Raw genomic sequence first — 72,089 nt, 5'->3', positions numbered from 1 at the left:
TTAGCAAAGCCCAGGAATCTCTGAAGCTCCTTGATGGTGTTGGGTTGTTTCCAGTGAGTGATGGCTTCCACCTTCCCCTGGTCCATCTTCACACCATTGGAATCGATGACATAACCCAGGAACTGGACTGAGGAGGTGTGGAATTCACATTTTTCCAGTTTAAGGTAGAGTTGGTGTTCATGGAGCTTCTGGAGGACGAGTTTGACATGGTTCACATGGTCTTCATAACGATGAGAGTAGATGAGGATGTCATCGATGTATACAATGACGAACTTGTTCAGGTAATCTCGGAAAACTTCATTCATATAATTCTGGAACACAGACGGACTATTGGACAACCCATACGGCATCACCTGATATTCGTAGTGCCCGGACGGGGTGATGAACACTGTCTTCCACTCGTCCCCCTTCCGTATGCGAATCAGGTTGTAGGCACTCCTCAAGTCCAGTTTTGAGAAAATGGTGGCTCCACGTAATTGTTCCAGGGCAGCTGGGACCAGAGGAAGGGGATAGCTGAACTTAACTGTCTGTGAATTGAGATGGCGATAGTCAATACACGGCCGCAAGCCTCCGTCCTTTTTGGCCACGAAGAAGAAACTCGACGCGGCAGGGGAAGTCGATGGTCGTATGAATTCCTGCCGAAGAGCTTCTTGGACGTACTCCTCCATGGCCTTCTGCTCCGGGATGGACAAGGGGTATACTCTTCCCTTTGGTAACGTGGCCCCAGGGAGGAGGTCGATGGCGCAGTCCCATGGCCGATGAGGTGGAAGTTGAGTTGCCAACCGCTTACTGAAAACATCCTGGAACGCCCGATAAGCTGAAGGAATAGTTACTTGGACTTGGGTTTCTGGACTTTCAACTGAGGTAGATTGGATCGGTAGTGGTGGTTTTCTGGATGAAGAAGATGATTGAAGAACTTTTACAGGTAAGGTGATGCAGTGTTCATGGCAGTTCTTACCCCACTTGAGGATTTCACCAGTTGGCCAATGGATGTAAGGTTGGTGTTGGTTTAACCATGGGCGTCCCAGGATAATGTCAGCGGTTGACTCCTCCAGCACCATAAATGTGATGTTCTCCACATGCAAGTGACCGACGCGAAGGATGAGTGTGGGGGAGAAGTAACGGACATGACCTCGGCCCAGCGGTTTTCCCTGTATGGTCGTTATTTTCAGGTCGACGGGGCTGCGTTGACGTTTGGCATTCAGGAGATTGAGGGTTTGTTGGCTGATGAAGTTCCCCGCCGACCCGGAGTCGAGGAGGGCTTGTACTGAAACAGAAGATTGACAATGTCTTAGGTTCACCCAGGTTTTAGTTAAGCGTGCTGTTTGAGGAGGTAATTGAATGGTACTCACCGCTGGACGAGGAGGTCGAACTGGACAGGTGGGTAGTTGATGTCCATCTCCCCCACAATACAAGCACAACCTTAAGTTGATGCGGCGTTGTCGTTCTGAGGTGGTGAGATGGTATGTATCAACTTGCATGGGTTCAGGTGCTGGAGGCGCGACAGATGGTGAGACGGGAGGATTTACAGCGGGAGCGGTGTGGCTGCAAGCAGCGAGTCGTTGGGAGACCCGGATAGTTTTTTGGATCAAACTCTCTAATCCCAGGGAATCTTCATATACCACGATCAATTGTTGAACTTCTTCGCGCAATCCATGGCGAAAAGCTGTGAGGAGAGCGGTTTCATTCCAGCCGCTGATATAGGCGAGGGTGCGGAAGCGCACAGCATATGAACTCACGGTCTCGTTCCTTTCTTGTCGAATGGTGAATAACTGATCGTGAACGGATAAGTCAGCTGTCTGCTGGCCGAAGACTTCCTTTAACTGGGAACAGAATGAGGACACGGAACCAAGGATCGCAGAATTTGCCTCCCATAATGATTGGGCCCATTGCAGGGCTTTACCTGATAGTAGATTGATGATGAAAGCCACCCGGCTTCTTTCGGTGGTGAATAGATGGGTATTGGCTTCCATGTAAAGAGAGCATTGTAGTAGGAACCCGCTGCAATCCTCCGCCGCGCCGCTGTATGTCGCTGGTTTGGCCATGGGACTCGCAGGGGCAGCTGAAGAAGTGAGCGGTGGAGTAGGTGTTGATGATGACGGTGCGGTGGTTGTGGGATTTTGAAGGAGTGAGGACCGTACAGCGTTGACCAGTTCCAGGAAGGGATCCGTGGTGCGGTCCCCGCCTGTGCCTGAAGAGCTCTGCATCTGGTCTGGTCTTCTGTCAGACACAGACGAGGACACAGATGAGGTAAGTGCAACAGTGTTTATTAACAGAGGTTTCAGACACAGGTGATAACACAGGTAGAGAATCTTGAAACGTAGAACTGACAACTGGTGTAATATAGATAACTTTCCTTGGCAGACGAAGATGATGACACAGATGATGACGAAGGACTCAGGATTGGAGACGAAGACGATGAGGACAACAGGTAGGTACAATGTTCAGGTAAGACGAGGTCGAGTGACGTGTAGGGATCGGTGCAAGACCAGACAATGAGTGAATGGGACTGGCGTGCTTATATGTGGCTCTGGTGATGATGCACAGGTGTTCAGTATTCCGGTGATTGTGGGCGTGGCGTAAGTGTTCGTGTCAGAAGGTGCAGATTGTGTAGCCGTGACAGGTGCCAAATTATTTAATGCTTTGTAAGTCAGTAATAAAACTTTAAAATCAATACAGAATTTAACTGGCTGCCAGTGCAGTGATTTAAGAATAGGTGTAATATGCTCTCTTGCACTGGTTCTAGTCAAGATGTGTGCAGCAGAATTTTGTACCAACTGTAATTTGTTGAGAGTAGTCTTGAGAATTCTAGCCAGCAAAGAGTTACAATAATTAATGCAAGAAAAGACAAATGTATTAATTAGCTTTTCTGCCACAGTAAAAGTTAACATTGGGCGCAATCTGGCAATATTTCTGAGGTGAAAGAAAGATACTTTAAAGGCCCCAGTACACTTCAAGCGAAATCGAAGACTGAACTGATGTGACGTCTTTTCGAACAAAATCAGGCTAAAACAAAGTTCGTTTTGTGTTCTTTTTGGAAATTCGAAACGGCTTGCCAAAGCGAACTTTCAGGAAAAGTTTGCTCCAGCTGCAAAACACCTTCATGGGACCATTGGTCAGTGACGATAACGTAACAGGAGGTGTGCGCCGAGGCTCCGCCTTCACTTGCGTGGAATGTATCTCTGAGTCATTTCGTGTTTGAGTTTGTTGAGGTAAGATCTCCGCGGGTGAAAACATGAACACACTGGATAGCCGCTTTATAGTACAAAATGAAGTTGTGCTTGTAAAAAAATGAGGCACTAACACTGTTTTCATGTTTGATACTGTAAAGCTGCTTGATTTTAAAGGTGCCCTAGAATCAAAAATTTAATTTACCTTGGCATAGTTGAATAACAAGAGTTCAGTACATGGAAATGACATACAGTGAGTTTCAAACACCATTGTTTCCTCCTTCTTATATAAATCTCATTTGTTTAAAAGACCTCCGGAAAACAGGCGAATCTCAACATAACACGGACTGTTACGTAACAGTCGGGATCAATAATATGTACGCCCCCAATATTTGCATATACCAGCCCATGTTCAAGGCATTACACAAGGGCAGCCAGTATCTGTGCACAGCTGAATCAACAGACTAGGTAAGCAAGCAAGGACAATAGTGAAAAATGGCAGATGGAGCAATAATAACTGACATGATCCATGATTACATGATATTTTTAGTGATATTTGTAAATTGTCTTTCTAAATGTTTCATTAGCATGTTGCTAATGTACTGTTAAATGTGGTTAAAGTTACCATCGTTTATTACTGTATTCGCGGAGACAAGAGCCGTCGCTATTTTCATTTTTAAACACTTGCAGTCTGTATAATGCATAAACACAACTTCATTCTTTATAAATCTCTCCAACAGTGTAGCATTAGCCGTTAGCCACGGATTACAGCCTCAAATTCATTCAGAATCAAATGTAAACATCCAAATAAATACTATACTCACATGATTCGACGCATACATGCAGTATGCATGACGAACACTTTGTAAAGATCCATTTTGAGGATTATATTAGCTGTGTGAACTTTGTTTATGCTGTTTAAGGCAAGCGCGAGCTCCGGGGGCGGGGAGCAACCTGAATCGGCTCATTTCTAATTATGCCCAAAATAGGCAGTTAAACAAATTTATTAAAAAAAATCTATGGGGTATTTTGAGCTGAAACTTCACAGACACATTCAAGGGACACCTTAGACTTATATTACATCTTGTAAAAAAACGTTCGATGGCACCTTTAAGCAATCTATTGCTATATAAAGTGCTAAATGAAGACGTGATGTGACTGGAGTGCTAATTTGCAGAGCTCGTGCTAACATTCCCATGCTGTTATGATCAGACGCTTTTCTTATGCTTTCTATAATAAATGCTTGCTGTTTTCTCATTTTTGTTGTGTTTATTTTGTTACTGAGAAGAAAGTGCACGACACATATTTACATATTCATCTAAACGTTGCTCTCAGCAGTGTGGGCAGCGTCAGATGTTCATTTACAGTATATTGCTGGTCACGCATTTCGAACTTCGTTTTACCCCTAAACAAAGAACGAAAAAGAACTTTGTTTGAAGTATACCGGGGCCTTAACAGTGTTTCTAACCAGTAAGTCGAACGTTAGGTTCGACCCCCAGATTTTTAAATTTGTCTTTAAACTGTACAATGGAGTCATCCACCTGTAAGGATGGCGGCTCCATTCTACGTAACTGATGTGGTGAACCAACAGAGCAACAAAGGAGGCCGTGATAATCGCAGGTCGGTGCGAAAATGCCAGAGACTCAATAAAGACTGGTTACATGCCTGCTAATGCTGCCTACGGTAATAATGATGGAGGAGCAGTGGCTGCTGTTCACTCTGTGACTGATAATGGAGGGCTATACAGAGCAGAGGATAGATTAACCGAAGAAATGAGAGACATGAGAATGGAACTGATGCGCTTTGGTGACTAGAAAGCCAGAGCAAGTCCTATAGCAATGGATGAGTGGAGTAGAGGTCACTCTCAGTCCAGTGGAATGTGCCAGTGTGTCTGAGGGGGCCGTGGATGCCAGTCACGTGTCTTTGATGCCACACGGAGGGGCCGTTCGCCTGAGGGAAAATCGTTCCAACAGCATTGTAACACAGTTCGTATATACGGGAAGAAGGAGGCGGGAACCGGCGATTCTGGAACAAAACTTTAATTCCAAAATAAACAAAGAACAAAACGAAAGTAATGCCGGCAGACCCTCGTGGACGTCTGCTGGCCACACAAACATAATAAAACGTAAAATAAAGTCCAGGCCTGGTCCTCTCTCGTCCTTCGCGGTCGTCGCTCCTCCGTGAGAAACTCAAGGCCGGTGCGCCTCCCAGGTGATGCTCGTTATCACTTGCGTCACCGGCCTCGCGCCGTTCCCTCACGGCTCTCGCCCGCCCTGCTCGTCACAAGCATGATGAGCACACATCAGGTATGGATGTTCGTGGTTATAAACACTCATACTCTGCTCGGTCCCCTGCTAAACGCAGCCCTAGCCCCAGTCCTCGCAGATGGAACAGCTATGAGGATGACTCAAGAAAGCGTTTCATGTCTCCTAGTGATTGGCCCGGGAAACAGATTTTAGTTGCTGTTGCGGCCCAAACACCAGCAATGCTGCCTGTGGGCCCTGAAATGGACAATGTTGATGATAGTGACAAAATTTCAAAGGACATTAATGTGATTGCGGATGCTGCCCAGGATGTGCTAGCGTCATATGTGAGAAGGGTGATTGAAGGTGTGGAGGTGCAAATATTAGTCGACTCAGGTTCCAGTGCAGACTTCCATATGCCAGTTCCAACACTTCGGAATTGTCTATTGAAAAAGGACTATGTGTCAGTCTGTGCTGTGAATGGACAAATGCTAAATACACTGGGCACCATCAATATAACACTTCAGCTGGGAACTGAGTCGTGGCAGCATGTATTTCATGTGCTAAAAGAAACCACACAGAAGCCAATGTGGCGGATTCTTCCGGTCTAGTGGTTGCTCACACAGTGGCCATGATTCACAACAAAGTATGCACCTGGGTGAGTTTTATTCAGTTGATGACTCTGATGTTCATCTGTTTCATGCTCCAGCTGATATAACTACAGCAACCTTCTCTGTCCCTGCATGAGTCACCTATTTCTGAATCAGAGAGAGCTGCACTTTCAGCATTGCTGTTGGAATACAATGATATCTTCAGCTCCTCTAAACAGAATTCTGGTAGATGTACACTAGTGACACATCAGAACTGGTGAGCAGACTCCCATCAAACAGCATGCATATCGTGCATCCCCTGAAAGACGTGCTGAGATAGAGAAACAGGTGGCTGGCCTGTTAGCGGATGGCGTCATTGAGGAGAGCTGTAGTCCCTGGCCATCACCAGTTGTTTTGGTGAAAAAGAAGTGTGCATATGGCGTTTTTGTGTAGACTACAGACACTTAAACTGTGTGACTATTAAAGGCTCTCATCCTCTACCCCGTGTGGATGACAGTGTGGTTCAGCACATTAGATTTCTCTAACGGTTCCTGGCATGTGAGAGTTGCTGAGGAGGACTGAGAAAAGACAGCCTTTACGACAGGGCAGGGCCTCTATCAGTGGCGGTCCATGCCGATGGGCCTATCCAACGCCCCCGCCACATTTCAGCGTTTGATGGAGCTGGTCCTCAGGAGGCTCCCGTAGCACATCTGTATGGTTGATGACATTTTGTTTTATAACAAAACATTTGAAGGGCACATGTCGAGCCTTAAAGAGGTGTTTTCGAGAATCCAGTCTGCTGGTTTGAGATTGAATCCAAGCAAATGTCACTTTGGCAGAGATCACATGATCTTTCTGGGCCATGTCATTTCTCAAAAAGGTCTTCAGGCCAATTCTTCATTCTCCTACTAAGGTAAGAGCCTTTGTGGGACGGTGTTCCTATTACAGACATTTCACAGCACTTTATAAAATACAGTAGAAAGCTATTAAAGGTCACATTGGGAAAGTAGCACTTAATAATGTGTTTTATCTGCTCTTGTCCGTTCTGTCTGTGTTTGTGTGTTCATTAAAAATGAGTAAGTTAATAAGTAGTTTCACTTCCCTCTCTATTAATACACTTTCTCTCTTTCTCTCTCTCTCTTGGGCGTCTCTGTCACATTTAGCAGTTTATTTTAATTCCAGGAAACATTCAAACTCATCTGAACACTTCAGAAGAGCTTCAGGAGAACTGAATCTACTGACAACAGAAAGGATCATTTAATAAGAGAGAAGGATGAGGATCATCTTGACTTTCACTCTGCTGATGATTCCTGGTAAGAATCAAGTTCTGATCCAAAAATCACATCAGAAGAACTAGAACAGAGATTAAAGAATGACCAAAAGTCTTTAGCTGCATCTCAGTTTGGGTAAATATGCACTATATATGTTTTTTATAAAACGTTTTTTTTTTTTTTTTTTTTTTAATCTAAATGGTGTGCATCACCTACATGAACACTTTACAGTTGGTTTTATGACAGGAAGTCATTCTCTTCAAATGCTATAGACCTTATGTAGCCCCGCCCCTTTTCAGCGTTGCGCTCGTTGTCTTTTGACTTCCGGTTTGTATTTCCACAGCGATATCACATTTATGAATGAACTGCTCGTTTTAAAATCTTCCCGATCTACTGACATTTGTTAAGACATCTGCTTTAAACATAACAATGCTCATGATAACTTTCATTAACTCTACAACAAGTAAGTCCACTTAACCAACTAATTATTCTTTGACAGCAATGCCATAGAAATGTACAGAGCTACCGCAAAACGGAAGTTCAAAGACAATTTTATAAAGATGGCGGCGCGCTTGTTTCTCTGGTAAATAAGGTCTATAGAAGTTGGAATCATTTATCGTATGTAACTTCACAGACGGTCCCTATACATTTGCGAACATACAACTTCCAGCGTCGTCAACTTTATGGCAGTATTTCACTGGGAAACGCTTAGTGTAAAACTTTGCGTGTTATGTTCAGGCTGGGCAAAAAAAAATAGATTTTTTGAATAATCGATTTTTAAAATATGGTTGATTCGATATTGATTTACTAGTCTCCACTAGATCATCTTATTTACCTTGTGTGATGTTACAGCGGGGACCCTGTCATTCATAGGGTATGTCGAACGTCACATGACCAAACCGGAAAACTGGACTCGTTGCATCAGGTTGTCAGAGGAAGTGTTAACAGCAGTATGAAACTGACAGCATGTCTATGGACTTTTAAGGTAATTAGCGAAACCACCTACTTCACATTGTTATAGGTGTTTTATTCTATTAAATATCAAAACGTTAGCGTGAAGAAGAAAAATAAAAAAAAAGGCTTTTAAATATTAATCTGCATATGCAGGGGACATCAGTTATGCTCCTTTCAAGTTATCAACCCCTATTCAGTGCTTAAAGGCCCTCTGAAGTGTCTTTGAATGCGCAGCATTATTCAGTGTGTTGACGTAATTTCAACTGAAACAGGAAGACAAGTCGAGATATATTGAACAGCCCCGCCCCTTTTTTAAAATAGCCAATAGCGTTTCGTTTATATCACAGCTCAGCCAGTGCTGTTAAGCTTGGTAAAGCTTTGGTTTCCTTCTAATCTCTAACCATTTCTCCTCCTAATCTCCTCTATATCACTTTAAAATACAGCATTCTGTGCAGAATTCAAATGGGTTCGATACGACTGCTCACGCTGCGGCGGTTCATGTGACACACAAAATGGACTTTATTCGTGTCAATGGAAAGCATATTTATGCTGTCTGAATCGTTCCTTATCCTCTATATATTGCACTATGTGCCATTCACCATGTAGAAACTAGTAAATGTGTGAACAAATGGGGGAGGGACTATCAGACTCGGATGTTGAATGACAAAATAACCTTATAAAAAATTCATACACTACATGGTTTAGTAGACTACATAGTGCATAGTGTATAGTGCATCATTTGGGACGCAACTTTTATTTTCACCTAATATGGTGAAATTACCTTCAGGGACACTTTAAAATAACTCCAGTATATGTTAGTGTTGTGTTAAGATGCTGGTTTGTTGTAGGTGTCGTGAGCTCCATCAGTGTGACAGGATATTCAGGAGGAGGAGTCAAGATCACATGCAAATATAAGACAGAATATACGGCAAAGTCTTTTTGTCGAGGTGATCAGAGGTCCACATGCTCTGAACTCATCAAGACTGAGACTAAAGATAAATGGGTTAATTCTGGAAGATTCTCTCTGTATGATGACACAAGATCAGCAGTCTTGAATGTGACCATCAGAGATCTGAGTGAAAAGGATTCTGGGACGTACAACTGTACATTTGGTAAAACAGGAGATAAAGATTCCTACACTGAAGTGAATCTGAAGGTTATAAGAGGTGAGTAACTGAGAGCTCAAACCCATGATGATCTCCACAACATCACGATACTCAACACTGACTGTAATTACTGCCGTTCACACCTGAAACTCATAACAGACTCCATCAATAACCTTTTGATCTCCTGATGGAAGATTCACACTCATAATCCTGACTTCATTCATAAATGTTGCAGCAAAGTGAGCAGAAATGTGTTTATATTGAGAACAAAATGACAAATTATCTGAGTTTGTGTTTAACAGATCAACAAAACAGGACTGTGAGCGGATATTCAGGAGGAAACGTCATTATAAACTTCAAATATAAGATGAAACACAAGAACAATGTAGAAGTCTGTAAAACTGCAGCAGATCAATGTTTGACTGTAATGAACACTAACAGAGCAGCAGAACAGAAACATGACGGACGATTCTCTGTTTATAATAACAGATCTGCAGATCTCTTACGTGTGTTTATCAGAGAGCTGAATGTGAATGATTCTGGAAAATATAAGATTACAGTCAAAGTTACTGAACAATACAGTGTCTTCTCTGAGTTTAATCTGGACATCAGAGACGGTGAGACGCTTTCAGTCATTTATGCATTATTTGACAGAATCCATGAATATATCTGGTCATTGTAACATTGCTGCACTTGATTTGGATCTGAAACAGATGATTGTTGTGAGAAGAGCATCAGTCTATCAGCTGCTGCAGGAGGATCTGTGAACATCAGCTGCAAATACCCACAATCCCACATTAATGATGTGAAGTTTCTCTGCTGGAGATCTGGAGATGATCTCTGTGCTGAAGTGACGTCTGTGAAGGAGAGCAGAAGATGGAGTCCTGAGGGAAAGATCCAGCTGTTTGATGACAGGGAAAAGCAGCTCCTGATGGGAAGCATCAGTCATGTGACTGAACAAGATTCAGAATACTGGTGTGGAGTTCAGTCTGATCAAGGACACAAGAGCTTCATCACACGAGTCCTGATCGATCTTACAGGTACAGATGATTTTCTCAGTGATATTAATCATTAGTTAATTGAAAACCATGACTAATTTCTGTTCAGCAGATCACTGTATGCCATTTATCATGTTGTTTAAAATCATTGAGGTTTGAAGCTGATTCTATTCAAGTAATTATTAATAATTTAGATGTTCTGTCTGTTTAACAAAGCAAAACCACAAACTGCAGTTAAAAAGAGGAAGTATAAAAACTCAGCATCTGCAAATGGCTGTTTTTTGTTTTCATTCTACAGCAGTATATGAATGCATGACCTGAAGATCTTGCGGTTTGAAAGCGTTTAGTGTTTAGTTCTCTCTGTGTCTGTTAATCTCAGATCAGTGTCTGGTGTTGCAGCATAAGTGTGGTAATGTGGATACAGTAGAAGTGCAGGTTTTAGTGCTGCTGTGAGTCCTTTTACCACTAAACATAAAAATAAATTATATTTTCCATTCTAAAATAAATATTACATTTAATATGTAAAATAAATAGCAATTATAACCTAATCATTCTTGTTTGCATATTGAGTTGAATATGCATTTTGGTGGTTTGTTATGGAATGCCACAGCTGTCAAAATAATACATAAAAATACATAAAGAAATAGACAAAAGAAATATAAAAAATAATAAATAAAAATAAATGTGTATTACCCTATTTATGTTTAATTGTATTTTCCAACATTTATATTTTTTTCATTTATTTATTTATATCCACATGCATTTATTTATATATGTTTTTATGTATACATTTATTTATTTCTACATTTCTTTGTCTGTATGGGTATGTCTGTATGTATGAGGGGGTGTGTTTTACTTCAGACATAGCAATCAAGTTCAGAGTGGCAAGGGCGAAGCTTTGAGGCCACAGTGACACTTGTGGTGCGACTAAACGAAATGCAAGAGGTTTAGTTACAGGGAATAAATGACTTGATTAATGACTAGAGTGTAAATGACCAAATTCCTATATCACGGTTTAAGTAATTTAATATCACCATAACTGTATGTATAGCCTATATGGTGATCATACATACTCTTTATCCTGGACATGGCCATAAAAAATCGTCCAGTCAGGATTTCTAAACTGTCTTGACACACATGAACAGAAACAGCATTTTCAACAGATCTGATAACAGACACAAAAGCGTGTACATTAAGACAGTATAAAAGGCCAAATTTAGTACACAGCTTATTAAAAAAGCATACTTTGTACAATCAAGCAGAAGAGCCCAGAATATGAAAGCAACAAGCTCAACTGCATGTTAAACATTTAGGTCCAGTTAAGCTTGCAGTTGAGCTTGTTGCTTTCATATTCTGGGTTCTTCTGCTCATCTGTAGCGACTTCCATCATTACCTCTCTGTGCAGATCAGGCAGATAACAGAGCAGGTGAGGGACTGCACTGTTTCACCTATACCAGATGATCAGCCTCAAGCTACATCAAGGTATCGTACCCCTGCTCAGAGATTCGATGTTCCTCCTCATGCTCAGTCTCATCCATATGCTGAACCCATCCACTGTGATGAGAAGTCCAGAGACAACTATTATCTATACTTGGGTGTCAGTGAGTCCTATTCTACATGACGATCTGAGAACGTACCCAGATCTGCTGTGCCTTGCTTCCAGGAGAGAACCTACAGAAGACTGAAGCCATCTATACCCTCCATGACTACATCAGATCCAAGAGAGTTTTAAAGGTTGTGCATGGCATTAGAGAACCTCCTCCCTGACGAAGCCACAGAATGTTTCAAGTATCAGATCCTCACAAATCAATAATTAGACTGTGGGTCACATGTGTCATGACTTCAAAGTAGACTCTTTCATGAGCTGAGAACTAGCTTTAAGAGATATATATACATTTACTGAGGTTAACTATAACTACTCTCCTCGATTTCTCCAACTGGCTGGAGTAGGAGCTCCAAGTACAAGATTATAGCTCCAGGAGGACAGGTCTCCCACCAGAACACAGTAGTGATAAAAGGCAGGACCATTGTAACCCAAGGGCTTTTAGGAAACCAACTTGCATCTTGCTGGGCACAGAAAAACCCATGACTGGGAGTGAAATCCAAGCAGCCACTCCAAAGGTAACATCTAAATCTGCTAGATTCAAAGGGAGATTGCGTACATATCCCCTATTGTGACAATGCCAATCACTTCTTAAATGGGTGTGCCAATTTCAAAGAGCTCACTAAAGAACAGAAGGAATCTTGGATCTGTAAGATCTAATCAGTGTTGGTGCTCGGACAGAGTCATCATGCCTCAAAATGCAACCTGAAAGCCTCCTGTAAGACGCGCCATAGGAAACACCTCTGTATACTGCATATGTAAATAGATGGACTGTAGATAGCAAAACTGAAACGGATACTAAAGACAACTCCTGTCTGGTTAACACCACCAAGGACACCCTGTATGTAGATTGCTGTATCTACAGCCACAAGGTTCTTCTAAAGGTGAGCAAAGTCATCACTAACGGGGACAAATCTATTGAGGCATATACTGTATTAGACGATGGGGTGGAGAGGACCATACTGCTCCACACAGCAGCACAGCAGTTAAATCTGAAGGGGCAGCCTAAGGACCCAATACTGCGAACGGTGCCTTCATGAGGCAGCAGTCTCGTTCACTGTGTCTCTTGTCACTAACTGACACAACCGACTTACCAGAAATTCCCCATTCGAGGTGCCTTCACAGCCGAAAGGCTTGGTCTTGCTGATCAAACTCACCCTGTTGTTGGCTGGATTGCCTTTGCAGCAAATAGACAGAGTTCAGCCTGTACTGCTAATTGGCTCAGATTGTCCACACCTTGTTACCCTAGTTGAGCCTGTTCACCTAGGCCCTCCAGGTGGACCTGCTGCAGTTTGAACTTGGCTAGGCTGGACGCTACAAGGCCCTACACAAGATCAAGCATAGGCTCAACACTCACCAATGCCTCTTTACTGCCATCTCCCCCAATGATGATCTGTTTGCCCAAGTGGCAAAGCTATGGCAGGTGGATGTAATTCCATTCAACAGTGAGAAAGTAGTGATGCAGTCAAAACTTGATCAAGAGACCATCAGACTTTTACAAGACAAAATGGTGAGAGTTAAAGTGGATGATGTCATTCGGTATGCGACTTCGTCAGGGACTGCAAGATACCAATGAATCTACCCTTGGACTGATCTTGCATTGTCAGTCAGTCACTTTTCACTACTAGGGGAAGTGAATCAGAGCTAAAACACTGGTGCAGCGCCTATGGGATAAAAAGCCAGAAGATCTGGCCAGCTTATGGAGTTCATGGGAGAACTGGGTGATCTGGAAAAATATCATTGCCAAGATGCTATTCCAGTCCATACACGGATTTCCCAAATAGCAGATGTGATATACGCGTATTCTGTGACACATCTGAGCAGGCCTATGAATCTCTGGCATATTTGTGAATAGAAAACACAGAAGGCCAAGTTGAAGTTGCATTTTGAGTGGCCAGATCATGTGTTACACCCCGAAAGCAACAGTCTATACCTCTCCTTGAACTATGTGCAACTCTGAGTGGTGCCTAGCCCTCCAAGGTCCTTGTCGAAGAACTCACTGTCCCCATCTCTTCCTTAAAACTCTGGTCAGATTCTATGACTGTGTTTGCCTGTGTCACGACCGACTCACAGCCGTGACAAATGAAAATGGACATAATCAGATGGTTTGGTTGCAACAAAAGATTTGTTTAAAATAAATAGGAAAATATATAAAACAAGAAATCAACAAAACCAACAACTTCTGTCAGACACATGATCAAGGTGTCAGACAGAACTAATTTCAAATGAATAACGACATCAAAATAAACAAACCAAACTCAGGAAAATGCAACCAGGAGCAAGCTCAAGCTACAGCACACCAAACAAAGCCCAAACTTTATAGGGGAAGAACAGGTGGAAATAGTTCCATTGATGAGTCTCCCAGCCACACCTACCGGCCGGCCACAGCAGGAAGGAGAGACTCATCACACACACCCCCCCCCCTAAAAGAAAAAGACCAGAGTCTTTAAGAACAAATCAGAACTCCACAAAAACAAATCCAGTAGTCCATGTAATAAAAGATTCAGTCCCAATCACGGTCTTAATTCTTCAACTCCTTCCAGCAACCTTGGCGCCTAGGAAGCAAATTAAGAAAAGAACAGAGACAAAGACAGGGAAATAGGATAAATCCTATAACTTTTTGATCGTCGTACAAAATTGCATTTGTTTCAATCGGGTGATCAGGTCTTTGCATCATTGTTGGTGAATAAATCTGGATCATTCAGATTTTGTATCGATTATCGAAAGGTAAATGCTATAACAAAACCTGATTCGTTTCTATTGCCTACTTTCTAGCATTTGATGAATCGAGTTATTTCTGGTTTGAAGGGATGCGTTGTGTGCTTAGATGATGTCGTCGTGTATAGTCGAACCTGGGGCGAACATATACTTCTAATTAGAGCACTATTTGATCAATTGGTGAAGGCAAGTTTGATCGTTAATTTGTTAACCTAACTGCCGATGCTTTGTCTCGTGTCCAGGTAGTCTAAATGTCATAGGATTTGTCCTATTTTCCCTGTCTTTGTCTCTGTTCTTTTCTTAATATATGGATATCTTATAGGATATATATGGATATCTTATAGTACATTTGAACCCATAGTGTACTACAAGTGGTAACTAAATATATTTTTTAAATATAGAGATAGTATATTAAAAGCACATTTTAGTTCATATTTCATGGTGTCTCAAAATAGCACAGTTGAATACACTTAGATGTTCTTAAGATTAACTTAAGAAGTACTAAAGATGAATTTTTAGTATATTAAATACAAAATTAGTGCGGAAAATAGAGCACTTTAAATACATTATTGAAATGTACTTTTTTTTCACCTGGGATTGTGTGGAGTGTCAAAGATGGAAGGGACAACCAGAAGTTCCTCGTATGGCTGACTCGCCACTTGCTCTTTAAGCCTGCCTGCCTTCTCAACTGGCATGGACTGTTTTGGACCCTACATGATTAATGTAGGATGCCAAAATGAGAAGAGGTGGGGCATATTATTAATTATGACCAGGGCAGTTTATATAGCTCTGTTAGCGAGCATAGATTCAGACTCTTTCCTGATGGCCCTTTATTACTTGGGAAACCGTACGAGTTAAGTGATCAAGGCACTAACTTCAAGGGTGGAGAATGAGAGCTGAATGAATCCTTTGCTGCCTTGCATCATGAGCTACAAGGTGACCTCACTTCCCAGCAAATCAAGTTTGTGTCCACCAATCCACCAGGAGCACCTCACTTTGGTGGATGCTGGGAGAAGGAGATCCGTTCAATCAAAACAGCTCTCCAAGTTACCATTGGAGCACAGACTGTGACGGAAGAAGTCCTGAGAATAGTCTTGACTGAAATTGAAGAGATTTTCAACTCAAAACCTCTTGGTTACACCTCTTCAGATATTTCTGACATTGCGCTGAGCAGACATGCAGAATGAGAAATCTTTTCATGAGTAATCCGCTTCATCTCACGTTTGTCTGCAGCATCCCAAAGTTACTGATGTAATATAGCTGTGCATGCATATAAAGTAAGTGTATATGGTTATTCTTCATTTAAATTTGCCAATTGTTCTCATGCCGCAAGTGAGACACATCTAGTAGCGTCATATGTACACTGCTCAAAAAATTAAAAGAACACTTGGAAAACACATCAGATCTCAATGGGGAAAAATATCATGCTGGATATCTATACAGATATGGACTGGGTAATGTGTTAGGAACGAAAGGATGCCACATCGTTTGATGGAAACCAACCTACAGAGGACTGAATTCAAAGACACCCCGAAAATCAAAGTGAAAAAATGATGCAGCAGGTTAGTCAATTCGACTGAAATTTCATTGTAGCAACTCAAAATGGTACTCAGTAGTCTGTATGGCCCCCACATGCTTGTATGCATGCCTGACAACATCGGGGCATGCTGGAGTATGCAGGAACAGCCTGCATACTCTCGCCACATGAGGCAGAGCATTGTCGTGCACCAGGAGGAACCCAAGACCCACTGCACCAGCATAGGGCCTGACAATGGGTCCAAGGATTTCATCCAGATACCTAATGGCAGTCAGGGTGCCATTGTCTAGCCTGTAGAGGTCTGTGCGTCCCTCCATGGATATGCCTCCCTAGACCATGTTACAGGCAGCATAACGTTCTCCACGGCTTCTCCAGACCCTTTCACGTTTGTCACATGTGCTCAGGGTGAACCTGCTCTCATCTGTGAAAATTCTGGTGTTCAGTGGTATATAACAAGCGAGCTCCATGGTGCCGGGCAGTGAGCACAGGGCCCACTAGAGGACGTTGGGCCCTCAGGCCACCCTCATGAAGTCTGTTTCTGATTGTTTGGTCAGAGACATTCACAGACATTCTATCTGTCTCCTTGGAATCTCCTCCATGCTCTTCAGACTGTGCTGGGAGACACAGCAAACCTTCTGGCAATGGCACATATTGATGTGCCATCCTGGAGGAGTTGGACTGCCTGTTCAGGTATCGCTACATGCTACCAGTAGTGACGCTAACCCTAGCCAAATGCAAAACTAGTGAAAAACAGTCAGAAAAGATAAGTAGGGAAAATATGTCAGTGGCCTCCACCTGTAAAACCATTCCTGTTTTGGGGGTTGTCTCATTGTTGCCCATCTAGGGCACCTGTTGTTAATTTCATTAACAACAAAGCAGCTGAAACTGATTAACAAACCCCTCTACTACTTAACTGATCAGGGCAGCATTTCCCAAAAGCATTGTAAGCCTAAGTTGATCATAGCTCCATTGATGGCAATGCACCTCAGATCAACTTAAGCTTATGATGCTTTTGGGAAACGCTGCCCAGATCAATATCCCAGGAGTTTAACTGAATTGATGCTTATTGATTTGTCACCGTTAGGCTTGCTTTCATGTTCATTACAGCTGATGCAAGTAATGTAAATTGATAGATGTTAACATGACAGAAGTTAATGTTTTACAGTTTTTTTCAATCGTTTACACGCAATTTTGAAAACCGGGTTCTTTTTTTTCCAAATATAATCACAATTATCCAAACACCACACTCAATTGGCATAATTCCTAGATTGTTTGCAAAATGACACACTTCAGTCAAAACATATACACATTTGTGAAAATGCTATTAGTTTTCATTTAACCAACACAGTCCTCAATGATCAGACACTATTGCAGCCAGTTTCACACTGCTGTGATAAATAAAAAACACATTTGTAAAAAAACTCAATTTTAGGAAATAGGCATGTGCTAGATTTTTGGCCAGACATTGTCATGTAAGGGATAATTTAGATGAAAAAAATTTGTGAAAAAACCCACAACATTCTTCGTGATTAGTTTGAGATATAGGGAGAATGTACACAAATAGGCCTACTATAAACTTACCAGGCACTGCACAACACTGATGCTGCAGATTGAATATTTCAAGTATTTATTTCAATACTTACAGTATTTCTTACCATAATTAGTTACAGTAATCAGCCAACAATGAAATCAATGAAACAAATAAAATCTGTAGACAAATAAAAATTACTGCATGAAGTACATACACTTTGACTCTGAAGAAAAACTACTGTAAAAGCAACAAGAATACTGTAACTATTCATCATCTCTCCGTCTAGCTGGATCAGGCCATAAGATTTTATCCACATCACAGGCTATGTCTTCATTGGCAAGGCACCATTGGAAGAATCGCCTCATGTGACGAATCCACCCCTGCACAGAAGCTGCTTCGATATGATCACAGGCCTGCTCCATGGCCTGAATGAGGGGCAAACGGTCATAGGGCCGCAGGTCGTATACCTTCCACCGCCATGCTGAAAAAAACTCTTCTATTGGATTCAGGAAGGGGGAGTATGGGGGAAGGTATAAGACTTCAAATTCAGGGTGCTCATGGAACCAATTCTGGACCAGAGCAGCCCGATGGAATGAGACATTGTCCCAAATGACAATGTACCGCATCTGGTTCACTTGGTTTAATGCTGTGACAATCTTGTGCAATCTGTCCAGAAATTTAGATTTGCATTATAGGGTCCCAGATTTGTATGGTGGTGGAGGACCCCATTTTGTGTAATAGCAGCGCAAAGGGTGATGTTACCCCCTCGCTGCCCTGGCACATTGGTGATTGCCCTGTGTCCAATTACATTTCTCCCTCTTCTTGTTTTCGCAAGGTTAAATCCAGCCTCGTCCACATATATAAATTCATGTTGAATTTCTGCAGCATCCATTTGCAAGACTCTCTGAAACACAGAAAAAGACAATAGGATACTATTCAATATCTATTGCACAGTATTTTTTTGTGCCAGAACATTATGAGCAGTGCACAATACCACACCATAGTAAGATGAACAATACATACCTCCACATACTCATTGCGCAGATGTTTCACTCTCTCTGAATTTCTGTCAAATGGTACCCGATACAGTTGCTTCATGTATATTTGATTTTTCTTAAGGATTTGACCTAATGTTGACAGAGACTCGTTTGATGTTATTGAAAATGTGGTCATCATTGATGATATTGGCTTGGATTTCTCGCAGCCTGATACAATTATTGATCAAAACCATGTTCACAATGGCGGCCTCTTGTGCACGAGTGAACATAGGGCCACCTTCCACCTTGGTGTCCTCGACCCTCAATCCTATGTAAAAAAAAAAAAAAAAAAAAAAAAAATATATATATATATATATATATATATATATATATATATATATATAAAAATACACATGCAGCCTACTGTCAAATGTCACAGTAAACAATATTGATGATAAGTACAGCAAGCTTCAGTTTCAATATACTGTGTGGTTAGCTTACCTGTTTTCTCGATGAAATGTCCGAATTACTGATGCAACAGTATTTCTGCTGAGATTTGGTTGAACTCTTTGTCCAGCTTCCATCAGTGTCAGTCCATGGTTGATAACATGGTCAATAAGTGTTGCACAGATTTCTTGAGTCAAATTTGGTCCTCGTCGTCTTTGTTCAGGTTCTATCAACTCTTCAAGTCCTTCTCTACCTCTTCTTCTATCTAGGCCTCTTCCTCTACCTCCTTCTCCTCTTCCTCTACCTCCTTCTCCTCTTCCTCTTTGAGCTCCCCCTCTCATTCTCACTCTTCTTCTAGCTCCTTCCATTTTTGTTGAAGACAGGTGAACTCACCTGCTGCCTTTTATAGCACACCTAAGTGCTGCGTTTTCAAATTAGCACATTTGTGCTTCCATGTCTGGTGGATGTGTGTAGAGTTTTACAAATCACTGTGTGTAATGTTTTGCAAAAAGGGTTAAGCAGACATTGTGTGTAATGTTGTGCAAATCTGTGGAGGTGTTTTGCTCATTGCAGTAGAATTTTGCAAATTGTGTGGACAATTTTTATTTTAGTGTGTAAACAATCGTAAAAAAACTGTAACGGGTTATTTAGTGAGTAGTAACTAGCCTGTTTACCATATCATATAAATGTGCCTCAGTCACATCTAATGTGGTAATGCCGCCATCTTGTGGGCAATCATAGAATGACTGTTCTTATTATTTACACAGGCATGGTGTTACAGTTTTTTTCAATTGCTAACAAGGGTTTACCAATACTTAAAGTACTTTTTCTAAACTCTTAACATCACACAATTAGCCAAATAGTTAATTTTCTGCTCCAAAACCATATTTTGTTAAATCAAACACAGAACTCTACATTTCAAAATGCTAAAAACCTTTTTCAACACATACTAACTCTATGAAAACACAGCAAACCTGATTCAAAATCGAGTCGTTCTGTCAAACACTAGCACTAGTTTTCTATCCACCATGAACATATAGTCAATCATAAGTGCAATGACCGGTCAAAATACTAACAGTTGATGGCATTATGAAAACTGCATTTCTTGTCATGTTTCAGTTCTACCTGCAGAAAATATGAAATCCATTGTTTTTAGAATTCCGTTTCCTTTTACTGCAGTAAAAGTTATAATGTTTACATGTAAGCCATTCTCCATTTTTGGTTGAGTGTTTAATGTGTGCATTCTTGGCAACAGAAGTGAATAAGTCATTATTACTTTTATAGAATGTGCAGTAGAAAAAGGAAGAAGAAAGTAACAGAATTGCTCAGGGCAGCTACTGGTCAAATGAGTCTCCTATGCAGGACTTCAGTTGGTCCCTTGGTTGAAATCTCTTTCTGGAGGTGGGTGTGTGGTGTTGATGGTGCCCTCATAGAGGGTGGGATGGTGTCCAATTGTTAGTTGGTGCCCTACACAGACCACATATTCTGCATATATGGAACAGTGGTAGTGGAATTGCTTGTAGTAAAAGCTTTACATGAAGCTTTTACTGAAATGAAAACATGAAATTGCTGCCATTGATCAACAACAAATCCAACATACATGGCCTTTGGTTAGTGTTGAAGCTTTTTTTTTTTTTTTTTTTCCACCACAGAATAAAAAAGTATAAAAGGTAATTGTGACTTTTTTTATCTCACAATTCTATTTTTTTATTTACGTTAATGGTATTTATTTTGCAATTGTGAGATTTTACATCTCACAATTCTGACTTTTTTCCCCCTCAGAATTGTGATATATAAACTATAGGAATTATAGAAACTATTAAAAAAAAGTCAGAATTGTGAGATAAAAAGACATAATTACCTTTTTTATTTTCTATTCATGGCAGAAATAAGCTTTCATAGGTTCTACATGTAAGTAAGTGGAAAAAAACCCAGAGATGCACAATCCAGCACACATTCTTCCTCCTCTCCTCTACCTCTTCTTCTCCCTTGTCCTGATCCAACTTCTCCTCTCCTCCATCTATTCCTCTCCCTTACCCAGACTTTTTTTTTTTTTTTTTTTTTTTTTTTTGCTCCTCTGTGTTGTTCTTCATCCACACTGAACAAATCCGATTCAAAGAGTCTTATTTTACTGTGTCCATGTAATGGAAAGAAATTGAACACCTGACTGCCTCCAACTGAGATTGGAATCTGCTATTTCTCAATATTTCAGTGATGATCTGCTAATTAAAAATGCTTATCAATTGTTTCAGTATTTGTTTTATATATTTTTCAATACTTTTGAGCTGCTGTTGTTGCAAAAGTACAGGTTTTATACCTATATTTAATGATTGGAACATTGGGTCTTTATTTCTGACTTGCTGTGTGTTAAGCATTTGCAAATAAGATGAGAAAGACAAATGATTTTGGTACGGGGTAAGCTTATATGAAAAGAAAATTTAAGCATTTTAGAAACATGTTAATTGACTGCATTTTGTGTGAAAACGACATGAATTGTGTTAATGTTATGATCACAACAGACGGATGTTTTGCTAAATGTTTTAAGTTTTGAAAATGTATGGGACAAAAGTATGTTAGCAATTGAAAAAAACTGTAGTGCACAACACATATTCTGTAAATATGAAACAGTGGTAGTGGAATCGCTGTAGAAAAGCTTTACATGGATGTGAAAACATGAAATTGCTGCCATTGATCAACAACAAATCCACATGGCCTTTGGTTACTGTTGAAGCTTACTGTTCCACCACAGAATAAAAAAGTATGAAAGGTGTGACTTTTTATCTCACAATTCTTTTTTTATTTCTTTTTTATTTTGAATTGTGAGATTTCATCTCACAATTCTGACTTTTTTCCCCCTCAAATGTGATATAAACTAAAGGAATTATAGAAACATAGAAAAAGTCAGAATTGTGAGATAAAAAGACATAATTACCTTTTTTATTTTCTATTCATGGCAGAAATAAGCTTTCATAGGTTCTACATGTGTAAGTGGAAAAAAACCCAGAGATGCACAATCCAGCACACAATTCTTCCTCCTCTCCTCTACCTCTTATTCTCCCTTGTCCTGATCCAACTTCTCCTTTCCTCCTTCATCTATTCTTCTCCCTTACCCAGAACAAAACAAATCCGTATCTTATTTTACTGTTAGTAATGGAAAGAAATTGAACACCTGATTCCAACTGAATTGGAATCTGCTATTTCTCAATATTTCTGTATCTGCTAATTAAAAATGCTTATCAATTGCAGTATTTGTTTTTATATTTTTTTTTTCTTATTTAACATGTCTTTATTTCTGGTTAAATGAGAAAGACAAATTTTTGGTACGGGGTAAGCTTATATGAAAAGAAAATTTAAGCATTAGAAACATGTTAATTGACTGCATGTTGTGTGAAAACGACATGAATTGTGTTATGGTATGGTCACAACAGACGGATGTTCTGCTATGTGTTTAGAGTTTTGTTTACAGATTGAACAAAAGTTTTGTGAAAAAAAACTTAAACTGTATTTTGTGGTTAAATTTTATACTTATAAAGGTTATTGCTTAATTGTTTTGGTTTTGTGATTGTAAAGGCTTACTTAATAATTACTCATGAAAGATTATTTTGTATTTTGTTCCAGAACCACAACTTTGTCTTCAGTAAAGGCTTTAATGAGATTCTGTAGTCTGGGGTGAATTCTTCAAATTAGAAATCATATAGTTCTGACCGACTATCTGTCTGCAGGGGTTTGAATTCACCTATATCAATACTAAAATTTAAAACCTCAGTCACAATTATTATTATTATTATTTTATTTTTTTGTTAAAGGTTTGGCATATTGCATAAATTGTGTTTGACTGAAAAGCTTATTTTGAAATATTCTACATTCTACGAATGATAAAACTGCTAGACGGTAAGATTTGTGAAGGAGCGCCACTGGTAGGAGCGTTTGAGTTATATAGTGGTTTTCAATTTGCATAACACTGACTGTAAAATATGTATTTTAGGTATGGGAATTGCATATTTTGAGTTTTGATATTTGGTATATGGTCATTTGGTCTACTTTTTGGGCTAGTTTTGACTGGTCATTGTGCTAGTTTAGTTACGCAGACCGGGCAACCCTGAAATCCAGTATCATGGTCTGGCCAATCCTATTCCAAACATCAATGATCTGACCTGATATTTCGCTCAAAGTGATCAGATTCTAACATTATTTCTCCTGTGTTTTCAGGCTCTTCTCTGATCATCCCTCTGGTTCTGTTTTTTCTGGTTCTGATCACAGCTGGACTCTTATTACTGTTTTTCTGTAAGAAGCGTCAGTCTCAAGGTAAAACTCATTCTTAACTTATTTAGATGCAGAAATTCACCATTTATACTGAGATTAAAACAGATTTCTTGATCTGTTTTCTCACTTTCTGTCATCACCTATAAGCTGCAATGAAACATGAGCAAAATACAGATATTTGATGATTGTGTGAAAGAATTTACAATTATAATGTAATTAAATTAGGACGCTTGTTTTTGGCAGGTGGTGATTCGTCATCTCAGACTGGACCAGGAAAACATGAAGTGGTGAGTCCAGTTACTGTATAAAATGATATTAATGTCTAATGCCTTCCATCCTGACGATCTTCAGAGCTGTAAATAATTTCTCTGTCTCTCCTCAGGTTTCTCACACTGGTTGTGATTATGAGGAGATTAAAGATGCTCACACACAATTACCCACAAACCCCTCTGATTCTAACTGCGTTTACACTACAGTTCAGAAAGCCACTGGTGACTCTCAGTGCTGCATCACATCTGCTGAGGATCTGAATTATGCTGTGGTGAATTTCCACAAGAAATCTGACTGTCCTGACAGTGTCAGTAGCAGGAATAATCAGGATTACAGTGAATACGCTGCTGTCAATCATCTCACTGCTTGACCAACAACAGCAGAGAATATAAATGAGCTGAATGTTTTATCACCTTGTCTTTAGCATTAAGTTTGCATGTTTGGTGTTTTTTGTAAGTCTTCAGTGATGCTCCTTTTCCTTATATTTTAGTCAGTTTTGTGAATCAGACTTTTGACTGTTGGAATGAAGTCTGTAATATGCATGAATTATGGAAAGCTGAAATGCACATAAAAGCACAATGTCTGAGCTTTATGAGTGTCTGTTGTGAAGCCTGAGGTCTTTTTAGCTTTTGCTCAAAAAATGTTTATTCCAGAAAATTCACTCCCCACTGATGTAATTGTAATGTAACAGAGACTCGTTCGAGCTCAGGTTGAGATCCATATGTGGCAGAATAAGTGATTTATCTTATTGGGCTGTTTGGGGTTTGGTTTTGAGCAGACCAATGAGGTAGAAGCGGCCGTACCATTTAAAGACCCTTACTTTGGTGAGTGTGTATGTATACTGCTGATTCCGGGTTCTCCTCTCCCTGGCATTTCCGTTCCCGTTTTTGTTCATGTTCAGGTATGTTGAGACTCTGCTGACGGTGTAATGATGTGTTCAGTTCGAAGCTAATATGAAATAGTTTAATAGCGGAGCTGGTGGCATAGGTGGCAAGTTTGTGGTGGAGTTTTCTCTTAGGTAGTTTGGTATCCGCATTAAATTTCTTGATCACTTGTGGTTGGAGGTATTTTTTGTATTGTTCATAGTAACAGATGTTAGCAGGTGTGTGAATGCTGGCCGGTAGACTGAGCAATGGCACCTGTTGTGAGTAACAATACCGCTTTGCGTCTGGTGTTTGTTCAACCCGTTAGCTGTTTTGCTGGTCATTTGGGCTGGTAGCTATGAGCTTTTTGTGTGCTAGGCTTCTTATTACATTTATTTTGATTTGCTTTCAAGTATAGTTTGTTTTTCTAGATTTTTCTTTTTTCTGTTGCTTGTTTTTTTTTTTTTTTTTTTTTTTTTTTTTGCAAACATTGCTCATTTATTTTGTTGCTGTCTTTGTGTTATTCTTTGTTGCTATTTCTGATTTGGTTTTGTTCTATTGCAGCTTTATTACAGTATGAATTTCTTTTCTTTTTTTCAGTGGCGCCCCCAGAAAATTTTAATAGGGGTGGCCAGACGAGGCCACAGCAATTCTTGGGGTGGCAAAAAAAAAAAAAAAAAAAAAAAAAAAAAAAAAAAAAAAATATATATATATATATATATATATATATATATATATATATATATGTGTGTGTGTGTGTGTGTGTGTGTGTGTCTCACAGACACGTCAGGTTCCAACCTCCAATCACAACGCACGCCATCACCAGAAACCAGAATACTGATCACCGCCACCTGCACCTCATCACCGCACTCATCACCAGCACTATTTAACCCACACGCACACAGCACTCCACGTCCGGTCTCGTTCGCATATACCCATGTTATGCTTACCTCACGGACTCCTCTTCGTATACTCACCTGTCTCCAGCGTGTCTCCTTCCCTCTGTGTGCCTCGTCTGCTGTGTGGGTGTGTTTCAGTCAGCTCCTCAGTTCTCCAGCGATCTCCTCTGTGCTCCAGTGATCCCCAAGCTCCAACTTACATCTACCTGCAAAGAGAAAGGACAGTAACTATTCCTCATACTACCTGCTCAAACTACAATATAACCAGTTCATTCACCTGTGTGTGTTCCAGACATCCCAACCTGCAAAAAGTCATTTCAGGGAGGTACACCCCCCCCCCCCCCCCAAAAAAAAAGGAAGGAGCTATAAGCTAATAAGCAATTATTCGTTAATTATGTTTAAATATGTAGATTACTTTTACTATTTATATAAGCTGCTTATACTATTTATGTAAACTGCTTTTATTTATTTTCCATTGCAACTTTAAACAGGTCTAAGGAGTTTGTTGTTTTCATGTAGCCTTGGCAACTAGCCTGAATAATATGCACATGAAATGAAACTTGTCAACTCACCTCACTGATAATTGATTGGTTGATTTGCCGAAAAAGGCCATTCGGGATGCTCTCTGTCTTACATGCGCTACGCACACACGCACACACACACACGCAAGGTCTCTCTCTCGCTCCCTCTCCCTCTCTGGCGTGCGCGCGCTGGTTTGAAACACAGTCTCTATGCGCGCTCTTGCTCGCTCGCTCTAGATTCCGGGAGATTTTAACTAATTTGCGGGCATCAGGGAGCCGCTATCAATATGCGGGAGACTCCCGGAACTTCCGGGAGACTTGGGATGTCTGGTGTTCACCTGCTCTACTGTGGTCAAAATCAATTGGTAGTTATTAATAGAATAATGAGGACACAAACCTTTACATTCAGTCGCGTTCGGTCCCATTTATTTGCATACACATACCTACAGTACACCGTTTTAGTCCAAAAGTGTGCACATTTGTAGAAATACACATTTACCTCAGATTGCATTATGGTTTCATAATTACCGAGGTCCTAAAATATAGTTTGCTAGGGGGTTTGGGGGCATGCTCCCCCGAGAAAATTTAGATTTCTCTGGTGTACATATGTGCATTTTTAAGACGTTTTAAGGCCAACAAATTGGATAACAATAGCTTTAAAACCATGTTAACAAATACATGCATTCACAGTTTTGAGGCAGCTTTAATCGCATGTGTGGTAATTTCATGACTTAACTTACAACAGAGCAATGACGGTCATTGCTCGTATTCTTTTGGGCTTTATTTAAGCTATAATAAAGTAATTATGCAGCGCGCGCCGGCGCATTTGCGCATGCAATTCTTGAGTGCGCGCCGCGAGCACAGAATAACAGCTGATTGGACCTGTTCATTTTTCTGAATTTTACTGACATAGTCTGACAACATCTCATCTGACCGCAGTTCACTGTTGTTCAACTGAAGCTCCCTCGTCGTCACTTGTAGCCTATCTTTTCCAATTTTCATTGATTCAACTTATTCATTCAAAAAGCTGATTCAAAGAAACGGCGCCATTTGTTGCTCAGGGAGGCAATACAATGCTCTGGATTTGATCTGAACTATATTCGTTGGCGAAATTGTGCAGAAACAGGCAATGATGTCTAAAATGAAATGAATAAAATGTATATAACATTTGTTATGCTGATATCTGGAGAAAAACGGCACTCTTCATGTGATATTTATTAACACAGTGAAAGCGTGCACTCTAAATACGCACTGACACTTGTCTAATCTACAAGACAACATCACATACAGGGATGTCAGATCGATTGTGCATCGTTAAAACAACAATTATGATAAAATCATAGACTAAATATATCGCACACCCCTAACCTACCCTCTTCACAGTATAAATAACATTTGAAATTCAGGTCTGTAGACATTACTATTTAGACTCTTGGTGGCAGTGAAACAGCTACTCTCCCACATAGCAAATGTTTTCTGGCCCAGCTCCGGGCCACACGATCATGTTTCCCTCGGCCCAAGTACCGCAAAGAATGACGGCCCTGAAGTGGCCCAGAACTGGATTAAAGACAGGGGTCACACATGGGCCATAACCGGCCCGAATCTCAGCCAGTTAATCACCCTTAACTGGCCCTGAACTGGGCCAATACAGGTTTTATTATTGGTACCAATTCTCAGCCATATGTTATCCATATCACCACCACCCTTTAACCAGAAACCCCAAAAATGAGCCATAACCCAGCCTAATCTTAGCCAAACCATGTGAACAAATGAGTCACAAGAAAATTCAATTCTCAAAATTAGTTTATTTAACAATATTGCACAAGCCAATAATAATAATAATAACCACATTGTGTAACTGTGTGAAGGCTATTTTATTTAGTACAATCAAAGCATATCTTATTACCACCTCATGAATATATGAATGAATCTAGCACTGAAATGTAAAGATATTATAATGTAATTTTACTCTCAACAAATATAGAGCAAATTAAAAAAAAAAAATACTTAAAACAAATTTACACATCAGAATGTTTGTATGTGTGAGGGAGAACGTGATCCTATTTAGGACTGTCCTCAGGAAGTGAAGTACAGCTCTGCAGCCCCTCATTTCTCCACAAGTGCTCTCTCCTTATTCCAGCAGACTATTAGTCTTGTCCCTGACAGCAACATAGTGTCGGGCCAGATCCGGCCCACATCTGGTCCGCGTGTAAACCACATGTACCAGATGTGGGCCGGATCTGGGCCACACTATGTTGCTGTCTGGGGTGGTGTCGGACAATTTTTTCCTCACAGCAGCTAAAAGACAAAATAATAATACAAAATTAATAAATACATATACAAACATTCATCCGTCTACTGTAAATAAATGTAGGTAACAAATGAAAAAAGGTTGCTTTGGTGTTTTTTACAGGAAATGATTGCCAATAATATGGCACTATTGAATGACTAACTGGCTTGTCAGAGTTTGACAACAGTAGTATGACAAATAAGACCATTTTAGCAAACAAAAACCTTAAAAATGTTGAGATATGGAAACTGTGGTGTAAACAGAGTAACCAATGCACTGTTGAAGTACTGATAATGTAACGCATTCAAAGCATAACATCTTATTTCCACCTCAAAAAAAGTGCATTTAATTTCAAAATGTACTGGTCTGTCTTAAACAGTTACTTATTGCATAGGTTAATGTAAACTAACAATGACCTCCTACAAATACCAAAAACATGTCTTTGTTTATGTGACACAATGATTATTCCAGATTTGATTCTATGACTGATGCAAAATGCTTACGAAATAACAAATCGCTTTCTTATTGTTTTAAGAATGTCTACTAGCTAAAACAAAAATATCAGACACAGACCTATCCTGATTATCAAAGTCAGAGATTAGATTTAGATATAATTAAATCTGATTGTACAACCTTTGACTCACTTTCAGTTAAAAAAAGTCAATTACTGTTGCTGATTTTGCTGTGATTTTTTTTTTTTAACAACAGTGGGCTACATTGTTCCGCACACTGGACAGGAAGCACCGCAGGCCGGTCTATCTCACCCCGGTCGCGTCAATCCTCATATCTGGGTTCTCAAGTTCAAGGGGCAGTGAATCAGCTACCTTATAGGCAAAATTCACTTCAATAAAGAACTAAGTGGCATCCGAGTTTCATGTATTTCAAAAAGCGCCAAAAGTTGTTATTCTATTTTTAAAGATGGCTGTTACGAGTGATGGAATTCATTAATCATAATAACCAAAATAATCTGCGAGTTTTAACCGCATTTGGCGGCTTTTTTGTAATTGTTTTTTTTTTTTTTTTAAGTTCAATTCTTTCCAAAAGGGCAAATATTGATTCAAAACATCTAACATAACATCTTGTTAGGTCGCACAACATAACTTCACTTACCTAGAACAGCGGTTGCCCGACAGACGTCTTCACCCTTCAGCGGGAGAAATTTCAACCGACGCATCATGTGAACCTCATCCACCAACCAGAAAAGCTGGTGTTACCGTGGAGATCGCGCCAAAATAAACAAGTTGACCGCCCAGTTGTAACTATAACGTTACATGTATGTTTAAATAAACTGTTATGTAGGGGAAATAAAAAAAAAAAAAAAAAAAAAAATAATATATATATATATATATATATATATATATATATATATATATATATATATATATATATATATATAGCAGGGGATGCAGTGCCATCATTGCCACACATGGCCCACAGTTGGCTGACATGATGCATGCCAGTGCCGGCAACACGCCAGCAGTGCCATTATGAGGCCACATTTGGGCCAAGTCTGTTTGCTATGTGGGCTGGTGGCGTCAGTCAATCTATCTTTTTTGGTGGCATTTTATTTTCTTTCACTTCTTGAACTTGTGAATTTACATTATGCATTTAAATTAATAGTACCCAATGCAAAGTCATACTGGGGTGGCCACAGGGGTGGCCAGAGTTTATGCAGGGGTGGCTTTTTTTGCACTGTATTATATTGTTTCATTGTATAAGTGTTTGATTTTCACTTCATTTACTGTCCAGTTATTCTGGTTCCACTCATGCGCTCCTTATCTGATTTTGCTGCATGTGGTTTCATCAGCGGTGCCTGAGTGCTATAGCCACATCACCACAGTGTCTGTAATGTCTACTTTAGTGGTTTTCTTTCTTTGATTATTCAGTGTAATTTTTCTTTAGTGTAGTTTGATTAATGTGGTTTTCTTCCTCTCCAGGAGCCAGTGAGGACTTGGTGTGGAACGGGGAAGGCTAGCTGCTTTTCATTCGGTGGTGTGTGCTTCAGTGTGCTGACACAGCTTCCTCATGGTGTGTGCACCTGGTGTCTGATTTGGTGTGAATTTAGGTGGTTTCAGAAGACCTCCTGAGTTGCAGCCGGCCTGCCCTGTTCCCGCTAAGACTGACCCTGGATAGTTTTTTTTTTTTTTTTTCTATAATTTGGAGTGTGCTTCACAGGAGAGAGAATCCATGATAATGAGTTTAATTCATGATGATGCTTTTATAATAAAGTATATTTTTCTGTATTGCTACTCACTTCTCTCTACATCTTATTTTTTTGCCTTCAATTGGTAAAACTTACCTCTGTGTCCTTATTGGGAGTATCCAGTGCTCAAACAGGGTGGTGTAGTCGGATTAAATTAATTGTGATTTGCGTTTCCCTCCACTTGTTAATGCCACACATATGCAGCTTTATTATTATTTTATTATTGCCTTTAACAGACAGGAAAGGATTAACAAAAGGCAAAAGACATCAATACTTTACAACTTGTATGTGCAAAATCCAGAACTATATAAATGTGCAGCATTTTGTATAAATAGAGACATAACAAACATAACATTATGACCACTGACAGAGCACCTGTTAGTGGGTGGGATATATTAGGCAGCAATTGAACATTTTGTCCTCAAAGCTGATGTGTTAGAAGCAAGAAAAATGGGCAAGCGTAAGGATTTGAGCGAGTTTGACAAGGGCCAAATTGTGATGGCTAGACGACTGGGTCAGAGCATCTCCAAAACTGCAGCTCTTGTGGGGTAGTGGTCAGTATCTATCAAAAGTGCTCCAAGGAAGGAACAGTGGTGAACTGGCGACAGGTTCATATAGCCGGCAGAGCAGGTGGCCTGAGGTGACGGGACCATCTCAGTGGGGATGGAGACCACCACAGCAGAACAGATGGGACTGTAGATCCCCACGGCAGAACAGATGACCACCACAGCAGAGCAGGTGGGACTGAAGATCCCCCACGGCAGAACAGATGACCACCTCAGCAGAGCAGACGGAACTGAAGATCCCCACGGCAGAACAGATGACCACCTCAGCAGAGCAGACGGAACTGAAGATCCCCACGGCGGAGCAGAAGACCACCACAGCAGAGCAGACGGGATTGAAGATCCCCATGGCGGAGCACCAGTGATGGATCTAGTGATTTCAAACTGGGGTGTAGGGTGTCAATAGGTCAGCCAAATATTGAGGTGCCAAATTATTTAATACTTTGTAAGTCAGTAATAAAACTTTAAAATCAATACGGAATTTAACTGGCTGCCAGTGCAGTGATTTGAGAATAGGTGTAATATGCTCTCTTGCACTGGTTCTAGTCAAGATGTGTGCCAACTGTAATTTGTTGAGAGTTGTCTTGAGAATTCTAGCCAGCAAAGAGTTACAATAATTAATGCGAGAAAAGACAAATGTGTTAATTAGCTTTTCTGCCACAGTAAAAGTTAACATTGGGCTCAATCTGGCAATATTTCTGAGGTGAAAGAAAGATACTTTAAAGGCCCCGGTATACTTCAAACGAAATCGAAGAATGAACTGATGTGACGTCATTTCGAACAAAATCAGGCCAAAACGAAGTTCGTTTTGTGTTCTTTTTGGAAGTTCGAAATGGCTTGCCAAAGCGACCATTGGTCAGTGACGATAACGTAATAGGAGGTGTGCGCCGAGACTCCGCCTTCTCTCGCGTGGAATGTATCTCTGAGTCATTTCGTGTTTGAGTTTGTTGAGGTAAGATCTCCGCAGGTGAAAACATGAACACACTGGATAGCCGCTTTATAGTACAAAATAAAGTTGTGCTTGTAAAAAAATGAGGCACTAACACTGTTTTCATGTTTGATACTGTAAAGCTGCTTGATTTTACTACTTGCCTCATAACACCGACTGTTACGTAACAGTCGGGATCATTAATATGCACGCCCCCAATATTTGCATATGCAAGCCCATGTTCAAGGCATTACACAAGGGCAGCCAGTATTAACGTCTGGATCTGCACAGCTTAATCATCAGACTAGGTAAGCAAGCAAGGACAATAGTGAAAAATGGCAGATGGAGCAATAATAACTGACATGATCCATGATTACATGATATTTTTAGTGATATTTGTAAATTGTCTTTCTAAATGTTTCGTTAGCATGTTGCTAATGTACTGTTAAATGTGGTTAAAGTTACCATCGTTTCTTACTGTATTCACGGAGACAAGACTCTCGTTATTTTCATTATTAAACACTTGCAGTCTGTATAATGCATAAACACAACTTCATTCTTTATAAATCTCTCCAACAGTGTAGCATTAGCCGTTAGCCACGGATCACAGCCTCAAATTCATTCAGAATCAAATGTAAACATCCAAATAAATACTATACTCACATGATTCGACGCATGCATGCAGTATGCATGACGAACACTTTGTAAAGATCCATTTTGAGGATTATATTAGCTGTGTGAACTTTGTTTATGCACTGTTTAAGGCAAGCGCGAGCTCCGGGGGCGGGGAGCAACCTGAATCGGCTCATTTCTAATTATGCCCCAAAATAGGCAGTTAAAAAAATTAATTAAAAAAAATCTATGCGGTATTTTGAGCTGGAACTTCACAGACACATTCAAGGGACACCTTAGACTTATATTACATCTTGTAAAAAAAACGTTCGATGGCACCTTTAAGCAATCTATTGCTATATAAAGTGCTAAATGAAGACATGACGTGACTGGAGTGCTAATTTGCAGAGCTCATGCTAACATTCCCATGCTGTTATGATCAGACGCTTTTCTTGTGCTATGTAGCGATTCGTACAGTTATTAATCAATTTATGGGTGGAATATGAATATAATAACTCATAAAGCTTTATGAATAATTATTATGCATATACCGACCCAAGGGGGAATTAAACATATATTGTGAATTAACAACAACTGTAAAGAATTGTTCGGCTCTTAGGTGCCAATTAATACCCGGTGGCAACCACCAAATAGTGTCCGATCAGAACAATTAAGTGTTGTCCATTTAGAAGGAGCTAGATGCACACACCACTCATAGACCACCCATTGCAAACTTGAACAGTCTTTAATAAAGTGTGGTTCTAGAAAAAGAAACAACAATAAAGTATAAATATACACTAATAAAACATCAATATGCAAATGAATAATATTCACATTTGTTATGACATTAACACTGAAAATACGTCTGTACAGCGATCGTGTAATAAGATTAGCTTACAGACACATGTGCTTGGCAGACGCGATAAGCACGTCTTTAAGGACAAATTCGCGATCAAATGTAAACAGTATAAAGAACGACTTACTCTTTGATGCACGCACACATGCGATTACTCAGTATCGCGGCAGAACGGCATTATCATCACCGTTAGTATCGTCTCGCGGCAGCAATAATAAAGACGATAATAAATGAATTCTAAACTGCGTCAGCATACGGGTCCTTTCCACCTTCTGGGTCCTAACTATAGGCGAGTGACTGATGCCTGACTAAATAACACGAGCAAATTAACCATTACACGTACAAAGAATGAATGAACATATTAATCACTGGCCCTCAGTTTAGTACAGCCGCCCCCAAATGTGCTTGCAGATTTGTATCTTGGGCCAGAACTCACAATCATTCAGGGAGTGAAGGGAGTTTAATCAGTCTGACAACAGGTCTGATGTAGGTTCTGTCTTTGACCTGGATTTCTGCAGCTCTTACTTTGTTATCAGCTCCGGTATGGACAGCTTTCACAGTCCCAATGGGCCAGAATGCTCTAGGGAATTGCGGATCAGCAATCATAACCACTGTCCCTACTGTCAGGTTGTCTTTCTCTTGTTGCCACTTATGGCGAGACTGGAGTCCAGGTAGGTAGTTGCGCAGGTAACAGCTCCAGAACTGGTCTGCCAGTATCTGGCTGTGTCTCCAGCGTTTGCGGCTGAGCAGCTCAGATGCAGGGTAAATTACCTGAGGCAGGGCAGAGTCTGACCGGCCCATTAAGAGTGAATTAGGGGTTATTGGGTCCGGATCAGCTACATCCGAGGAAACATATCCCAACGGCTTTGAATTTAAAATCCCCTCAATTTCAATAAGGACAGTCCTGAGCACTTCCTCTGTGACAGTTTGTGCACCAATGGTGGTGTATAGTGCAGCTTTAACAGATCTGATTTCCCTTTCCCAGGATCCTCCGAAATGTGGGGAGTTTGGTGGATTGTATTGAAAATCAATTTGTTGCTTGGCAAGTTCTCTTTGCAACTGAGGGTGAATATTGTTGAAGGATTCCTTAAGCTCACGATCTCCACCTTTGAAATTGGTACCCTGATCAGAGCACAACTCATGAGGCTTTCCCCTACGGGAGATGAATCGGCGTAGAGACATAAGGAAAGAATCTGTGTCGGCTTGAGAGAGAAGGTCGATGTACACTGCCTTTGTGGTCAAACATTTATAAATGATACCCCAGCGTTTTTCGTTTCGTCGCCCAATTTTGATGGTAAATGGGCCGAAGCAGTCCATGCCCGTGGAGTAAAAGGCTGGCTGGAAGAGTCTTAAACTGGAAGGGGGTAAGTCAGCCATTTTAGGTATGTTGGGCTTACCTCGCCACCTCTGACACTCAGTACATTGATATTGAATTGATCGAATAGCTTGACGACCTCTCAAGATCCAGAAGCGTCTTCTAATTTCAGCAAAGACCCTTTCAGTACCAGGGTGATGGAGCTGTGCATCGTACTGCCTAATAAGTAGTTTAGTCACTGAGTGGATTGGGTCTAGGACAATTGGGTGAAGAATGTCAGGGCTCAGCAAGCGACATCTTCGGAGTCGTCCACCCACTCTGATCAGCTGCGTTTCAGAATCAAATTCGGGAGATAAAGTCTTTAGACGACTGTTTGAGGAGATAGGTTTCCCTGCTTGAAGCTGAGCATATTCGTCAGGAAAACTATCCATCTGAGACTGTTGAATAATTCTGAGCTCGGCTTTCTTATATGTATCAGCAGTGACAGTGTCTGTGGGACTGGCCGCCCCGTGAAGGGTTCTGGCTGTTGCATCTACAAGCTCTTGAAAGTTGTCATATTGAGAAGCACTGACTGAATGCTGGTCAGCCTCAGTTATTAGAAGATGGAAAGATACTGGTTTACGCAGTTCTTTTGAAGTGTCAGCTGGCACTAGATTGGGCAGTTTGGGCCAAGATGATGGAGGTTTCTGCAGAAATTCTGGGCCATTCTTCCAGCGGGTAGGTTTGGCTAGCTGAGCCAGTGACATGCCGCGAGTAATATCGTCGGCAGGGTTGTCTTGTGAGTGCACGTATACCCATGATTTTGAATCAGTTAGCTCTTGAATCTCCGCAACTCTAGTTCCTACAAACACTTTAAAGTGACATGAGTCTGATTGAAGCCAGTTGAGAACGGTTGTAGAATCAGTCCAGTATCTGAAACTGCTGATGTCTAGTGAGAGCTCTGTTTTCAGAACTGCTGCCAATTGTGCTCCAGTTAGAGCAGCACATAGCTCAAGTCGGGGAATTGTCTGCTGCTTCTTTGGAGCTACTCGTGATCTAGCTGCCAAGAAGGACACCTCTACTTGTCCTTTGCTATCTTCAGTGCGGAGATAGGCTACAGCACCGTATGCTCGCTCTGAGGCATCACAGAATGTGTGCACACTTCTTGAGCTGATCAAGGGATCTACCTTTGTAGTGTAGCATCTGGGCAGTGTGACACAGGAAAGTTGTGGAAGCTCATCTTCCCATGTGAGCCATGCATTCCTGAGATCTGTGGGCAATTCAGGGTCATCCCATTCTCTTTTTTTGTCCCAGAGCCTCTGGACTATGATCTTAGCTCTAGTGGTAAATGGGGTGATGAATCCCAATGGATCGTACTGACTGGAAAGGATGCTATATATGTGTCGCATAGTGGGCTGAGATTTTACGACATGACCATGTTTATAACCAAGGGTGTCGGATCTACATTGCCACCTAAGTCCTAATGTACGCTCCTGGGGGTCGGCCCTGTCGGAACTAAACCAAAGCTCATGGTTCTCTGACCTGATTTGCTGCGGTAGGTGTTGTAGCAGTTGGGGTGTGTTAGTAGCCCATTGGCGCAGTTCAAATCCACCCTCGGCCAGCAGATGTCGCATATCATCTACTAATTGTCTGGCAGTCTCAAGAGAGGGAAAACTTTGCAACCAGTTGTCCACATAGAAACAACGATCTACTGATGCTCGTACCTCACTGTCTGGTTGGCTGTGATCAGCAACATGTTTCCGAAGAGCAAAGGTTGCACAGCACGGACTGCACGTGGTGCCAAATGGTAAAACTGACCACTGGTAGACATCAGGTGCGTTGGTTGGTTTCAGATCTCGCCACAGGAATCGTAAGAATGCTTTATCTTCTGGCAGGAGACGCACCTGATGAAACATCCCCTTTATGTCGCTGCTAATGGCTACTGCATACTCACGGAAACGGAGAAGTACTCCCAGCAAGGTCGCACCCAGAGTTGGCCCAGGAAGAAGATATTCATTTAAGCTCAGCCCTTGGAAGTTGAAAGAACAATTGAATACAATCCTGTGCTTTCCGTTGTGATGGACCATGTGGTGTGGAATGTACCACCCTGGAGTCTGTACAGCTGTGGATTGGGGAATTTTCTTCACATAGCCTGCTTCTAGCAGCTTGTTCATCTCAGACTTGTACACTTGAGATTTCTCAGAGCTCTGTGCCAGTTGATTTTCAGTCCTTCGCAAATGAGGCAGTACTGCTTCCTTTGGAGCGGCTAGAGGTGGAGGACTGATTTTCCATAGGAGGGGGGTAGCATATCTTTGCACACCTTCAACATCAACCCTCATTGTTTTCTCCTCCAGCAAGCGAATAGCTTCAGCATCTTGCTTTGACCTTGTCACAAGCCGTTCATTTTGGTAGGGCAAGATGTCCATCTGCCACAACCGCTCAACTTGACTGAACAGATCATTGGGCGCAAGGCTTACAGCTGTGAACAAGCACTGTTGTATGTGTGGGATGTGCTCGAGGAACTTTGATGGACCTTGGAGTGTCCATCCCAGACGAGTTTTCACAGCTGCTGGACCTCCAGGGGGTCCCAACCGAACTGGCTCAACGGGGGTGATCAGTTGTGGGTAATCTGACCCAATGAGTAATAATGGCCGTGCATGGTCAATTGACTGAAGAGGTAGGCCTCTGAGATGGCGATATCTCTTTTGGAGTGTTTCAATTGGGTAGGAATGAGGTGCTAATCCAAGCTCCTCAGCTGTAAAGGCTCTCTTGATTGCAAAGTTGCGATCTGGTTGTGTCGCAGGACTCACTGAGAATGATACGGTGGAGCCATGAATAATGCGGACGTCTTGGCGCACTGTGCGAAGAGACAGGTCTTCAGGCTTACCGTGGAGGTTGAGTTGCTGAGCTGCCTCATGGAGAAGTATGGTGCGCTCTGAACCATCATCTAGCAGTGCATATGTATCAAGTGAAAAGTCTCCATTGCGTATGATGACTCTGCACAATTTCAGTAACACTCTACTGCTTCCAGTTGGTCGATTGACGTATAGAGTTTCTATTGTGGTGCTGGTGGACTGGGTGATCTCTCCTCTTTCTTTGATATTAGTAGTACTTGTTTCATTGTTGGCCTCATGCAGAATTTCTAAATGTCTCCTTTGACACTTCTTGCATTTTGCCTTTAGAGTACACTGACCTGCTTGATGATCACGCCCACATTTCCAGCATCTCTGATTGGATCTGATCCAAGTCACAATCTGCTCTTTGGTCAGTAGCTTGAAGTTTGAACACTGATTTAGATAGTGTTGAGTTGTATTACAAAAGGGGCAGTATTTCTTTGGTTTCTCTAGTGTTCTCACCTCAGACACTGTTTTCTGGCGAACCGATTCGGTCTTGGAAACTGGACTTTGCTCGCTTCCATGGAAGATGGCAGTAGATTTGTGTGATAATTTTGGCACTCTTTGCTGGTCTTTGCGGAAACTCTGTCTCTCTCTACTGGAGTCAATACTGAACTGAGTACCGTCTTCCTGCACCCTCACCTCATACTCCAGCCACTCTGCAAATTCAGTCAAGGTAGGAATAGGTGTCTTGAGTGGATTGACATACCTCTTAAAGTTTGCTCGGAGGTCGTGAGGTAGTTTAGCAAGGAGGCGGGAGACGTGAGACCCACAAGTCAGTTCTGTATGTCCAGGACTTCCTAGTTGATCCAGCATTCCAACCAGGGCCCGTACCTTCAGTGCAAAAAGCCTGAATGCTCTGGTGTCACCACTTCTTATGCTGGGTCCATCCATCAGAACAGCAATGCGTTTAAGTGCAAGTTGATGGGGTTGCCCATAGAGTTCTGTTAGAGCCTGCATAGTATGACTGTAAGGATACCGGCTGTTACTGTAGGAGTCAGCAATGAGCAATGCTTCTTCAAACTTCAAGTGATCCATCAATATTTGGAATTTAAAGCGCTCTGTTACATCAGCAGGCAGGAGATTGTCAAGAGCTACTTTTAACCTGGTGAACTCCCGTGGATCCTCTTTGGTAAAGTTAGGAATGGTTGGGGTTGGACCACGATAAGTGTTCTCTTGACTGGGTGGCGATGACGAACGATGTGGCATGAATGGTCTCTGTCGCCTGGAGCTAGGGCTGTAATAGTGTGTGGATAGCTGCCTTGGCTGGTGGTAGCATTCATCAGCACGCTCGGCCCTCTGGGGTGCACGCTCTGGTGATGGCGAAGTTGATCTGAATTGCTTGGAACTCACTTTCATCCTCTGAAGCTCAAGAATGATCTCATCAATTCTGTCACGTTGACGTTCTGCATGCAAATTATCCTCACTGTGTTTCACTGACCTTTCTCTTTCATAACGTGGATCTCTTTGATCTCTTGTTGACGTTACTTTGTGATGTGGCGGTGAAGTTCGATCCTCCATATTGCGTGTCAAGTGTCTAGGTGAACAAAATAGTTGAGATGGAGACAATGACCTTGGAGTGTGAGGTGCAGACTGTTCACTGAGGTTGCGTCTGAGCTGACGGTTCTCCTCCTCCAGATCCTTCAAGCGCATCTGCAGTGCTTCAGGAGAGAAGTGTGGATTCCCTTCATAGGCAGGAAAGTGATCAATGCCAGCAACCAGGGTGTTGTGAGGTGGTAATGGACCTCCTGTAGCCCCTATTAGCTGTTCTCCTTCATTGGAGTGGTTTGAGGGTGTGTGTGCTGATCGCTGCTCTGGTACATAATCCACCTCATAATCTTCAAGATACCTTGGCATCTGCGTTCGGCGACGTGAGCGAACTGTAACATCTCTATTCTCCTCACTATGTATGGACATTATATTAATTCAGAAGTTGCCCACTCCGGCTCGAAGGACCATGTAAAGAATTGTTCGGCTCTTAGGTGCCAATTAATACCCGGTGGCAACCACCAAATAGTGTCCGATCAGAACAATTAAGTGTTGTCCATTTAGAAGGAGCTAGATGCACACACCACTCATAGACCACCCATTGCAAACTTGAACAGTCTTTAATAAAGTGTGGTTCTAGAAAAAGAAACAACAATAAAGTATAAATATACACTAATAAAACATCAATATGCAAATGAATAATATTCACATTTGTTATGACATTAACACTGAAAATACGTCTGTACAGCGATCGTGTAATAAGATTAGCTTACAGACACATGTGCTTGGCAGACGCGATAAGCACGTCTTTAAGGACAAATTCGCGATCAAATGTAAACAGTATAAAGAACGACTTACTCTTTGATGCACGCACACATGCGATTACTCAGTATCGCGGCAGAACGGCATTATCATCACCGTTAGTATCGTCTCGCGGCAGCAATAATAAAGACGATAATAAATGAATTCTAAACTGCGTCAGCATACGGGTCCTTTCCACCTTCTGGGTCCTAACTATAGGCGAGTGACTGATGCCTGACTAAATAACACGAGCAAATTAACCATTACACGTACAAAGAATGAATGAACATATTAATCACTGGCCCTCAGTTTAGTACAACAACGAATTATAATCAGTTACATATATGCTTAGTTCTGGTTTAATAATTATTTAGAGAAACTGTTAGTTTGTCCCACAAACTGCAGTTCCTCAGAATGTTATTAAAAGGAAGGTCTTTTCTCTGGCCACGAGAAAGACTTCCTATTCTAGCATCCAAACGTAAAGCAAGGATATAGGATCGAAACGTTAAAATGACCTGATCGTTGTTGAAATGAACAAAAAGAACAATCGAGCATGAATAATGTGTTTAATATATGCAAACTACGACTACAGAAGTTATACGTCTAAATACAGAATATACAAATATATACAAAAAGGGAACGTAGAGACAGGAAAGGAAGGAAAGAGAGAAGACAAGTAGCAAAACCTAACAGTCCTTGATAGCCAGCACAGAAATCAGTTTCATTATCTAAGATTCAGGAACAGTACTTGCGTCAGTTTGCTTGCGGGGTTTCAGGTCAGTGCTGCTGCAGTTCATTGGCTTCTTCCGTTTCCGCGGGAGGGTTTGAACTGAGGACGTGAAAGTTAGTTTCGCCGGAGAGATGGTGGTCCCGTGATGAGCGCGATGGAAGCGCGTCGCCGTGACGTCTGGGAGAGACGTGCGTGAGTGGGCGATGGACGATTCAGGGCCGTCGGGAGAACACACCGAAGAATCCTGGTGCTCCTCTTTTATGACAGATAAGCCGACACACCTCCTTGAGGTGGAATAGCCAATGACATCGATGCAAAGTTGGTGGGCAAGCTCCTTCTTTGTCTTTTCTCCTAGCTGAATTTATGACTATCAGATCGGATTTCGAGATGGAGTACTTTCTTCACAGTATCATTAAACACATAGAAAAATGCATTTGTCAGCTATGTGACATATCTCAGTGAATGAGCAGTAGCCAGAGCTTTAAAACGAGATCAAACTCGATAGATCAGAAAGGCATATAAAAGAAGTTATGGTTTACAGACAAAATTCCATCATTAATACTAAAACTAACTCAACTACAGTTATTTAAACTAAGTCTAAACATTAGGAAACATGCATACGCTTGAGATACATGACAGGTACGTTTTGGCATAGTTATATTTTACATATACAGTCAATAATGTATGTTTGTGTGTTTTTGTGTGTCTGTGTGTGTGGGTGGTGTGTGTGTGTGTGTGGAATTTGTCTGGTCAGTCTCTGGGCCCACACCAGGGGGGTGCTCCTTTTGAAGTTTCCAAAGTTAGGAAGTTGGAGTTTTCTGTTTAACCTCACGGGTCCACAAACCTGCCAAAAGTCGCAGTCGGCCGGAGCCGATTTAGTGATTTAAAAACACAGTTCATCAGGTTAAAAGCGTTCTGAAAATTCCAAAGTTTATTGATTATCCTGATACGTGTGCATATGCTACAGCTATCTATAATAAATGCTTGCTGTTTTCTCATTTTTGTTGTGTTTATTTTGTTACTGAGAAGAAAGTACACGGCACATATTTACATATTCATCTAATCGTCAATCTCAGCAGTGTGGGCAGCGTCAGATGTTCGTTTACAGTATATCGCTGGTCACACATTTCTGTCACGGGGCACACAGACAAGGTGTTTGGATCCAATCGCAGCTTTATTGAGGTAAATCCAAAGGCATAATCAAACAGGCAGGGGTCAAACTCCAGAAAACAGTCCACATAAAACAGAAAACCAGAGAACAAAAGTGCACGTAACAAAATATAACAAACCACAACCAAGGACAGAAACAACTGAGTATAAATAGTCAGACACAAACGAGGAAACACAAAACAGCTGAGTGCAATGAAATGGGATAATGAGTCCGGGAAGTGTGTATGGGTAATGTAGTTCTGACAGGTGAAAAAAGGGGTGAGAACAGTCTGGGTGGAGTGCCTTCTAGTGGCGGACAAGGGCACTCCCAGTAATGATCGTGACATTACCCCCCTCAAAGGAGCGGCTACCAGACGCTCCACCAGAAAAAAACAAAACAAAAAACAAAAACACAAACAACTCAGGAGGGAGGTGGACAGGAGGAGGATCAGGGGGAGGGATGGCGGGCCAGGTCCAGAGTTCCCGACTGAGGGCCAGGGGGAAGCCGGAGGAACAGACCAGACGGGTTCCAGCAGGTCTGGAGTCCTGGCTGATTGCCAGGGCGGTGCTGGAGGAACTGACCAGGCTGGTTCCAGCAGGTCTGGAGTCATGGCTGAATGCCAGGGCGGCGCTGGAGGAACTGACCAGGCGGGCACCGGCAGGTCTGGAGTCCTGGCTGATTGCCAGGGCGACGCTGGAGGAACTGACCAGGCAGGTTCCAACGGTTCAGACGGCTTGGGCAGTGGCGGCAGGGCAGAAAGCCTGGGCGGCAACGGCAGGGCAGAAGGCTTGTATGGCAGCGGCAGGGCAGAAGACCTGGGCGGCGGCGGCAGGGCAGAAGGCTTGAATGGCGGCGGCAGAGCAGAAGACCTGGGCGGCGGCGGCCACAGGGGTGACGGCCCCTGTGGTCGTATCAGGGAGAGCGGGCAGCTCGGTGGCGGCCTCCGTGGCCGTATCAGGGAGAGCGGGCAGCTCGGTGACGGCCTCCGTGGCCGTATCAGGGAGAGCGGGCAGCTCAGTGTCGGCCTCCGTGGCCGTATCAGGGAGAGCGGGCAGCTCCGGGATGGCAGCGGGCTCGGGCTGCTCTGGGACGGCAGTGGGCTCGGGCTGCTCTGAGTGCATCCTCCAGGCACGCAAGACCGCCAAAACATAAAACGTGTGGACAGCCCTCTTGGCCATTACCGGACTGATAAGGAGAGCCTGCAGGACTGGAGTGGACTCACTGGCTGGAACGGGCTTACTGGCTGGAGTGGACGCACTGGCTGGAGCGGGCTCTGGAGTAGACTCACTGGCTGGAGTGGACTCACTGGCTGGAGCGGGCTCTGGAGTGGACTCACTGGCTGGAACGGGCTCACTGGCTGGAGTGGACTCACTGGCTGGAGCGGGCTCTGGAGTGGACTCACTGGCTGGAGAGGGCCCTGGAGTGGACTCACTGGCTGGAGCGGGCTCACTGGCTGGAACGGGCTCACTGGCTGGAACGGGCTCACTGGCTGGAGCGGGCTCTGGAGTGGACTCACTGGCTGGAGCGGGCTCACTGGCTGGAGCGGGCTCTGGAGTGGACTCACTGGCTGGAGCGGTCTCTGGAGTGGACTCACTGGCTGGAGCGGGCTCTGGAGTGGACTCACTGGCTGGAGCGGGCTCACTGGCTGGAGCGGGCTCACTGGCTGGAGCGGGATCTGGAGCGGACTCACGGGCTGATGTGGATTCTGGAGTGGACTCACGGGCAGATCTCCTTCGCCTTAGCCTACGCTTACCAGTGGGGCTCAGAGGGCCTGGGTCTTGACTCTCTGCGGGAGGCTCGGTTGGAAAGTCTCTACGATAAGGTTCTGGTTGACCCGGCATTGCCCATTGTCTCCGATGGCGGAGATATGCGGCGAATCTCCAGAAATCCAAAATCTGTAGCCCTTCCATCTCACATTGAGGCAGAGGATCGTCAAGACAACAATTAAAAACATCCTTCAAAGCCGCGTCATTGTAACCCAGTCCCACCGCCATCTTCCAAAAGACCTTGGCGAAGCATCCTACCTCCCATCCCTCCTGGCGTAAAGCCCTTAATGCCCGCAGTTGACCCAAACGCTCCCTCGTAGTGGCTGGAGGAAGGATTCAGAATCCCACACTGCTGGATCCTTGCATGTTGGTTTGTTCTGTCACGGGGCACACAGACAAGGTGTTAGGATCCAATCGCAGCTTTATTGAGGTAAATCCAAAGGCATAATCAAACAGGCAGGGGTCAAACTCCAGAAAACAGTCCACATAAAACAGAAAACCAGAGAACAAAAGTGCACGTAACAAAATATAACAAACCACAACCAAGGACAGAAACAACTGTGTATAAATAGACAGACACAAATGAGGAAACACAAAACAGCTGAGTGCAATGAAATGGGATAATGAGTCTGGGAAGTGTGTATGGGTAATGTAGTTCTGACAGGTGAAAAAAGGGGTGAGAACAGTCTGGGTGGAGTGCCCTCTAGTGGCGGACAAGGGCACTCCCAGTAATGATCGTGACAATTTCGAACTTCGTTTTACCCCTAAACGAAGAACGAAAAAGAACTTTGTTTGAAGTATACCGGGGCCTTAACAGTGTTTCTAACCAGTAAGTCAAACGTTAGGTTGGGATCAAATATCACCTCCAGATTTTTAAATTTGTCTTTAAACTGTACAATGGAGTCATCCACCTGTAAGGATGGCGGCTCCATTCTTCATAACTGATGTGGTGAACCAACAGAGCAACAAAGGAGGCTGTGATAATCGCAGATCGGTGCGAAAATGCCAGAGACTCAATAAAGACTGATTACATGCCTGCTAATGCTGCCTACGGTAATAATGATGGAGGAGCAGTGGCTGCTGTTCACTCTGTGACTGATAATGGAGGGCTATACAGAGCAGAGGATAGAGTAACCGAAGAAATGAGAGACATGAGAATGGAACTGATGCGCTTTGGTGACTAGAAAGCCAGAGCAAGTCCTATAGCAATGGATGAGTGGAGTGGAGGTCGCTCTCAGTCCAGTGGAATGTGCCAGTGTGTCTGAGGAGGCCGTGGATGCCAGTCACGTGTATTTGATGCCACACGGAGGGGCCGTTGACCTGAGGGAAAATCGTTCCAACAGCATGATGAGCACACATCAGGTATGGATGTTCGTGGTTATAAACACTCATACTCTGCTCGGTCCCCTGCTAAACGCAGCCCTAGCCCCAGTCCTCGCAGATGGAACAGCTATGAGGATGACTCAAGAAAGCGTTTCATGTCTCCTAGTGATTGGCCCGGGAAACAGATTTTAACTCATGTTGCGGCCCAAACACCAGCAATGCTGCCTGTGGGCCCTGAAATGGACAATGTTGATGATAGTGACAACATTTCAAAAGACATTCATGTGATTGCGGGCGCTGGCCGGGATGTGCTAGCGTCATATGTGAGAGGAGTGATTGAAGGTGTGGAGGTGCAAATATTAGTCAACTCCGGTATCCCTCATGAGTGCAGACTTTCATATGTCAGTTCCAACACTTTCGAATCGTCCATTGAAAAAGGACTATGTGTCAGTCTGTGCTGTGAATGGACAAATGCTAGATACACTAGGCACCATCAATATAACATTTCAGCTGGGAACTGAGTCGTGGCAGCATGTGTTTCATGTGCTAAGAGAAACCACACAGACTGTGTTGCTGGGCTGGGACTTTCTGTTGAAAAATCATGCTTTAATGGATCTCAGCCATGCTAAGCTACAACTGTGGGACATCTCAGTTCCTCTCCTTACCAGCAAAGATTTCATTCCGATGTGCTGCAACGTGTCGCTGGCAATTGCTATGAACCTACCACCCCTCATCAAGTCAGTTGTGGGAGTTAAAGTGTGTTCACCAAATGCGGATTCTTCCGGTCTAGTGGTTGCTCACACAGTGGCCACGATTCACAACAAAGTATGCACCTGGGTGAGTTTTACTCAGTTGATGACTCTGATGTTCATCTGTTTCATGCTCCAGCTGATATAACTACAGCAACCTTCTCTGTCCCTGCATGAGTCACCTATTTCTGAATCAGAGAGAGCTGCACTTTCAGCATTGCTGTTGGAATACAATGATATCTTCAGCTCCTCTAAACAGAATTCTGGTAGATGTACACTAGTGAAACATCAGAACTGGTGAGCAGACTCCCATCAAACAGCGTGCATATCGTGCATCCCCTGAAAGACGTGCTGAGATAGAGAAACAGGTGGCTGGCCTGTTAGCGGATGGCGTCATTGAGGAGAGCTGTAGTCCCTGGCCATCACCAGTTGTTTTGGTGAAAAAGAAGTGTGCATATGGCGTTTTTGTGTAGACTACAGACACTTAAACTGTGTGACTATTAAAGGCTCTCATCCTCTACCCCGTGTGGATGACAGTGTGGTTCAGCACATTAGATTTCTCTAACGGTTCCTGGCATGTGAGAGTTGCTGAGGAGGACTGAGAAAAGACAGCCTTTACAACAGGACAGGGCCTCTATCAGTGGCGGTCCATGCCGATGGGCCTATCCAACGCCCCCGCCACATTTCAGCGTTTGATGGAGCTGGTCCTCAGGAGGCTCCTGTAGCACATCTGTAAGGTTGATGACATTTTGATTTATAACAAAACATTTGAAGAGCACATGTTGAGTCTTAAAGAGGTGTTTTCGAGAATCCAGTCTGCTGGTTTGAGATTGAATCCAAGCAAATGTCACTTTGCCAGAGATCACATGATCTTTCTGGGCCATGTCATTTCTTAAAAAGGTCTTCAGGCCAATTCTTCATTCTCCTACTAAGGTAAGAGCCTTTGTGGGACGGTGTTCCTATTACAGACATTTCACAGCACTTTATAAAATACAGTAGAAAGCTATTAAAGGTCACATTGGGAAAGTAGAGATCACAATAATAAAATCTATAAATATATAATTGATGGATCAGCACAGCTAGAGATGAGTGACACCTCATTTTATAAATGTGCAAAATTAATCAGTCAGCAGTGTAATTATACAGTTACCATGGGAACCGCTGATCTCTATCTTTAAAATGAATGTGAAGCACTGAAGAAACACTTCATTAAACTCTTGAGTCATTTAAAAACATTCAAAATTACAGATCTGGAAAAAAAACCCTGTAATACTAAACCTTTGAAACAGAATCATTCTGTGAAAATCTGTGTAAAATAACACTTAATAATGAGTTTTATCTGCTCGTGTCTGTTCTGTCTGTGTTTGTGTGTTTATTAAGAAGTAGTTTTACTTCCCTGTCTATTAACACTTTTTCTCTCTCACTCTCTCTTTCTGTCAGAGGAAGTGAGCGTCTCTGTCACATTTAGGAATTTATTTTAAAGATGCTTCCAGGAAACATTCAAACTCATCCGAACACTTCAGAAGAGCTTCAGAAGAACTGAATCTACTGAGAAGATCATTTAATAAGAGAGAAGGATGAGGATCATCTTGACTTTCGTTCTGCTGATGATTCCTGGTAAGAAGTTCTGATCCAACAATCACATCAGAAGAACTAGAACAGAGATTAAAGAATGACCAAAAGTCTTTAGGTGCGTCTCAGTTTGGGTACTTATGCACTATACGCCATTTTGTAGAATAAGTTATGGAATAAAATAATGACAAATGTTTTTGAAACAAAAAAGCTTGTTGAATTGTACTAATGCTTGTATTTTTGTGGGCTGAAATTCAACATGGTCGTATATTTAAACTGAATATTTCACTTTAAAACATTTCACACACATTTTCATTATTAAAAATACATGCAACATCGGTGTTCACGTTTCTAACTTAAACAGCATTTTAAGAGAATGACTTACAGTCACAAAACCAACTGTAAAGTTCATGTAATGTCAAGTATCATTCATACCTTTTAGATTTTTGATATTTAACTAATAAACTGTCAAATCTTGTGTAAATATTTTTACACTACCAAATTATTTATTTTAATAAATATCAGAAATCTAAAAGCTGTGCATCATGCCTGACACCTACATGAACACTTTACAGTTGGTTTTATGACAGGAAGTCATTCTCTTCAAATGCTATTGAAGTTGGAATCGTTTATCGTATGTAACTTCACAGACGGTCTCTATACATTTGCAAATATAAAACTTCCAGCGTCGTCAACTTTATGGCAGTATTTCACTAAGAAACGCTTAGCGTGAAACTTTGCATGTTATGTTCATACTAGGGCTGGGCAAAAAAAAATAGATTTTTCAAATAATCTGTATATATTTCTGTATATATTTCTGCAAACACTGAACATAATACCAGATTGACGTTAATCTTATTACTAGTCTCCACTAGATCCTCTTATTTACCTTGTGTGATGTTACAGCGGGGACCCTGTCATTCATAGGGTATATGCCGAACGTCACATGACCAAACCGGAAAACTGGACTCATTGCATCCGCTTGTCAGAGAAAGTGTTAACAGCAGTATGAAACTGACAGCATGTCTATGGACTTTTAAGGTAATTAACGAAACCACTCCACATTGCTATAGGTGTTTTATTGTATTAAATATAGCAAAAAGTTAGCGTGAAGAAGAAAAATTGAAAAAAAAAAAAAAAAAGAAGCTTTTAAATATCAATCTGCAAATGCGGGGGACATCAGTTATGCTCTTTTAAAGTTATCTTGAATAAAACAGCAATTTTTTTAATAAAGCACATACAAAAGACCTAAACCGGAAGCGATCTGATCTGTTTTACAGAATACAGAAGTTAGATTGAGTGTAACCCCTATTCAGTGCTTAAAGGCCCTCTGAAGTGTCTTTGAACGCGCAGCATTATTCAGTGTGTTGACGTAATTACAACTGAAACAGGAAGACAAGTCGAGATATATTGAACAGCCCCACCCCCTTTTTAAAATAGCCAATAGCGTTTCGTTTATATCACAGCTCAGCCAGTGCTGTAAAGCTTTGGTTTCCTTCTAATCTCTAACCGTTTCTCCTCCTAATCTCCTCTATATCACTTTAAAATACAGCATTCTGTGCAGAATTCAAATGGGTTCAATACGACTGCTCACGCTGCGGCGGTTCATGTGACACACAAAAATGGACTTTATTTGTGTCAATGGAAAGCATATTTATGCTGTCTGAATCGTTCCTTATCCTCTATATATTGCACTATGTGCCATTCACCATGTAGAAACTAGTAAACGTGTGAACAAATGGGGGAGGGACTATCAGACTCTGTTGAATGACAAAATAACCTTATAAAAAATTCATACGCTACACGGTTTAGTAGACTACATAGTGCATAGTGTATCTTTTGGGACGCAACTTTTATTTTCACCTAATATGGTGAAATTACCTTTAGGGACATTTTAAAATAACTCTCACTCCAGTATATGTTAGTGTTGTATTAAGATGCTGGTTTGCTGTAGGTGTCATGAGCTCCATGAACGTGACAGGATATTCAGGAGGAGGAGTCACGATCACATGCAAATATAAGACAAAATATTCGGCAAAGTCTTTTTGTCGAGTTGATCAGAGGTCCACATGCTCTGAACTCATCAAGACTGAGACTAAAGATAAATGGGTTGATTCTGGAAGATTCTCTCTGTATGACGACACAAGATCAGCAGTCTTGAAAGTGACCATCAGAGATCTGAGTGAAGAGGATTCTGGGACGTACAACTGTACATTTGGTAAAACTAGAGGAAAAGATTCCTACACTGAAGTGAATCTGAAGGTTATAAGAGGTGAGTAACTGAGAGCTCAAACCCATGATGATCTCCACAACATCACGATACTCAACACTGACTGTAATTACTGCCGTTCACACCTGAAACTCATAACAGACTCCATCAATAACCTTTTGATCTCCTGATGGAAGATTCGCACTCATAATCCTGACTTCATTCATAAATGTTGCAGCAAAGTGAGCAGAAATGTGTTTATATTGAGAACAAAATGACAAATTATCTGAGTTTGTGTTTAACAGATCAACAAAACAGGACTGTGAGAGGATATTCAGGAGGAAACGTCATTATAAACTTCAAATATAAGACAAAACACAAGAACAATGTAGAAGTCTGTAAAACTGCAGCAGATCAATGTTTGACTGTAATGAACACTAACAGAACAGCAGAACAGAAACATGACGGACGATTCTCTGTTTATAATAACAGATCTGCAGATCTCTTACGTGTGTTTATCAGAGAGCTGAATGTGAATGATTCTGGAAAATATAAGATTACAGTCAAAGTTACTAAACAATACAGTTTCTTCTCTGAGTTTAATCTGGACATCAGAGACGGTGAGACGCTTTCAGTCATTTATGCATTATTTGACAGAATCCATGAATATATCTGGTCATTGTAACATTGCTGCACTTGATTTGGATCTGAAACAGATGATTGTTGTGAGAAGAGCATCAGTCTATCAGCTGCTGCAGGAGGATCTGTGAACATCAGCTGCAAATACCCACAATCCCACAGAAAAGATGTGAAGTTTCTCTGCTGGAGATCTGGAGATGATCTCTGTGCTGAAGAGACGTCTGTGAAGGAGAGCAGAAGATGGAGTCCTGAGGGAAAGATCCAGCTGTTTGATGACAGGGAAAAGCAGCTCCTGATGGGAAGCATCAGTCATGTGACTGAACAACATTCAGAATACTGGTGTGGAGTTCAGTCTGATCAAGGACACAAGAGCTTCATCACACGAGTCCAGATCGATCTTACAGGTACAGATGATTTTCTCAGTGATATTAATCATTAGTTAATTGAAAACCATGACTAATTTCTGTTCGGCAGATCACTGTATTTTATTTATCATGTTGTTTAAAATCATTGAGGTTTGAAGCTGATTCTATTCAAGTAATTATTAATAATTTAGATGTTCTGTCTGTTTAACAAAGCAAAACCACAAACTGCAGTTAAAAAGAGGAAGTATAAAAAACTCAGCATCTGCAAATGGCTGTTTTTTGTTTTCATTCTACAGCAGTATATGAATGCATGACCTGAAGATCTTGCGGTTTGAAAGTGTTTAGTGTTTAGTTCTCTCTGTGTCTGTTAATCTCAGATCAGTGTCTGGTGTTGCAGCATAAGTGTGGTAATGTGGATACAGTAGAAGTGCAGGTTTTAGTGCTGCTGTGAGTCCTTTTACCACTAAACATAAAAATAAATTATATTTTCCATTCTAAAATAAATTTAATACATTTAATATGTAAAATAAATAGCAATTATAACCTAATCATTCTTGTTTGCATATTGAGTTGAATCTGCATTTTGGTGGTTTGTTATGGAATGCCACAGCTGTCAAAATAATACATAAAAAATACATAAAGAAACAGACAAAAGAAATATAAAAAATAATAAATAAAAATAAATGTGTATTACCCTATTTATGTTTAATTGTATTTTCCAACATTTATATTTTTTTCATTTATTTATTTATATCCACATGCATTTATTTATATATGTTTTTATGTATACATTTATTTATTTCTACATTTCTTTGTCTGTATGGGTATGTCTGTATGTATGAGGGGGTGTGTTTTACTTCAGACATAGCAATCAAGTTCATAGTGGCAAGGGCGAAGCTTTGAGGCCACAGTGACACTTGTGGTGCGACTAAACGAAATGCAAGAGGTTTAGTTACAGGGAATAAATGACTTGATTAATGACTAGAGTGTAAATGACCAAATTCCTATATCACGGTTTAAGTAATTTAATATCACCATAACTGTATGTATAGCCTATATGGTGATCATACATACTCTTTATCCTGGACATGGCCATAAAAAATCATCCAGTCAGGATTTCTAAACTGTCTTGACACACATGAACAGAAACAGCATTTTCAACAGATCTGATAACAGACACAAAAGTGTGTACATTAAGACAGTATAAAAGGCCAAATTTAGTACACAGCTTATTAAAAAAGCATACTTTGTACAATCAAGCAGAAGAGCCCAGAATATGAAAGCAACAAGCTCAACTGCATGTTAAACATTTAGGTCCAGTTAAGCTTGCAGTTGAGCTTGTTGCTTTCATATTCTGGGTTCTTCTGCTCATCTGTAGCGACTTCCATCATTACCTCTCTGTGCAGATCAGGCAGATAACAGAGCAGGTGAGGGACTGCACTGTTTCACCAATACCAGATGATCAGCCTCAAGCTACGTCAAGGTATCGTACCCCTGCTCAGAGATTCAATGTTCCTCCTCATGCTCAGCCTCATCCATATGCTGAACCCATCCACTGTGATGAGAAGTCCAGAGACAACTATTATCTATACTTGGGTGTCAGAGAGTCCTATTCTACATGACGATCTGAGAACGTACCCAGATCTGCTGTGCCTTGCTTCCAGGAGAGAACCTACAGAAGACCGAAGCCATCTATACCCTCCATAAAGACATCAGATCCAAGAGAGTTTTTCATCAGATCCTCACAAATCATCTACAATTAGACTGTGGGTCACATGTGTCATGACTTCAAAGTAGACTCTTTCATGAGCTGAGAACTAGCTTCAAGAGATATATACACTCACTGAGGTTAACTATAACTACTCTCCTCGATTTCTCTAACTGGCTGGAGTAGGAGCTCCAAGTACAAGATTATAGCTCCAGGAGGACAGGTCTCCCACCAGAACACAGTAGTGATAAAAGGCAGGACCATTGTAACCCAAGGGTTTTTAGGAAACCAACTTGCATCTTGCTGGGCACAGAAAAACAGATGGGAGTGAAATCCAAGCAGCCGCTCAAGAGGTAACATCTAAATCTGCCAGATTCAAAGGGAGATTGCGTACATATCCCCTATTGTGACAATGCCAATCACTTCTTAAATGGGTGTGCCAATTTCAAAGAGCTCACTAAAGAACAGAAGGAATCTTGGATCTGTAAGATCTAATCAGTGTTGGTGCTCGGACAGAGTCATCATGCCTCAAAATGCAACCTGAATGCCTCCTGTAAGACGCGCCATAGGAAACACCTCTGTATACTGCATTATCTAAATAGACGGACTATAGATAGCAAAACTGAAACAGATACTAAAGACAACTCCTGTCTGGTTAACACCACCAAGGACACCCTGTATGTAGATTGCTGTATCTACAGCCACAAGGTTCTTCTAAAGGTGAGCAAAGTCATCACTAACGGGGACAAATCTATTGAGGCATATACTGTATTAGATGATGGGGTGGAGAGGACCATACTGCTCCACACAGCAGCACAGCAGTTAAATCTGAAGGGGCAGCCTAAGGACCCAATACTGCGAACGGTGCCTTCATGGGGCAGCAGTCTCGTTCACTGTGTCTCTTGTCACTAACTGACACAACCGACTTACCAGAAATTCCCCATTCGAGGTGCCTTCACAGCCGAAAGGCTTGGTCTTGCTGATCAAACTCACCCTGTTGTTGGCTGGATTGCCTTTGCAGCAAATAGACAGAGTTCAGCCTGTACTGCTAATTGGCTCAGATTGTCCACACCTTGTTACCCTAGTTGAGCCTGTTCGCCTAGGCCCTCCAGGTGGACCTGCTGCAGTTTGAACTTGGCTAGGCTGGACGCTACAAGGCCCTACACAAGATCAAGCATAGGCTCAACACTCACCAATGCCTCTTTACTGCCATCTCCCCCAATGATGATCTGTTTGCCCAAGTGGCAAAGCTATGGCAGGTGGATGTAATTCCATTCAACAGTGAGAAAGTAGTGATGCAGTCAAAACTTGATCAAGAGACCATCAGACTTTTACAAGACAAAATGGTGAGAGTTAAAGTGGATGATGTCATTCGGTATTCGACTTCGTCAGGGACTGCAAGATACCAATGAATCTACCCTTGGACTGATCTTGCATTGTCAGTCAGTCACTTTTCACTACTAGGGGAAGTGAATCAGAGCTAAAACACTGGTGCAGCGCCTATGGGATAAAAAGCCAGAAGATCTGGCCAGCTTATGGAGTTCATGGGAGAACTGGGTGATCTGGAAAAATATCATTGCCAAGATGCTATTCCAGACCATACACGGATTTCCCAAATAGCAGATGTGATATACGCGTATTCTGTGACACATCTGAGCAGGCCTATGAATCTCTGGCATATTTGTGAATAGAAAACACAGAAGGCCAAGTTGAAGTTGCATTTTGAGTGGCCAGATCATGTGTTACACCCCGAAAGCAACAGTCTATACCTCTCCTTGAACTATGTGCAACTCTGAGTGGTGCCTAGCCCTCCAAGGTCCTTGTCGAAGAACTCACTGTCCCCATCTCTTCCTTAAAACTCTGGTCAGATTCTATGACTGTGTTTGCCTGTGTCACGACCGACTCACAGCCGTGACAAATGAAAATGGACATAATCAGATGGTTTGGTTGCAACAAAAGATTTGTTTAAAATAAATAGGAAAATATATAAAACAAGAAATCAACAAAACCAACAACTTCTGTCAGACACATGATCAAGGTGTCAGACAGAACTAATTTCAAATGAATAACGACATCAAAATAAACAAACCAAACTCAGGAAAATGCAACCAGGAGCAAGCTCAAGCTACAGCACACCAAACAAAGCCCAAACTTTATAGGGGAAGAACAGGTGGAAATAGTTCCATTGATGAGTCTCCCAGCCACACCTACCGGCCGGCCACAGCAGGAAGGAGAGACTCATCACACACCCCCCCCCCCTAAAAGAAAAAGACCAGAGTCTTTAAGAACAAATCAGAACTCCACAAAAACAAATCCAGTAGTCCATGTAATAAAAGATTCAGTCCCAATCACGGTCTTAATTCTTCAACTCCTTCCAGCAACCTTGGCGCCTAGGAAGCAAATTAAGAAAAGAACAGAGACAAAGACAGGGAAATAGGATAAATCCTATAACTTTTTGATCGTCGTACAAAATTGCATTTGTTTCAATCGGGTGATCAGGTCTTTGCATCATTGTTGGTGAATAAATCTGGATCATTCAGATTTTGTATCGATTATCGAAAGGTAAATGCTATAACAAAACCTGATTCGTTTCTATTGCCTACTTTCTAGCATTTGATGAATCGAGTTATTTCTGGTTTGAAGGGATGCGTTGTGTGCTTAGATGATGTCGTCGTGTATAGTCGAACCTGGGGCGAACATATACTTCTAATTAGAGCACTATTTGATCAATTGGTGAAGGCAAGTTTGATCGTTAATTTGTTAACCTAACTGCCGATGCTTTGTCTCGTGTCCAGGTAGTCTAAATGTCATAGGATTTGTCCTATTTTCCCTGTCTTTGTCTCTGTTCTTTTCTTAATATATGGATATCTTATAGGATATATATGGATATCTTATAGTACATTTGAACCCATAGTGTACTACAAGTGGTAACTAAATATATTTTTTAAATATAGAGATAGTATATTAAAAGCACATTTTAGTTCATATTTCATGGTGTCTCAAAATAGCACAGTTGAATACACTTAGATGTTCTTAAGATTAACTTAAGAAGTACTAAAGATGAATTTTTAGTATATTAAATACAAAATTAGTGCGGAAAATAGAGCACTTTAAATACATTATTGAAATGTACTTTTTTTTCACCTGGGATTGTGTGGAGTGTCAAAGATGGAAGGGACAACCAGAAGTTCCTCGTATGGCTGACTCGCCACTTGCTCTTTAAGCCTGCCTGCCTTCTCAACTGGCATGGACTGTTTTGGACCCTACATGATTAATGTAGGATGCCAAAATGAGAAGAGGTGGGGCATATTATTAATTATGACCAGGGCAGTTTATATAGCTCTGTTAGCGAGCATAGATTCAGACTCTTTCCTGATGGCCCTTTATTACTTGGGAAACCGTACGAGTTAAGTGATCAAGGCACTAACTTCAAGGGTGGAGAATGAGAGCTGAATGAATCCTTTGCTGCCTTGCATCATGAGCTACAAGGTGACCTCACTTCCCAGCAAATCAAGTTTGTGTCCACCAATCCACCAGGAGCACCTCACTTTGGTGGATGCTGGGAGAAGGAGATCCGTTCAATCAAAACAGCTCTCCAAGTTACCATTGGAGCACAGACTGTGACGGAAGAAGTCCTGAGAATAGTCTTGACTGAAATTGAAGAGATTTTCAACTCAAAACCTCTTGGTTACACCTCTTCAGATATTTCTGACATTGCGCTGAGCAGACATGCAGAATGAGAAATCTTTTCATGAGTAATCCGCTTCATCTCACGTTTGTCTGCAGCATCCCAAAGTTACTGATGTAATATAGCTGTGCATGCATATAAAGTAAGTGTATATGGTTATTCTTCATTTAAATCTTGCCAATTGTTCTCATGCCGCAAGTGAGACACATCTAGTAGCGTCATATGTACACTGCTCAAAAAATTAAAGAACACTTGGAAAACACATCAGATCTCAATGGGGAAAAATATCATGCTGGATATCTATACAGATATGGACTGGGTAATGTGTTAGGAACGAAAGGATGCCACATCGTTTGATGGAAACCAACCTACAGAGGACTGAATTCAAAGACACCCCGAAAATCAAAGTGAAAAAATGATGCAGCAGGTTAGTCAATTCGACTGAAATTTCATTGTAGCAACTCAAAATGGTACTCAGTAGTCTGTATGGCCCCCACATGCTTGTATGCATGCCTGACAACATCGGGGCATGCTGGAGTATGCAGGAACAGCCTGCATACTCTCGCCACATGAGGCAGAGCATTGTCGTGCACCAGGAGGAACCCAAGACCCACTGCACCAGCATAGGGCCTGACAATGGGTCCAAGGATTTCATCCAGATACCTAATGGCAGTCAGGGTGCCATTGTCTAGCCTGTAGAGGTCTGTGCGTCCCTCCATGGATATGCCTCCCTAGACCATGTTACAGGCAGCATAACGTTCTCCACGGCTTCTCCAGACCCTTTCACGTTTGTCACATGTGCTCAGGGTGAACCTGCTCTCATCTGTGAAAATTCTGGTGTTCAGTGGTATATAACAAGCGAGCTCCATGGTGCCGGGCAGTGAGCACAGGGCCCACTAGAGGACGTTGGGCCCTCAGGCCACCCTCATGAAGTCTGTTTCTGATTGTTTGGTCAGAGACATTCACAGACATTCTATCTGTCTCCTTGGAATCTCCTCCATGCTCTTCAGACTGTGCTGGGAGACACAGCAAACCTTCTGGCAATGGCACATATTGATGTGCCATCCTGGAGGAGTTGGACTGCCTGTTCAGGTATCGCTACATGCTACCAGTAGTGACGCTAACCCTAGCCAAATGCAAAACTAGTGAAAAACAGTCAGAAAAGATAAGTAGGGAAAATATGTCAGTGGCCTCCACCTGTAAAACCATTCCTGTTTTGGGGGTTGTCTCATTGTTGCCCATCTAGGGCACCTGTTGTTAATTTCATTAACAACAAAGCAGCTGAAACTGATTAACAAACCCCTCTACTACTTAACTGATCAGGGCAGCATTTCCCAAAAGCATTGTAAGCCTAAGTTGATCATAGCTCCATTGATGGCAATGCACCTCAGATCAACTTAAGCTTATGATGCTTTTGGCAAACGCTGCCCAGATCAATATCCCAGGAGTTTAACTGAATTGATGCTTATTGATTTGTCACCGTTAGGCTTGCTTTCATGTTCATTACAGCTGATGCAAGTAATGTAAATTGATAGATGTTAACATGACAGATGTTAATGTTTTACAGTTTTTTTCAATCGTTTACACGCAATTTTGAAAACCGGGTTCTTTTTTTTCCAAATATAATCACAATTATCCAAACACCACACTCAATTGGCATAATTCCTAGATTGTTTGCAAAATGACACACTTCAGTCAAAACATATACACATTTGTGAAAATGCTATTAGTTTTCATTTAACCAACACAGTCCTCAATGATCAGACACTATTGCAGCCAGTTTCACACTGCTGTGATAAATAAACACATTTGTAAAAAAACTCATTTTAGGAAATAGCATGTGCTAGATTTTTGGCCAGACATTGTCATGTAAGGGATAATTTAGATGAAAAAAATTTGTGAAAAAACCCACAACATTCTTCGTGATTAGTTTGAGATATAGGGAGAATGTACACAAATAGGCCTACTATAAACTTACCAGGCACTGCACAACACTGATGCTGCAGATTGAATATTTCAAGTATTTATTTCAATACTTACAGTATTTCTTACCATAATTAGTTACAGTAATCAGCCAACAATGAAATCAATGAAACAAATAAAATCTGTAGACAAATAAAAATTACTGCATGAAGTACATACACTTTGACTCTGAAGAAAAACTACTGTAAAAGCAACAAGAATACTGTAACTATTCATCATCTCTCCGTCTAGCTGGATCAGGCCATAAGATTTTATCCACATCACAGGCTATGTCTTCATTGGCAAGGCACCATTGGAAGAATCGCCTCGTGTGACGAATCCACCCCTGCACAGAAGCTGCTTCGATATGATCACAGGCCTGCTCCATGGCCTGAATGAGGGGCAAACGGTCATAGGGCCGCAGGTCGTATACCTTCCACCGCCATGCTGAAAAAAACTCTTCTATTGGATTCAGGAAGGGGGAGTATGGGGGAAGGTATAAGACTTCAAATTGAGGGTGCTCATGGAACCAATTCTGGACCAGAGCAGCCCGATGGAATGAGACATTGTCCCAAATGACAATGTACTGCATCTGGTTCACTTGGTTTAATGCTGTGACAATCTTGTGCAATCTGTCCAGAAATTTAGATTTGCATTATAGGGTCCCAGATTTGTATGGTGGTGGAGGACCCCATTTTGTGTAATAGCAGCGCAAAGGGTGATGTTACCCCCTCGCTGCCCTGGCACATTGGTGATTGCCCTGTGTCCAATTACATTTCTCCCTCTTCTTGTTTTCGCAAGGTTAAATCCAGCCTCGTCCACATATATAAATTCATGTTGAATTTCTGCAGCATCCATTTGCAAGACTCTCTGAAACACAGAAAAAGACAATAGGATACTATTCAATATCTATTGCACAGTATTTTTTTGTGCCAGAACATTATGAGCAGTGCACAATACCACACCATAGTAAGATGAACAATACATACCTCCACATACTCATTGCGCAGATGTTTCACTCTCTCTGAATTTCTGTCAAATGGTACCCGATACAGTTGCTTCATGTATATTTGATTTTTCTTAAGGATTTGACCTAATGTTGACAGAGACTCGTTTGATGTTATTGAAAATGTGGTCATCATTGATGATATTGGCTTGGATTTCTCGCAGCCTGATACAATTATTGATCAAAACCATGTTCACAATGGCGGCCTCTTGTGCACGAGTGAACATAGGGCCCCTTCCACCTTGGTGTCCTCGACCCTCAATCCTATGTAAAAAAAATAAATTATATATATATAAAATACACATGCAGCCTACTGTCAAATGTCACAGTAAACAATATTGATGATAAGTACAGCAAGCTTCAGTTTCAATGTACTGTGTGGTTAGCTTACCTGTTTTCTCGATGAAATGTCCGAATTACTGATGCAACAGTATTTCTGCTGAGATTTGGTTGAACTCTTTGTCCAGCTTCCATCAGTGTCAGTCCATGGTTGATAACATGGTCAATAAGTGTTGCACAGATTTCTTGAGTCAAATTTGGTCCTCGTCGTCTTTGTTCAGGTTCTATCAACTCTTCAAGTCCTTCTCTACCTCTTCTTCTATCTAGGCCTCTTCCTCTACCTCCTTCTCCTCTTCCTCTACCTCCTTCTCCTCTTCCTCTTTGAGCTCCCCCTCTCATTCTCACTCTTCTTCTAGCTCCTTCCATTTTTGTTGAAGACAGGTGAACTCACCTGCTGCCTTTTATAGCACACCTAAGTGCTGCGTTTTCAAATTAGCACATTTGTGCTTCCATGTCTGGTGGATGTGTGTAGAGTTTTACAAATCACTGTGTGTAATGTTTTGCAAAAAGGGTTAAGCAGACATTGTGTGTAATGTTGTGCAAATCTGTGGAGGTGTTTTGCTCATTGCAGTAGAATTTTGCAAATTGTGTGGAAATTTTTATTTTAGTGTGTAAACAATCGTAAAAAAACTGTAACGGGTTATTTAGTGAGTAGTAACTAGCCTGTTTACCATATCATATAAATGTGCCTCAGTCACATCTAATGTGGTAATGCCGCCATCTTGTGGGCAATCATAGAATGACTGTTCTTATTATTTACACAGGCATGGTGTTACAGTTTTTTTCAATTGCTAACAAGGGTTTACCAATACTTAAAGTACTTTTTCTAAACTCTTAACATCACACAATTAGCCAAATAGTTAATTTTGTGCTCAAACCCATATTTTGTTAAATAAACACAAACTCTACATTTCAAAACGCTAAAAACCTTTTTCAACATACACTAACTCTATCAAAACACAGCAATCCTGATTCAAAATCGAGTTGTTCTGTCAAACACTAGCACTAGTTTTCTATCCAACATGAACATATAGTCAATCATAGTGCAATGACGGTCAAAATACATTACAAAAAGTGCATTACTTGTCATGTTTCAGTTCTACCTGGAGAAAATATGAAATCCATTGTTTTTTATAATTCATTTTCCTTTTACTGGAGTAATATTAGAATGTTTACATGTAAGCAATTCTACATTTTTGGTTGAGTGTTGAATGTGTGCATTTTTGGCAACAGAAGTGAATAAGTCATTATTACTTTATAGAATGTGCCGTAGAAAAAAGAAGAAGAAAGTAACAGAATTGCTCAGGGCAGCGTCAAATGAGTCCCCTATGCAGAACTTCCATTGGCCCCTTGGTTGAAATCTCTTTCTGGGGTTGGGTGTGTGGTGTTGATGTTGCCCCCATAGAGGGTGGACTAATGTCCCGTTGGTAGTTAGTGCTCTACGCAGACCACATATTCTGCATATATGGAACAGTGGTAGTGGAATCGCTGTAGTAAAAGCTTTACATGAATCTTTTACTGAAATGAAAACATGAAATTGCTGCCATTGATCAACAACAAATCCAACATACATGGCCTTTGGTTACTGTTGAAGCTTTTTTTCCACCACAGAATAAAAAAGTATAAAAGGCAATTGTGACTTTTTATCTCACAATTCTATTTTTTATTTACGTTAATGGTATTTATTTTGCAATTGTGAGATTTCATCTCACAATTCTGACTTTTTTCCCCCTCAGAATTGTGATATATAAACTATAGGAATTATAGAAACTATAAAAAAAAGTCAGAATTGTGAGATAAAAAGACATAATTACCTTTTTATTTTCTATTCATGGCAGAAATAAGCTTTCATAGGTTCTACATGTGTAAGTGGAAAAAAACCCAGAGATGCACAATCCAGCACACATTCTTCCTCCTCTCCTCTACCTCTTCTTCTCCCTTGTTCTGATCCAACTTCTCCTCTCCTCCATCTATTCCTCTCCCTTACCCAGACTTTTTTTTTTTTTTTTTTTTTTTTGCTCCTCTGTGTTGTTCTTCATCCACACTGAACAAATCCGATTCAAAGAGTCTTATTTTACTGTGTCCATGTAATGGAAAGAAATTGAACACCTGACTGCCTCCAACTGAGATTGGAATCTGCTATTTCTCAATATTTCAGTGATCTTCTAATTAAAAATGCTTATCAATTGTTTCAGTATTTGTTTTATATATATTTTCAATACTTTTGAGCTGCTGTTGTTGCAAAAGTATAGGTTTTATACTATATTTAATGATTGGAACATTGGGTCTTTATTTCTGACATGCTGTGTTTAAGCATTTGCAAATAAGATGAGAAAGACAAATGATTTTGGTACGGGGTAAGCTTATATGAAAAGAAAATGTAAGCATTTTAGAAACATGTTAATTGACTGCATTTTGTGTGAAAACGACATGAATTGGTATGACGTTAATGGTATGGTCACAACAGACGGATGTTCTGATGTGTTTAGAGTTTTGAAAATGTGACTACAGATTGAACAAAAGTATGTTAGCAATTGAAAAAAACTGTAAACTGCCTTATTTTGTGGTTAAATTTTATAATATAAGATTGTTATTGCATGATAATTGTTTTTGGTTTTGTGATTGTAAAGGCTTACTTAAATAATTACTCATGAAAGATTATTTTGTATTTTGTTCCAGAACCACAACTTTGTCTTCAGTAAAGGCTTTAATGAGATTCTGTAGTCTGGGGTGAATTCTTCAAATTAGAAATCATATAGTTCTGACCGACTGTCTGCAGGGGTTTGAATTCACCTATATCAATACTAAAATGTACGTTTTTTTACGCTAGTTTTGTTACGCAGACCGGGCAACCCTGAAATCCAGTATCATGGTCTGGCCAATCCTATTCCAAACATCAATGATCTGATCTGATATTTCGCTCAAAGTGATCAGATTCTAACATTATTTCTCCTGTGTTTTCAGGCTCTTCTCTGATCATCCCTCTGGTTCTGTTTTTTCTGGTTCTGATCACAGCTGGACTCTTATTACTGTTTTTCTGTAAGAAGCGTCAGTCTCAAGGTAAAGCTCATTCTTAACTTATTTAGATGCAGAAATTCACCATTTATACTGAGATTAAAACAGATTTCTTGATCTGTTTTCTCACTTTCTGTCACCACCTATAAGCTGCAATGAAACATGAGCAAAATACAGATATTGATGATTGTGTGAAAGAATTTACAATTATAATGTAATTAATTTAGGACGCTTGTTTTTGGCAGGTGGTGATTCGTCATCTCAGACTGGACCAAGAAAACATGAAGTGGTGAGTCCAGTTACTGTATAAAATGATATTAATGTCTAATGCCTTCCATCCTGACGATCTTCAGAGCTGTAAATAATTTCTGTCTCTCCTCAGGTTTCTCACACTGGTTGTGATTATGAGGAGATTAAAGATGCTCACACACAATTACCCACAAACCCCTCTGATTCTAACTGCGTTTACGCTACAGTTCAGAAAGCCACTGGTGACTCTCAGTGCTGCATCACATCTGCTGAGGATCTGAATTACGCAGTGGTGAATTTCCACAAGAAATCTGACTGCCCTGACAGTGTCAGTAGCAGGAATAATCAGGATTACAGTGAATACGCTGCTGTCAATCATCTCACTGCTTGACCAACAACAGCAGAGAATATAAATGAGCTGAATGTTTTATCACCTTGTCTTTGGCATTAAGTTTGCATGTTTGGTGTTTTTTGTAAGTCTTCAGTGATGCTCCTTTTCCTTATATTTTAGTCAGTTTTGTGAATCAGACTTTTGACTGTTGGAATGAAGTCTGTAATATGCATGAATTATGGAAAGCTGAAATGCACATAAAAGCACAGTGTCTGAGCTTTATGAGTGTCCGTCGTGAAGCCTGAGGTCTTTTTAGCTTTTGCTCAAAAAATGTTTATTCCAGAAAATTGACTCCCCACTGATGTAATTGTAATGTAACAGAGACTCGTTCGAGCTCAGGTTGAGATCCATATGTGGCAGAATAAGTGATTTATCTTATTGGGCTGTTTGGGGTATGGTTTTGAGCAGACCAATGAGGTAGAAGCGGCCGTACCATTTAAAGACCCTTACTTTGGTGAGTGTGTATGTATACTGCTGATTCCGGGTTCTCCTCTCCCTGGCATTTCCGTTCCCGTTTTTTGTTCATGTTCAGGTATGTTGAGACTCTGCTGACAGTGTAATGATGTGTTCAGTTCGAAGCTAATATGAAATAGTTTAATAGCGGAGCTGGTGGCATAGGTGGCAAGTTTGTGGTGGAGTTTGCTCTTAGGTAGTTTGGTATCCGCATTAAATTTCTTGATCACTTGTGGTTGGAGGTATTTTTTGTATTGTTCATAGTAACAGATGTTAGCAGGTAGACTGAGCAATGGCACCTGTTGTGAGTAACAATACCGCTTTGCGTCTGGTGTTTGTTCAACCCGTTAGCTGTTTTGCTGGTCATTTGGGCTGGTAGCTATGAGCTTTTTGTGTGCTAGGCTTCTTATTATATTTATTTTTATTTGCTTTCAAGTATAGTTTGTTTTTCTAGATTTTTCTTTTTTTCTGTTGCTTGTTTTTTTTTTTTTTTTTTTTTTTGCAAACATTGCTCATTTATTTTGTTGCTGTCTTTGTGTTATTCTTTGTTGCTATTTCTGATTTGGTTTTGTTCTATTGCAGCTTTATTACAGTATGAATTTCTTTTCTTTTTTTGCACTGTATTATATTTTTTCATTGTATAAGTGTTTGATTTTCACTTCATTTACTCACCAACTCACCAGTTATTCTGGTTCCACTCATGCGCTCCTTATCTGATTTTGCTGCATGTGGTTTCATCAGCGGTGCCTGAGTGCTATAGCCACATCACCACAGTGTCTGTAATGTCTACTTTGGTGGTTTTCTTTCTTTGATTATTCAGTGTAATTTTTCTTTAGTGTAGTTTGATTAATGTGGTTTTCTTCCTCTCCAGGAGCCAGTGAGGACTTGGTGTGGAACGGGGAAGGCTAGCTGCTTTTCATTCGGTGGTGTGTGCTTCAGTGTGCTGACACAGCTTCCTCATGGTGTGTGCACGTGGTGTCTGATTTGGTGTGAATTTAGGTGGTTTCAGAAGACCTCCTGAGTTGCAGCCGGCCTGCCCTGTTCCCGCTAAGACTGACCCTGGATAGTTGTTTTTTTTTCTATAATTTGGAGTGTGCTTCACAGGAGAGAGAATCCATGATAATGAGTTTAATTCATGATGATGCTTTTATAATAAAGTATATTTTTCTGTATTGCTACTCACTTCTCTCTACATCTTATTTCTTTGCCTTCAATTGGTAAAACTTACCTCTGTGTCCTTATTGGGAGTATCCAGTGCTCAAACAGGGTGGTGTAGTCGGATTAAATTAATTGTGATTTGCGTTTCCCTCCACTTGTTAATGCCACACATATGCAGCTTTATTATTATTTTATTATTGCCTTTAACAGACAGGAAAGGATTAACAAAAGGCAAAAGACATCAATACTTTACAACTTGTATGTGCAAAATCCAGAACTATATAAATGTGCAGCATTTTGTATAAATAGAGACATAACAAACATAACATTATGACCACTGACAGAGCACCTATTAGTGGGTGGATATATTAGGCAGCAATTGAACATTTTGTCCTCAAAGTTGATGTGTTAGAAGCAGGAAAAATGGGCAAGCGTAAGGATTTGAGCGAGTTTGACAAGAGCCAAATTGTGATGGCTAGACGACTGGGTCAGAGCATCTCCAAAACTGCAGCTCTTGTGGGGTAGTGGTCAGTATCTATCAAAAGTGCTCCAAGGAAGGAACAGTGGTGAACTGGCGACAGGGTCATATAGCCGGCAGGTGGCCAAGAAGGAGTCGGCTAAGCAGGTGGCCTGAGGTGACGGGACTGAAGACCATCTCAGTGGGGATGGAGACCACCGCGGCGGAGCAGATGACCACCTCAGCAGAACAGATGGGACTGTAGATCCCCACGGCAAAGCAGATGACCACCAGAGCAGAGCCAATGAGGCTAACAATCCCCATGGTGAAGCAGAAGACCACCACAGCAGAGCTGATGGGACTGAAGATCTCCATGGTGGAACAGATGACCACCACAGCAGAGCAGATGGGACTGAAGATCTCCAAGGCTGAACAGATGACCACCTCAGCAGAGCAGACGGAACTGAAGATCCCCACGGCAGAGCAGAAGACCACCACAGCAAAGCAGATGGGACTGAAGATCCCCATGGCAGAGCAGAAGACCACCACAGCAGAGCAGACGGGATTGAAGATCCCTACGGTGAAGCAGAAGACCACCACAGCAGAGCAGACGGGACTGAAGATCCCCACGGCGGAGCAGAAGACCACCACAGCAGAGCAGATGGAACTGAAGATCCCCACGGCGGAGCAGAAGACCACCACAGCAGAGCAGACGGGACTGAAGATTCCCACAGTGGAGCAGAAGACCACCACAGCAGAGCAGATGGGACTGAAGATCCCCAAGGCAGAACAGATGACCACCACAGCAGAGCAGACGGGACTGAAGATCCCCACAGTGGAGCAGAAGACCACCACAGCAGAGCAGATGGGACTGAAGATTCCCATGGCAGAGCAGAAGACCACCACAGCAGAGCAGATGGGACTGAAGATTCCCACACCAGAACAGAAGACCACTACAGCAGAGCAGATGGGACTGAAGATCCCCACGGCGGAGTAGAAGACCACCACAGCAGAGCAGATGGGACTGAAGATTCCCACGGCAGAGCAGAAGACAACCACAACAGAGCAGATGGGACTGAAGATCCCCACGGCGCAGCAGAAGACCACCACAACAGAGCAGATGGGACTGAAGATCCCCACGGCGGAGCAGAAGACCACCACAGCAGAGCAGATGGGACTGAAGATCCCCACGGCAGAGCAGAAGACCACCACAGCAGAGTAGATGGGACTGAAGATCCCCATGGTGGAGCAGAAGACCACCACAGCAGAGCAGATGGGACAGATTATTCTCAAAACGTCCTCTCTGGCTGAGACGAGACAGGCAGGGAGTTCACTAATGTGTCCATGGTAATAACAGGGCAGACAGGAAGTTTACAGGTGACCACCGTGGTCATGTCAGGGCTGACAGGAAACTCAGGGACGACCTCTGAGGTTGTATCAGGGCAAACAGGTAACTCTGGGGCGACATCCGTGGTTGTGTCAAGGCAAACAGGAAGTTAATGAACGAACTGTTCATTGACAAACTCAATGGTCATGTTGGAGCGACCAGAGAGTTCATGAGCGGACGCTAGGGCTGTACAATTAATCTGACGATTAGAAAAATAACATTGAACTAACTCCTACAAACAGAAATATGTCAAATCCTAGTCCTGTATTTATTAGAAAGCAGAACAGATATTTGCTTTTTCTTTTCCACTACATTCCAGTATGTCCTTTAGTCCACGTCCAGTTAGTCATAGACTTTTCATATTTTTAGTCATGTCTTCTCTCTTTGTTTCACTTTTTTTTTTTGCATTTAACAAGCACATGCTCAACTGTTTCTGGGGTTTGGCAATGCTCACAGAATCCAGTTGGATGTTTCCCCATAATATGGAGTATGCTGTTTAATTAAAGGAGTGGTTCACTGTTTTTTTCTAGGCTTGATTGTGTTTATGGGACGCAGTTTAACATGTCTTAATGCTTTGTTTTTTAAAAAATGCTGTATTTTACATATATTTTACCTTCTTCAACACCGCTGTTTCCATTGTCATTTGAACGGCCGGTTTGACTTCCTGGTTCTATGATACCACTCCCTCCAAAATAGCAATGGGCTCAGATTGCTTAGCTGGCCCAGTGTACTGTGATTCGCTGAAGTGTCCAGAAACACCACGCCCCTTACCATTAGTTGTTGCATGTGCTTCAGTGGAAATGTCAATAATGGCGTCTATATTGCCCTATCAAATTATAATAATAATAATAATAATAATTTTTATTTATATAGCGCCTTTCCAGAGCTCAAGGACGCTTTACAGTGAACAATTAACAGGGAAGAGATAATACAAGTAGACAATGATGAGAAACAATAATGGAAGTATACAGAAAAATAGAGTCAAGTACAAAATTACAAAACAGGACTTAAGAGACATAACATTCAGAGAAATAATAGTAATAATGCAGAGTAATCAATTAATCAAATCAGGGGTATAACATTCAGAAAATAGGTGAGTTTTGAGATAAAATCAGAGATATTACTGACACAACAGAGTGAGCGTGGGAGAGAATTCCAGAGTTTGGGTGCAATAACACTGAATGATCTGCCCCCCATTGAAGAGAGGCGATGCCGAGGGACAACGAGAAGGCCAGAGTCAGAGGAACGTAGTGAGCGAGTTGGAGTATAGGGGACGAGCATATTACAGAGATAAGGGGGAGCCAAACCATGCAAAGATTTAAAAGTGAGCAGAAAAATTTTGAATTTAATACGGTAGGCAACTGGAAGCCAGTGGAGATCATACAAAATTGGGGTGATGTGAGCAGAGCGCTTGGTATGGGTGAGTATTCTAGCAGCAGAGTTTTGAATGTATTGTAATCTGGAAATGGAGCTGGCAGGTAGACCAATGAAGAGGGCATTACAGTAATCAAGGCGTGATGAGACAAATGCATGGATGACAATTTCGGCGTCTTTGGTACTGATGAAGGGACGGAGTTGGGCAATGCGACGTAGGTGAAAGAATGCAGATTTGGTTATAGAAGAAATATGAGACTGAAAGGAAAGGGTGGAGTCAATGATTACACCTACATTTTTAACAGTATTGGATGTTTTGATATGAGAACCATCTATTTCACAGGTGAGATTTGTAGAAATATGGCTAGTAAGTGAGGGAGTTCCAATGAAAATAATCTCAGTTTTGTCCATGTTGAGTTTTAGAAAATTTGAATTAAGCCAATTTTTTATTTCTTTAACACAAGCAGAGATTTTGTCTGTTTGGGGAGGTAGAGTAGTGCAGATTGAGTATAATTGAATGTCATCAGCGTAAAAATGATAGTTAAGACCGTGACGTTGTAAAATCTGACCAAGTGGTATGATATAAATTATGAATAATAACGGCCCGAGAACGGATCCCTGGGGAACACCTCTCTTCAGGGGGACAGTCGGTGATCGAAAATCCTTAACTGAGATGTAAAATTGTCTGTCAGAGAGATAGGAAGAAAACCAAGAAAGAGCAGAACCAGAAATACCCAAATCAGAGAGACGAGAAACAAGTAATTCATGGGAGATGGTGTCAAATGCAGAGCTGAGATCAAGTAGCAGAAGTATAGACAGAAAACCAGAATAAGCAGAAAGCAGTAGATCATTCACAACCTTTATAAGTGTAGTTTCAGTACTATGGAGGGGGCGAAAACCAGATTGAAAGGGATCGAAGAGATTAGTTGGGAGGCAACAGTGCTTTCCAGTAATTTTGCTATGAAGGGTAAATTTGAAATAGGACGGTAATTAGATAGAACAGAGGGTCAAGGCTGGGTTTCTTGAGAACAGGGGTAACTGCAGCAGTTTTGAGTGGCAGAGGAAATGAAGCAGAGGTAAGAGATGTATTGATGAAGTGAGAGATAGGTGCAGAGATGGAAGAATGGCAAAGTTTCAGGAGAGAAGTAGGAGCAGGATCAAGATGACAGGAAGAAGAGTTGGATTTCAAGATTAACTTAGAGACAGAAGATGGGGTTGTCAAAGAAAAACAAGACAGAGTTTGACTGGATAGATTTGGTGGATAGTTGAGCTTTGTATCAGTAGAGAAGCATTGGTGGACGGCATCTGTCTTTTCAAGCAAATAGTCCAGAAAAGAACAGCAAAGCTCATTAGAAGCTAGGGAATCTTGAGGTGGAGGTTTAGTGAGCTTATTTATTGTATTGAATAATGCTTTTGGCCTGTTACTTGATTTATTAATTGTGGCAGAGACAAAACTAGAGCGAGCTGAGATAAGAGCAGATTTGTATATTTTGAGATGATCGAGAAAGGCTAAATAATGTACAGTAAGACCAGTTTTTCTATTCAAGCCGTCTACCAGTAGCTTTGAGAATACGGAGCTCAAGGGTATACCAAGGAGAAGAGTGTGTGGAAGGGACACATCTGGTCTTAATAGGAGCATGCTGCTGTAAGATTTCAGAAATTATGGAGTGATAGTTAGATAATATCATGGAGGGAGAAGAAATATCAAAGACATCTGAGAGGTTTGAAGAAACGATAGAGGTACAGAATGATGCAGTATCAATAGCTTTCAGATTGCGGTATGAAATAACAGTTTTAAGGCATTTCTTACGCATAGGCAGACTTAAGCTAAAATCAAGAAGTTTGTGATCAGAGATACCAGTGTCAGAAGAAGAGATGGAACAGATATCAACCCTTGATGTACATATCAGATCAAGGATATGACCACGAGTATGGGTATGAAAATGAACATGCTGAGTCAGATTAAAACATTCAAAAACAGACATTAATTGATTAGTGTTAGAGCAAACAGTATCGACATGAATATTGAAGTCACCAAGCAGAAGAATGGGAAATGACAATGAACAGGCAAGGGTTAACAGTTCACTGAGTTCAGAAAAAAAGTTGGACAGGGCTTTAGGAGGACGATACAGCAGGATAATTATAAGAGAGTCAGCTTTTAATACCATATATTCAAATGAATTGGTATCATGAAAATGAAGTTGCGTGAGACGGAGATTGTTCCGGTAAATGACAGCGAGACCACCCCCTTTACCATGAAGTCGAGGTCTGGATAGATATTTATATCCTTCAGGTGCGAGAAGATTCAGCTGCAGAAAATGATCCGGAACTTGCCAAGTTTCAGTGAGAAGAAAAATGTCAAGCTTATTGTCAGTGATAATTTCATTGAGATAAGGGGCTTTGTCCGATATTGATCGACAGTTCAGAAGCGCAAAATGACGATGCAGGGAATTCAAGTTAGCGGTACGTTGTTGGGCATCAGTGAGATAAATTAAAGAGCGATGTGTAGTATTGCCGGCGGGTACTTGTCTGGGCATGGACGACAATCTATGATTAGTCCAAATGCATGGAGGGGTATCAGGCTTAGAGCAGTAGGTACTCCTGAAGACACGCCACAAGCCGTGTATGTATCGTGGGCACCGGAGAATCCCTAGACTCCGACAGCATTCATACGTCACAGAATCGAGACGCGGTGGCAATTCAAGGCCCTTAGCTGCAATGGTAAATATCCAATATCCATTTTGGAAGTGAAAAAAATGAGACAGATAAGAGAAGAAAAAAGAAAAAGAAAAAGTTTTGCCCGATGTTAGTACTAAGCAAATGCAAGCCGATCACAGGCAAAAACCACGTTAGCCAGACCCTGAACGCCAGTTCACCAAAAACAGCAAACTAAATAGGAGATAACACACCCAGATAGCAAGCGATAAAACGAACAGCGCAACCGACTGAGAGAGCGGTGACTCACCCAACAGAAGAGCCGAACGTGGTGGGGACGTTAGCGGGTAGAGGGCTCGCAGCAGCCCGGCGGCGGCAAGCTCACGGACAACAAGAGTTTGAAAATGACAATAGTCCAGTTTAAAGATCAGCAGTGAGAAATTGAGTAATCCAATACTGACAAAAATAATCTGAACAAAACAGTGGAAAAACATGTAGCAAAAACATACAAACAAACAGTCCAGGTGCGAAGCGGCAGCACAGACGCGCACAGCGTTCTCGACCCGGAAGTGTATGTGTTGAACTATCAAATTGAGCCCGAATCAGACCCAGATAGCAGTAATGATGAAGAGGGACAAGCAGAACCTCTGCAAGCACGATTTTTAAAGGACGTTTATGAATGGTAAGTTACTGCTGTTTGTTAGCTTTCAATATATGGTTTTATCCTGATTAAAGCTTTACTGTAGCCGAATACCTGACTGAGTAGTAGCATTTTTGTAAAGGTATCATTTAATTTATAGCATGAACAACTGTTTGTCTATGAATATAGAAGTTTGTTGGTGTTTGTTGCTGTTTGTTGGAGAAGTATGCAATAAAATTTAGCTAACTGGCTAGTGAAGCAAAAAACGCGTTGGTCTTTGTTTACGTCCTTGATGCAACCAAAAAATAGCAACATAATACATTAAAAAGACATGTATAAACAATAAAATGTACTTACAGTTAGGGGCCCATAAACAGCAGCTTCTGCTTTTAAAGTGGGAACTGCTTCATCTTTCAGTAATAGCCTTTGTACAAATCCAGCATTGAACTTGTGTAGATTCTGGAAGCTGTCTTCCGTGTCGCATCCAGTGTAGACAATATCACTGATTATAATGGGTTCTATTATCTGTTGACACGTTGCGCCGCTCGTGTTCAGTGTAGACAACTCTTCCACTTCCATAATCCCACGCGACATGGCCTTGGCCCACTTTGTTGCGTGTTCCAGTGAGCAGGGTTTATGTTAATTGCTAGGGTTTATGATGTCACCAACCCAGGAAGAAGCTCGATGTAGTCCAAACCAGTCGTTTTTGTAAGCATTAAACTGCCATAACTTTAAAAGACAATATTTCCATTTGCATTGAACTTTCAGTGCTGTAACTTTGCAGATACTGTTTATGCTCAAGCAGCAACATTACACACTAACTAAAGCCCTGTCTGTGAAACTGGGCCTTTATTTCATAATTTAACTCATGGTGATTGGTCATACCTAACTTGAGACTACACAAAGCAGAGACTGAATCATTAAAATAAGAACTATGTCCAGTTTACTTTGTTCAACCCATTCTAAAGCTATCATAATGGCATACAACTCAACAGTATGTACACTCAAATTATTTGAAGTCCGCTTGCATATCTCATATCTACGGAAGAGGATTAGGGCCAAGCAATAATAAAAAAATAAAACCATCTCGAGATTAATGTTGTTAAATTTCGAGAAAAAAGTCGAGATAAAATGTTGAGAATAAAGTCATTAAATTACGAGAAAAAAGTCGAGATAAAATGTTGAGAATAAACTCATTAAATTATGACTTTATT

The 72,089-nt window shown here is 41.4% G+C and overlaps 3 protein-coding genes and 1 long non-coding RNA gene across 4 annotated transcripts; 3 read left to right on the top strand and 1 right to left on the bottom strand.

Annotated features, from left to right (window-relative positions):
• The first annotated feature begins 7,047 nt into the window (after positions 1-7,047).
• On the top strand, positions 7,048-15,840 carry LOC125279308 (polymeric immunoglobulin receptor-like). Its single transcript, XM_048208817.1, has 8 exons — positions 7,048-7,316; positions 9,077-9,394; positions 9,637-9,951; positions 10,048-10,374; positions 10,712-10,781; positions 11,710-11,933; positions 12,713-12,963; positions 15,607-15,840. The coding sequence occupies exons 1-8, from the start codon at positions 7,277-7,279 to the stop codon at positions 15,838-15,840; spliced, it is 1,779 nt and encodes a 592-aa protein (XP_048064774.1). The 5' UTR covers positions 7,048-7,276.
• A 7,122-nt stretch (positions 15,841-22,962) lies between these two features.
• LOC125280036 lies at positions 22,963-25,193 on the top strand. The gene is made up of 3 exons (XR_007187514.1): positions 22,963-23,450; positions 23,652-23,695; positions 23,791-25,193. It is a non-coding gene; the product is annotated as an uncharacterized LOC125280036 (long non-coding RNA).
• Positions 25,194-33,143: 7,950 nt separating this feature from the next.
• On the bottom strand, positions 33,144-40,192 carry LOC125279307. Its single transcript, XM_048208816.1, has 3 exons — positions 39,948-40,192; positions 33,541-39,725; positions 33,144-33,318 (listed from the first exon to the last, which is right to left on the bottom strand). Exon 2 carries the CDS (start codon positions 39,516-39,518, stop codon positions 33,852-33,854), a length of 5,667 nt encoding a protein of 1,888 aa, XP_048064773.1. The 5' UTR covers positions 39,519-39,725; positions 39,948-40,192; the 3' UTR covers positions 33,144-33,318; positions 33,541-33,851.
• A 4,708-nt stretch (positions 40,193-44,900) lies between these two features.
• Positions 44,901-64,683, top strand: LOC125279305 (polymeric immunoglobulin receptor-like). Its single transcript, XM_048208815.1, has 7 exons — positions 44,901-45,231; positions 49,135-49,452; positions 49,695-50,009; positions 50,106-50,432; positions 62,061-62,156; positions 62,357-62,400; positions 62,494-64,683. The coding sequence occupies exons 1-7, from the start codon at positions 44,901-44,903 to the stop codon at positions 62,749-62,751; spliced, it is 1,689 nt and encodes a 562-aa protein (XP_048064772.1). The 3' UTR covers positions 62,752-64,683.
• The last annotated feature ends 7,406 nt before the right edge of the window (positions 64,684-72,089 follow it).

Source organism: Megalobrama amblycephala, linkage group LG12, assembly GCF_018812025.1.
Source record: "Megalobrama amblycephala isolate DHTTF-2021 linkage group LG12, ASM1881202v1, whole genome shotgun sequence".
Taxonomy (NCBI): domain Eukaryota; kingdom Metazoa; phylum Chordata; class Actinopteri; order Cypriniformes; family Xenocyprididae; genus Megalobrama; species Megalobrama amblycephala.
This window is presented reverse-complemented; position numbering and strand designations above follow the sequence as displayed.

Excerpts from the sequence above, each read along its gene's own strand:
- LOC125279308 (XM_048208817.1), top strand. The coding sequence starts at position 7,277 with ATGAGGATCATCTTGACTTTCACTCTGCTGATGATTCCTG. Across the intron at positions 9,952-10,047 it reads TAATCTGGACATCAGAGACG|ATGATTGTTGTGAGAAGAGC; the intron begins GTGAGACGCTTT and ends GATCTGAAACAG. Across the intron at positions 10,375-10,711 it reads AGTCCTGATCGATCTTACAG|ATCAGTGTCTGGTGTTGCAG; the intron begins GTACAGATGATT and ends TGTTAATCTCAG.
- LOC125279307 (XM_048208816.1), bottom strand. The coding sequence starts at position 39,518 with ATGTCCATACATAGTGAGGAGAATAGAGATGTTACAGTTCGCTCACGT.
- LOC125279305 (XM_048208815.1), top strand. The coding sequence starts at position 44,901 with ATGGATGTTCGTGGTTATAAACACTCATACTCTGCTCGGTCCCCTGCT. Across the intron at positions 45,232-49,134 it reads GCAAATATTAGTCAACTCCG|GTGTCATGAGCTCCATGAAC; the intron begins GTATCCCTCATG and ends GGTTTGCTGTAG. Across the intron at positions 50,433-62,060 it reads AGTCCAGATCGATCTTACAG|GCTCTTCTCTGATCATCCCT; the intron begins GTACAGATGATT and ends CTGTGTTTTCAG.